The sequence below is a fragment of the Phoenix dactylifera genome, chromosome 9 (assembly GCF_051530095.1).
Source record: "Phoenix dactylifera cultivar Ajwa chromosome 9, Ajwa_hap1_PhDact_Kaust_v1.1, whole genome shotgun sequence".
Lineage (NCBI taxonomy): Eukaryota > Viridiplantae > Streptophyta > Magnoliopsida > Arecales > Arecaceae > Phoenix > Phoenix dactylifera.
In genome coordinates this window covers 6168181-6240269 of record NC_143198.1, presented here as the reverse complement: position 1 = coordinate 6240269, position 72089 = coordinate 6168181, and the positions used below count along the sequence as shown (strand labels likewise).

At 39.5% G+C, this 72089-nt stretch overlaps 2 protein-coding genes and 1 pseudogene across 2 annotated transcripts; all 3 read right to left on the bottom strand.

Moving 5' to 3' along the window:
- Positions 1–26253: 26253 nt before the first annotated feature.
- Positions 26254–27777, bottom strand: LOC148702414 (uncharacterized). The gene is made up of 6 exons (XM_089925265.1): positions 27635–27777; positions 27315–27518; positions 27120–27212; positions 26929–27030; positions 26440–26832; positions 26254–26333 (listed from the first exon to the last, which is right to left on the bottom strand). The coding sequence occupies exons 4-6, from the start codon at positions 26983–26985 to the stop codon at positions 26286–26288; spliced, it is 498 nt and encodes a 165-aa protein (XP_089781391.1). The 5' UTR covers positions 26986–27030; positions 27120–27212; positions 27315–27518; positions 27635–27777; the 3' UTR covers positions 26254–26285.
- Positions 27778–29601: 1824 nt separating this feature from the next.
- LOC148702413 (uncharacterized) lies at positions 29602–32723 on the bottom strand (annotated as a pseudogene).
- Positions 32724–38678: 5955 nt separating this feature from the next.
- Positions 38679–58569, bottom strand: LOC103705447 (protein PAT1 homolog 1-like). Its single transcript, XM_039131931.3, has 5 exons — positions 58023–58569; positions 56942–57105; positions 56258–56314; positions 52792–52861; positions 38679–41475 (listed from the first exon to the last, which is right to left on the bottom strand). Exons 1-5 carry the CDS (start codon positions 58096–58098, stop codon positions 39389–39391), a joined length of 2454 nt encoding a protein of 817 aa, XP_038987859.3. The 5' UTR covers positions 58099–58569; the 3' UTR covers positions 38679–39388.
- Positions 58570–72089: the final 13520 nt, after the last annotated feature.

Here is a 72089-nt window from a genome sequence, read left to right as displayed (position 1 = left end):
GTCTATTTTTTTTAGAGAGAGATAGATAGATAGAGAGAGAGAGAGAGAGAGAGAGAGAGAGAGAGAGAGAGAGAGGAAGTGGTGCTTATAAATGCCGTTGTAAATACTCTCTCTCAATTAAATCGCTACGGCACAAGATCGGGGGGAGATGCCATCTTCTGTTGGGATTCAGAGAGCATGGATAATCTCACATGCATGTTTAATGCTATTATCTCATTCAATGAGTTTATTTTAAGATCAAGATCTAAAAATTTAGGATTTGAAACATAGAGGCATCCCAGACTCCCATGGCACATTTGCACCAGGCCAGACAAAAAGGACGCTGAATCAATCTTCCCCGGGGTGGTGGTGGGGGTGCAATTTGGGAGCTCTCAGACAGCCAAGTGATAACGGCATGCAGTGGCGACGGCGTGACCAGAGGGAAGCCGGCGGCCAGTGACCATCCATCACTCCCCCAGCGCCTGGTTTTCGATCCTCTGAACCATGCCCTAGGGACACTTTGTCTCCACCATCCACTCGAACCCCAGCTTCTGAGGTCCCCTCTCCCCGGCGACGGCATGACCGGAGGGAAGCCGGCATCCGATGACCACCCTTCGCTCCGGTTAGCTGCCAAGGGGGCACCAGCACCTCGTTTTCCTCTAAGCCGTGCCCTAACGCCCCATTAGTTCTACCATTCACCCGTGCCCTAGTTTCCACGTTTCCTCTCCCCGGTGGAGGCATGACCGGAGGGAAGCCGTCGGCCACTGACGACCTTTCACTCCGGTTAGCTGGGAAGGGGCCTCCAGTGGCCGAGCCGTGCCCTGGTGCCCCACTGCCACCACTATCCACCCATGCCCTAGCTTCCGCTGTCCCCTCTTCCCGGAGATGACATGATTGGAGGGAAGTCGGCGGCCAGTGACCACCCTTCAATTCACTCCAGTTTTCCGGTGGTTTGTAGTTAGATTAACCTAGAAAATTCTTGGAAAGGCAAGTAGGCTACTGGACAGGATGCCAATGTCCACATTAAGTTGAAAGCCATGCTTTACCAAATGGATAGAACTTTCTTTCGAACTGATTGTTCTGATTATTGTTCTATTCGGATAAATAATCATAAAAGACTGGTGCATAAAAAATTCTAAATTCATGGTATCCCTTTTTTTCACTTGAAACATAATCTCAGCATTTTATGCAGAAGTAGATGGATTAATATGTTATCCAACTTTTTGTGCGATAGAACACAAAATATGATGATGATAAGTTTGCCCCACGTGAAAAGTTTTGAATAATAGATAGAGAATATAGCCGCTCGATCGCTCAATCATGGCCATCACGCGCGCAATACATGGATTGGAGAGGGTTGGGTTCGAACTCTTTGGAGACATGGAAAGGACTTCAGTTTCAGCACCCCGGACGTGAACGCCACTCAAAACCTGACAATTTTAGCATCTATTCATATGTAAAATTTAAAATGGACATCTTTTTTACTTTAGATTTGCTTGGATGCCTGGTAAAATACTGACGGGATACTTCCTAGAAGTACCGAGCGGGAATTGTTAAAGTGATATAATCTCATGGAGGTATACTTCCTCTTAGATTTTTCTACCATTTTGGATTTGCATCTTGTCAGCCGTGTCTTTTCTTGAATGTCAAGCTCCTAACAGCATCTGTCGCCTCGTCAATAGAAAAAAGAAATTGTTACAGACGAATAAATAAATAATTCTGCGTAAGGTTTGAATTTTAATTAGTTGGGCTATGGCATCATGCTTCATATGGAAGCAGTAATACAAGCGAAGCAAGTAATGTCTTTGATCATACTAAAAAAGGAACTCACTCTCTCTTTTCTTGTGGGGAAAAAAGAAGAGGAGAAGAAAAGGAGGTGGGGCCAAATCAACCCTTCCTCCGTGCTTCCCATGTCATTTTACGATGAAGTCGGCATGACTCGTACGTCTTCAAAGCATTCAAAAGCCTTGACAACAATCATTCACATCAATTTATCATAAACAAACAGAAATACTTTTTGGTAACAATAAAGAGGGCTTAGTCACCAACTATAATCTTTGAAAAAGAAGAAGAAGAAAAGTTAAACGGTGGGACAAATTAACCACCACATATTTAAGGTTGGAATTCATTTGAGGTCAAGGCGTAGGAAGTTAGGCAGCAGAGTTGGATGTTCCCCTGCCAAAACGCTAGCTTGATTCAACCAGTGATTCTGCAGCCGGCTATTAATTGAGAGGCCTGGAGAGGCAAACTGAGACATGTTTCCACCATAGTGCAACCCATGCGATAGTCCTGCCAAATGAAGCTGAGGACCAGAAAAAGGAGATAGATTTGGAGTTGTCATCTGAAGCCCAGCGGTTAGAGATGGAATGCTTGCATGACGTGTGAGGTTTGGTGAAATATGAGATCGTCCACCAGGTGGAGGGTAGGATGTTTAGGTGCAAGAATTGGTTCACTGGAGTGTCGTGGTTGCTGTTGAGGATATGAGGACGTTCTGTCCAGGGGTTTAGATTCCGAAAACCGAGATGATGAAGGTTGTGGCTGTGACCACCATCGTTTACCCTCCTGATAATTTTCAGCATCTAAAATATTCTGATCAATCCAGTTTGAAAAATCTGCCTCCTGTGTCCAGTCTGCAGTCGAAGAACCTGAAGAAACGACAAAAAATATTCAACGAGACATGCAGAAGAACATAAGAAAACAATTTATCTTAACAGATACATCATTAACCTTTTTTCTTCACAAACAAAAGCAAGGATTGGAATCTTGGTGGTACGAGGTCAGTTTGGTGTACCGAGACTCGGTATGCCCCTGTACTGGGTCTCAGTTCGGTATCGGTGAAGTACATATGCCCGGTACGCGGCAGTCCAAACCCCCACTACCACCAATATGATAAACACCTTTAAGCTCCCTTACTTTCTGCAAGAATTTTACTTGTTTTTTTTAAATAAAATTTTTAGGTTTAAATGCTGAAAATGGACACAGAATAGAAAAGAAAAATGACGCAAAAGGGGAACCGCAACCCAGATCAAGAATTTTTCACTTCTCAAGTTGTCAATCCTCAGTTAAACATTTTTCACTGGAAGAAATCCAACTACAAGCTTTTCGGTTACAAGCATGCCTTCATTAAAGTTTTTTGGCAGGTAAAAACAAATAGGCAAACAATAAATAAATAAATGATGCCGAACCAAATCCGAGAACAACAGCTGCAGCGGCGGCGATGCTCTCGTGAGATTTCTGCCGTGAGTTGTAACTTTAAAATGGAAGCATGAGAAGAGGGGAAGAGAAAGAGGAAGAAGAAGAGAAGAAGGAGAAAGGAAGGAGGAAGAAAGGAGAGGAAAACATGGGGGAAAGAAATTCTTAATTCTTCATTAACCCTAATCAACATAAAAGTTCCCTATAAATAGGGCCCAATAAGAACAATTAAAATAAAACCCCCTTACACAAAATAATTCCCAATAAGCCCAAACTACACAAATAAAGTCCAACAATAATAAAATTGCAAGCAAACCCAGAAATAAAAGAAAATAAAATGCAAATAAAATTGGGGACTAAACGGCAGGGTGGTCAGCTCTGATGTCCCCATCAACTCCTTCCGGGTGGGAGAAACTCGACCCCGTCGAGTGCAGGTCTGGCCGGCTGTCGTACTGCTCCGGAAGGTCAGGGTCAAGGCGCTGCAACTCGGCTCGCGAAATCCACGTCACATCCGATTCGGGTCGACCTTTCCACCGAACAAGGTAACGTTGGTAGCTTCCTCTCCCGGTAGATATAACCTGCTCATCTAATATATGTTCTATGTGTTCTCTGCGTGCATGAAACTTTGGAGGTGGAGGCTCCATGGTAGGTGATAGGTCAAGGTGATCAACAGAGGCGGCTGTATCAACAAAAGAGTCAGAAGGAATGAATGTGGGCCTTTTGTATGGGACTAAATCTTCAATATTAAATGTCGCACTAATCCCATAGGCTTCAGGAAGATCTACAACATAAGCATTCGAACTGATTTTCTTTAGGACTTTGAACGGTCCCGCATTACGAGATTGCAACTTTTTGAACGTTCCCGAAGAAAGTCGTTCAGGTCTAATTCTCACCATGACAGAATCTCCTATATTCAACTCTTTATAACGTCTGTGCAAATCAGCAAGGGATTTATATTTTAAGTTATTAGAGTGAATACGTTTGCTGATTTTCTGGTGCAATGAATGCAAGTGTGATGCAAATGAATGTGCAGACTCAGAGACTCCATGTTGATGAGACATGGAAATCAAGTCTATGGGCTGCCTAGGTTTATAACCATTCACCACTTCGAAGAGACTCATGCCTAAGGACCGATTGACCAAACTATTATATGCAAACTTAGCTGTCGGTAACACTAAATCTCAGGTCCTAGCACGCTTACCTTCCAGACATTTTAACTGGTTTCTAAGACTGCGGTGAACAACTTCAGTCTGGCTGTTGGTTTGAGATTGATAGGTAGAAGAAACTTTTAGTTTGGTGCCTATAATGTGCCAAAGAAATTTCCTAAAGTAGCTCATGAATCTAATATTCCTATCAGATATAATAGATTTTGGAAGGTCAGGAGGTCTAACGACTTCATTGAAATAAAGTTGGGCAACTCTAGAGGCGTCAGTAGTCTTAGAACAGAGGAGAAAGTAAGTCATATTTGAGAAACAGTCCACAACCACAAAATTGGAATCGTGCTTGATAGAGGTTCGAGAAAGTCCTAACACGAAGTCAATACTAACATCTAGCCATGGGTTCGTGGCACTAGACATAAAATCTAAGAGGTCATTCAGCCTAGGGATGGAAAAACGATACTTAACCGTAATTTTATTGGGGGTGAAGAGTGTGGGTATAGCACAGGGGCTCAAACTCTCACGAATATACCCTCGAGTGAGGAGTTTGTCAACTTGACATTTCAGTTCGGTGTGGTCGTTTGGGTTGAGCCTATGATGGGGAAGAGTTGGCAAGGATGCTCCAGGAATGAGGTCAATGACGTGCTGGAGATCACGCATCGGAGGAAGTGTATTTGAAAGATTCTGAGAGAAAACAGAGTGAAACTCCTCCAACAGAAAAACTACTGCGGGTGGGTGCTCAGGATTCGACTCCACATTGATAACTCTAGCCACAAGGTTAAACACAGGTGATTGGCTGTCGATATCTCTCATTACCTCGTTCGAAGTAATGATGTGAAGTGATTTATCTTTCCGTAGGGTAGCACTCTTTTTTGTAGGGGCGGGCTCCCGAGGAGACAATGAGTTCAGTATAATTTTCCGATCCTGAAACATAAAGCTACACGAATTCGAACGTCCATGAAGTGTGACGTCCCTATCGTATAACCAAGGTCTCCCTAGAATGACTTGACCTACATCCATCGGAAGGCAGTCGCACCAGATCTCGTCTTTATAAGATAGGAATTGAATCGGGACAAGGCATCTTTCCGACACCGAGATGGATGTCTTATCTACCCAGGCTACCTTATATGGGTTGGGATGAGGGGTAGATTTCAGGCCGAGGCGGAAGACAACTCTAGACGCAATGGCGTTGATGCAACTCCCGCTATCAAATAGTATTTTGCATGTTGTACCATTGATCTTAAGAAACCTGTAAAATAGGGAGGTTCTACGCCAATCTTGTTCGGTCTTGGTTTGAGCTAGAGTACACCGAACCACATGAAGCCTAGGGTTTTGGTCATTCCGATCAGTGGGCTCATTTTGAGGTTCCGACTGGATAAACTCTAACCCGGTCTGTTCATCTCCAAAGTCTTCTACAAAATCCTCGATGTTTGGTTCATAGACTTCTTCGACACATTCAGTCTCCTGGGTCCCTACTTCAAGTTCAGTCATTAGATAGGTCTTGGCATTACATTGGGACGCGATATGGCCAAACTTTTGGCACCTGAAACATTAGGTTTGGCTTCTAGAACGAGGATTGGGACCTAGTATGCCCTTTTCTTTATCATTTGAAGAGTTCTGGACAGGTATCGGGGATGTCCGAATCGGTGCTTGGCTAGGGCCGGACTGGTTAGAAGGATTGGGAAGCTGCCTGGGTTGTGGGAGGTAGTTTTGATTAGGTCGAGCTCCTGGGGCCATGGGTCGAGGGTCGGTACGCCTCACTACAGGAGCTTGTAAGAAACTATCTACATCTTGAGCCAACTGGTATGCTTGGGCAAAAGTAGTAATCTCTCGGAGGATTATCTGGATCTCCTCACGGAGTCTTGCCCGAAACCTAGAAAGGGTAACAGTCTCCTCTTTGATTACACCGCACCTCATGTGAAATTCCTCAAATCGTGCAATGTAATCGGCAACGGTTGAAGTCCCTTGAGTTAGTTTCTGCCACCTATTCATAAGGCGTTGTTGGTAAGAGAATGGCAGATACTTCTCATTCAGTTTTTCTTTCATATCCTCCCAGGTGGTGATACGAGGAAGCCTCTAGGTCTCACGCATATATTCAACGTTATGCCAGTACCAGTGAGCTTGCCCAATAAGCTTCATTTTAGCAAACCATACTTTTCTATCATCAGTCATTTTGTACCACTCAAAATAGTTATCCATGGCTGCTCTCCAATCAAGGTACACACTCGGCTCTAATTGACCAGCAAATGTGGGAGCATCTACTCGGACGGTACGAAGTAGTCGCTCGTCAAGATCGCGCTGGTGATCAGGAGGATGTTGGTTCCTAGGGGGATGGAAAAAAGCTATAGGTGGTATGGTCAAACCAAGCTCAGGATAAGCTGTGATTGGGGTTGACAGTTCAGAAGTCCTAGGGTGTTGCACTAGAGCACGGATCTCCCGTTTGAATTCGTTTTGATCAGCTCGCAATGCAGCTAATTGTTCCAAAATATCTTGTAGAACTCTGGGGTCCATGGTAGGTAAAGGGGTCTGAGAGTCGGTGAGGAGGTACTCTCTACCACTACGGATTGGCATGCAGGGACTACTCTAGTTGGTGATATGATATGCAATGCTACTAATGAACCCTAACTGACCAAATGTGATGCAGGACAACCTACTAATGCAACCTACTATGAATTCGGAAATCAGCAAATTTTCGCAAAAGTAACTTAAAATTAAATGTTACTAATTTGTACTTTGGTTATTTCAGGATTAAAGTAGGAAATTAGTCACTATAAGAGGTTAGGTTGCAAACACGTATTACAGTCGTTCTAATCCTAAAGTTATCTGATCGACGGATGTTGAGAATTATCCTGTCGCTAAAGTGTGCCAATTTAATATCTAGATTTAAATGGTGAGTAAGATAGGTGTGGTAGTAGATATTTTAGGTTTTGCAGTTTAACAAGAAAATAAGTTTCAAAATAGGACAGTTATGCAAGAGAACTAGAACATAATTAGATAAACAAGCCCCAAAGAAAGGAAAAAAAAACCTGTCACCTGTGGTGGATGCAGTCAACCGGAAGCATCCATTGTAGAGTCTCGAGCACAAAGTTGATGCCGGGGAGCTAGCTGAAGTTGTGGACCTGGATCTGCAGCACAAAGAGCTTCTGGGCTTCTGAAATGGACTGAAGAATGGCTGGATCGGGCCTGAGATAGGACCTACAGCCGCTTGGGCCTAGGCCGCGCTCAAATGATGGCGCGCGGGCTTGGGCCAATACGGGAGCAAGAGCGGCTGGGGTGCGCGACGCGCTGAGTCGGTGGGGTTGGAGCTGCTGGCCCTTGGTTCGTGTAGGAAGGATGGAGAGCCAAGGGGAACAGGCAGAGTGGGAGAGAAGATGAGGGAGGCGACGGTGGGGATGGCGGCCGAAGTCGGGGAGGTGCTGTGGTGGTGCTCGGGGTGGCGGTGGCGAAGATGGCGTGGGTTCCAGTGTCGTTCACGGGAGACGTCGGCAGGTCGCAGTGAAGGCGGACACAACGGCGTCGGCGGACGAGGCTCGGCGGAGGTGGCGCAAAAGAGATGGAGCGGCAGCAGCGGTGGCGACTCGAAAGAGAAGGCGGAGCTCGGCTTCGGTGACGGCGCGGCGAGTCGTGCGCAGGCGGCGCGGATCGGCGGGGAGGGCACTGGGGCAGCGACGGTGCGGGGCAGTGGAGATGGCGAGGTGGCGGCGGCGTAGGCGGTGGCGGGGAAGCAACGGCGGAGGCAGTGATTCGGCGACACGGCTGCGGAAGAAGATGAACAGAGGTAGGGGTTTTTTTTTTTTTTGGCAAGCACGTGAGACTCACGTGCAAGGGAAGCACGCGCAGATCACGTGCAACTCTCTCTCTCCTTTTTTTTTTTTGTTTTGGGTCCGGGCTACCGAATTCGGGATAACGGGTTTAGGCCTTACCCGTTAATCCTTTCTTCAACCTCCCGATGGGTTCGGAAGGATACGCCGATCTTGGCGGCGGCGATCGCGGGGCGGGGCGGCAATCACGGGCGGAGGCCGGTCACGAGCTCCGGCTGGTGGCGGCTGCGGACTTTTGGCGACAGACTGCGGCCGACCATGGGTTGTTCCACGGCGGCAGTCTCTTTTGCGGACCCGGCGCAGGCGGCCAGTGACAGACGCGGGCGGCTCGGATGGGGTGCTCGTCGGCAAAGTTCGACGGCGGGGAGGCGGCGCGATGCAGAGTGATGGTGGCCTCGGGCACGGTGACGGGTGGAAAGGGGAGGAGCCGCCGCAAGGGTTTCCTTTTTTTTTATATAAAGAACGGGGCTATCTGTTGGAGAGGGTGGTGCCTGCTCCGTTTGTTGGTGGAGGGGAGTCGACGTAGGCCCTGTTTTGCCTTGTTTCCGACTGCTGGAACCAGAGATTAACGCTTTGGCAGGGCAAGGCGTACGACTCTGATTCCAAGTTGATGCCGAACTAAATCCGAGAACAACAGCTGCAGCGGCGGCGATGCTCTCGTGAGATTTCTGCCGTGAGTTGTAACTTTAAAATGGAAGCAGGAGAAGAGGGGAAGAGAAAGAGGAAGAAGGAGAAAGGAAGGAGGAAGAAAGGAGAGGAAAACATGGGGGAAAGAAATTCTTAATTCTTCATTAACCCTAATCAACATAAAAGTTCCCTATAAATAGGGTCCAATAAAAATAATTAAAATAAAACCCCCTTACACAAAATAATTCCCAATAAGCCCAAACTACACAAATAAAGTCCAACAATAATAAAATTGCAAGCAAACCCAGAAATAAAAGAAAATAAAATGCAAATAAAATTGGGGACTAAACGGCAGGGTGGTCAGCTGATGCCGGACTAACTTTAAAATGAAACAGGAAAAGAGGGGAAAAGAAGGGGGAAGAAGAAGAGAAGAAGGAAAAGGGAGGAGAAGAGAAGAAGAGGAACGTGGGGGAAGAAATTCTTTAATTCTGCATTATCAGCTCGTATTGCAGCTAATTGTTCCAGAATATCTTGTATGACTCTGGGGTCCATGGCGGATGAAGGGGTCTGAGAGTCAGTGAGGAGGTACTCTCTACCACTACGGGTGGGCATACAGGAGCTACTCTAGTTGGTGATATGATATGCAATACTACTAATGAACCCTAATTGTCTAAAGATAATGCAGGACAACCTACTAATGCAACCCACTAATGCAACCTACTATGAATTCGGAAATCAGCAACTTTTCACAAAAATTACTTAAAATTAAATGTTACTAATTTGTACTTTGGTTATTTCAGAATTAAAGTAGAAAATTAGTCACTATAAGAAGTTAGGTTGCAAACACGTTTTACAGTCATTCAAAGTCTAAAAGTAATCTGATCTATGGATGTTGATGATGTCCTGACACTAAGGTGTGCTAATTTAATATTTAGATTTAATTGGGAGGTAGGACGGGTGTGGTGGAAAATGTTCTAGGTTTTTGCAGTTTGACAAGAAAATAAGTTTCAAAATAGGGCTGTCATGCAAGAGAACTAGAACATATTTAGATAAGCAAGCCCAAAGGAGGAAGAACCTATTACCTGTGGTGAATACAGTTGACCAGAATCGTCTGCTCGTGGAGTCTCGAACACGAAGTTGGCGCCGGGCAGAACTAGCTGGAGTTATGGAATTGAACCCAAGGCTTCCTGGGCTGTTGAATTGGGCTGAAGAATAATCTGGTTTGGGCCTGAGATCGGACCTGCAGCCAAAGGCCTTGGGCCGCGCTAAAGGAGACACGCACGGGCTTGGACTAAAATGGGTTTTGGCCTGCTGTGGAGAGAAACGGTTGCAGACTGTGGAGTGTGATCGGCCCAGTTGAGCTCGGGTGAACTCTGTTGGACTGGGGAGGGATGCTGTGGCTTCTTGGGAAAGAATAGGCCCGTTGAAAGGGGGCTTTGCAGGGCGGTCGGATGGCTGATGTGAACTCGTGAGATGAGTCGATGGTGAATGATGGAGAGGCGCGGACGGTGGAGCTCTGGTGGAGACGGCGGAGACGGGGACGGCGACGGCGGAGACGGGGACGGCGACGGCGAAGCGGCGCGGCTCGGTTGACGGAGGAGAAGGAGGCGGCAGAGGTCTCGGGCGATAGCGCTGTGGTCGACCGCGAGAAGGAGGCGGCCGAGGATGGGTGGTGGCAATCGGCCGGTTGCGGGAGCGGCGGGGACGGCGACGGCGAAGCGGTGCGGCTCGGTTGACGAAGGAGAAGGAGGCGGCGGAGGTCTCGGGCGATGGTGCTGTGGTCGACCGCGAGAAGGAGGCGGCTGAGGATGGGTGATGGCAATCGGGCGGTCGCGGGAGCGGTGGGGTCGGTGACGGCGAGGTGGCGCGGCTCGGTGGACGGAGGAGAAGGCGTCGGCGGCAGAGATGGCACGGCAGGGACGGCGGCAATGGCGTCGGCGGCGGAAACCCTAGGGTTTCCGTTCGACTGAAACAGAGGTTAGTTTAGTTTTTTTTTTTCTTTTTTTTCTTTTTTTTTCTTTTTTTTTTCTTTTTTTTTCTTTTTTTTTTTTTTTTTTTTGAACCTTAACGGGTTTGGGTTATCGGTTTTGGGTTTCGAATGAAACCCGCTCCGATAACGGTAAAAATCAGCACGTGCGGGTCACGTGCCAATTTTTTTTTTTTTTTTAAACTTACTGGTGGACCCGGGCTATCGGGTTTGCGGTAACGGGTTTAGAGTCGACCCGTTACCGTAACTTCTTCTTCAACCTCCCGATCGATTCGGGAGGGCGTTCCGGCCGCTTCGGCGGTGGTTGCGGAGCGGCCGAACGGCGTGGCAGCGGCGGAGCTTGCGGCCGCAGCTTCGTGGTCGGAGGCGACAGGCGGCGGCCGGTCGTGGCAGGAGGACACAGCGGCGTTTGCGGCCGGAACGGAGAGCGAGTCGGCGGTTGCAGGCGATGCGGCCGACGCAGTGGTGACTCCGGCTTCGAGGGACAACGCTGCAAGGAGGGCGGTGACGTTCTTCTTCTTTCCGGCGGCGGGAACCACTCGTGGCCCTTCGACGCGCTCCGGCGTTCGTGGTCGACGTACGGCGTAATATTCGTGCGCCCACAGGAAACCGGGAATCCGTCGGCGCTCGGCCATACACCGGTGGTGGCACGACAGTAAAGGCGCGGCAGAGGCGGTGGTGGCGTCGGTTGCAGGCTCCGGTGGAGGGCCAGAGGCGGCGCTGCAGAGAGAAGGGCACAGTGGGACTGCTCTGTCAGGGGAAAGCTTCCTCTTTTTTTTTTTTTTTTTTTGTGTGAAGCTGACAGAGGGAAGGAGAGGAACCGAGAGAAGCTCGGTGAATCAGGGTTGATCCCTTTGTCCCCTTTTTTGTGAAAACCGAAAGACGATTTTTTTTTTTTTTTTTTTTTTTAAACAGGCTGACAGAGGGAAGGCCCTGTTCTCCTTGAAGCACTGTGAGAACTAATGGGGAAGAAGGGCTGTTGTTGGATCGGGGCTTTGGCAGCAGGGGCAAAACCAGCCTTGCTCTGATACCAAATTGATGTAGCACCAGTGCGGGGGAAGAGGAGAAGAAGGAAGAACAAGAGAAGGAGAAGGAAGAAGAGGTTGTAGAGACGCAGGAAGAATAGAGAAGGAGAGGAGAAGAAGAGAAGAAAGAACGTAGGGAAAAGAAATTCTTAATCATTCATTAAAACCCTAATCATGAAAATAGTTCCCTATATATAGGGACCAAATACACAACTTGCATAAACCCCCCTTACACAACAATAAATCCTAATGAACCCACAAATAACACAAATAAGCCCTAAAATGCAAATAAGCCCAGAAATAAAATAAACCACAAATAAATCCCTAAACACAAATAAACCCAGAAATAACAATAAGCAAATATGCAAATAAAATGGGGACCTAGCTGATGTCCCCATCATCAGCTCTGATGTCCCCATCAATAAAACTCTACAATTTTATGAAACAAAAGGATAGAATATAACAGGTGACATTTGAACCACCTCACCAGATAAATGGTATATCTATTCACCAATTCAAGACCCCTTTATTCAAAGTCATATGGGTCAAATTTGTTCATCACAAACACCACACAAAGACTTGCACTTCTCAAGAATTTGCAAAAATGTTCCCATATATAGCATGCTGCAAATTTCCAAAGATAGGCTAAATCTTGGAGATCAAACGGTCAAAGCCCCTAATCCATACCATCCTACTATCATTTACAAGTGTACAAAAAAAAAGCTTCTGAAAATTCTGCATCCCATTCCCTGACACGACGTCACAAATGTACAGCAATGCCCCAACACGTAAAATGTCTCTCCACTTATGCATCCATTCTGATCATAATATAGTTGCATCCACCTATATTCCCATCCTTTTTCAGAGTCCTTGTAATCTCCTCCGCTGGTTTTGAGTGAAGCAGAAGAAGCTTTGCAATATTAGTTCTTTAAATTAATATCATGCAAAAAAAAAAATTCCCACTATAAACCCTATTCAGAGATAAATCTGTATAAGTATTGCATAAAAAATTTATTAACTTTTATTTTGTGGAGATGTTATATCTATCTTTATATATGTTCATGTGCATGCATGCACACTAGGGCTGCTTATGAGCCAGGGTCAGGCCTAGGCCTGACGACCAGAGCTTGTTACGTACAGCTGGGCTGAGCTAAATCCATGGACTGGGCTTGAGCATCAAATTTCAGGCATGTATTTCCTTCCAGCTTCATTTGAGCAAGTCCAACCTGTAGCTTGTTCTTGTTTTCTATTACCAAAAAGTGAAGCGGTCAAGCCCTAATACAAACATCCTGATTCCGTCCCCTCTTTTTGTCCTCTCTTCTCTTCAGAGTATGCAAGTTATCCTCATCCACTACTACCTTAGCTATTAAAGATTAAGGGCAACATGTTAGACATCAAATGATGATGGAAAAGAATTGTTGGATGCATGTGGCAAAAGAGAAGAGCAATTGGAGGGGAGTGGCAGAGGAGAGAATAGGATGAGTGATCGGTGGCAGATGAGAGAAGAGTAGTGCACAACAAGCAGCAGTGAGAGGCAAAAGAGAACATTGAGTGGCAAAGGAGAGGCCGCGATGGATGGTGAGATATGGAGAGGACCGACAACCGTGTTCGAGGTCAGCTTCAACGGAATAGGGTTCTAGTTGGAAGATTGGAGGTGTGGTCTTCAATTGAATTGTATTTTAATTCATCACAAAGGCAATGTTGTTTTGGCCCAACGCCGAATCTAGGCCAGGCCGAACTTAAGCCTAGCAAAAATAAAATAAAATTCACAGACGGGTCGAGCCAGGCATGCCTTCTTTTGGTCTAGTGCTGGGCTATATATATATATATATATATATATATATATATATATATATATATATATATATATATATATATATATATATATATATATATATATATATATATATATATATATATAAAGTAATCTAATTATAACGTATACACTTCATAGTAAAAGAATCGAGGCACCAAGGGTTAAAAGTCGTAATCTAACAAGAATTTGGAAGAATAATGAGAAAATACCCAAGAACAAAAACCAAAGGGTAAAAAAAATGGATGAAACAATATTGGAAGCACAGAAAAAAGAAGAGGATAAATCATTGAAGTTCCACAATAATCAATGACATATTTACTGAAGTTGTGAGAATCTATTAATTCAACAAAAAAAATAGATAAAAAGTGACATTTTTACGAAATTAGTATGAAATTGGAAAATAATATTTTGAGAAAAACTCAAGAAAAATCAAACAATTTCACAACAAGTCAGATAATTTTATTACTAGGCAAAACACAACAAAGAAAGTATTATCAACCTGTACTAAGAGGAATGTACCTTGGGTGGCCAATGTCAGCACGCATGGGGTCAATACTAAGAACCAAGCAAACCTCTTGGCACCACTTTATGCCAACCGATATCAAACACAACCCAGTACCATCTCAGTACCAACAGATGCCAAGCGAAAAAGATTCAAGAAATATTGCTACTTCTTTAAGCATTTCATAACCTTGAAGAGGGAGGGTTGTTTGCTCTGAACAACATGCTATAACTCAACACCTAAAAAGATGAAAATAAACATTAAAACTACATCCCACTTAAATTTAGAATAATTTAAAATTCAAATTCCATCAAAAAATATGATCAGCTTTCCAATTAAAGAACAAAAAAATTCTAATTCTTGGGGATGTGTCATGATAGCATCTTTTAATTGCCATAGAGTTTCTCAAATATAAAGCTATTAAATTTCACTAAATTCAAACATTGTCAAGACCAAATGAGCTGGCAGGATATTTTGTATCTTAAGTCTCCAAAAAAATTTCACCTACTATGACGTTCAACACACAACTATTCAATATGAATGCATGATAGTTTTCCCCCAGGAGATTATGAATAATGATTGTTTATTTTGTCAAAGATTTGCTGTAGTAATATTAGTGTCTTGTTTGGATGTCATATTTCCTAAAATGACACATTGTTCAGTATTCGATATGCACGCGTATCCCCACTCAAGATTGCATGACACAATAATAGAACAATGAAAATGCTAATTTAAGCAAGAAACTACTCTTAACCGAACAAACAAGAAAAACTGACTGCCCATGCTATTTTTTGCATGCTAGTTTCCACTATGCTGGTGGCCCTAAAGTGCCAGCCCATGCTGCATTGACGCACCACGCAACTTTCGCACTTGCATACAACTAACTATTTGCTTCTTGAGCAGTAGAAAGTAATTTTTGGTTTTTACAACACCATAATGCAGCATATAATATTACCAATGTCAACACATGGATAAAATCTCCATCAATAGCCACCAAGATACCTGCATCAAAACTCTAAAATAAGCTTCAGCAAAGTTAATGAAAAGAAACAAAAATACTTCTAACCATTTGTAATATGTTGTTCAATATTATCGGCTCCTTTCTTGATTTTCTTAGGCTACATCATTCTCTTTCTAAATATCCGAAGTCAAGATATGAAACAATTTGGCATCATTTACATAATTATACCATATCACCAGCTCAGCATTGTAAGGATCTCCTAATATATTCATTTTTAATAACATTCATCCTAGCATTACTACATTCACCTTAACAAAATATACCAAACCAGTTGTGTATGCAGACCAACTCTACTTTTACATACTACAAACCAAGTAAGCCTTGGTATTGCCTTCTAATTTTTCTCGGAGTATGGAAAAAATTATGCAAGAAAGTTCCTTTCATCCAACCAACTGAAACTTTGATAAACTTGAATCATAATTTTCAACTTCTGTCTTCAGAGCTTACTACAATTAATAATATCAGTTGAGCATATAAACAAAAACATTATCGACAAATAACATGCAACCACAGGACCTCACTGTATCAAAAGTAACTACAATGATTGGGCCTGATCATACTGATATCTGACAAAGACCATAGCAGCTGGCTGACTTTTAGTTTTAGACTAAGTACCAAAACTCACGTAATTTCAATATGCATGGCTTGAATGTCATCAACACATTAATATCTTCTTTCAAATAAACATCATTTACAATATATTTTAAACTTAAAAAATGTGTATCAATACACATACAATACTTACATATATAGGTACATGCAGATACATGTATATATGTATCTACACATGGACACACACACACATAAGATGATATATGATTGTACCACCTGAAGTGAAAATAGCATATAGGTGCAAGGGAAGCTATTTGTACTGTATCAACAACAGCTATCCTGGGGTAAAGATAGAGAAAGCAGTCAATTACATTTGAATATTTCTGGTGCTTAAAGATTCAAGAAGTTTGCAATATTTGGATTAAGAATGGATGTACTAACTTATTAATTCATATAATCGGTAGATCTAGAATTTGCACACAATAACTCATGTTAGGAAATTTTGTCTTATTATTAACTATATTATTTGCATATAATGGGCAGCTTAATTGTATTAACTTGTAAACTATTCAGCTTTCTTCATCCCACAGGTTGCCACTAATTATAATTAATCAAATATTCATTGGTAATGCTCAATTTTCCCAAGAAAGAGTGATATGGCTCTACCAGCATCTAGTGCCAAGGGCTGTCACACTACCGGCAAAACCGGACAGGCTAGGGCCAACCTGGACTGTACTCGATCTTGATCCAGACACGTAGATTTGGGTTGGGTACAGGTTCGAGGATAGACCTAAAACAGATTCCAGGTCCACGGTCCATCGTCCATGTCATAGTAAAAACATGCCCAATCCAACCCAGACACAACGATTTACGTGGTATTAACGATTACAGTACATGATTTTACTCTTACATTTCTTAGTATATTATAAAGCAAATAACGGAATTTAAGTTTGCCTCTCATGCTGCCTCTTGGCCTCTCAATAACAGCCTATCTCAAAAATGATTGGCATCATATCATACCGAGAAGGCAAAATATTGATACAATAATTCAATATGTCACAAGGTTTAAATTTATAACTTATGAAGAGGGAACAAATGATGCATAGTTAATTTGGATACTTAAAAGTTTAGATCATATTGAATCAATAATCAACTCACCCTTATTAACAAAAGCCTTCTTTATTGAAAAAATCAAGTCTTCCATCATAATATATTACAAAACACAGTCAATGTTTTTGACCAGTGTAAAAGTGACTCAGTCCACCATACTTTCGCTGCGCAACTCTGCTCAATATTTTCCAAAATTTCTTAATGACCTCAGATCATCGTCATTTTTTTTCAAATCCAAGCAAAAATTTTATCCTTACTTCTCAAACATATTAGAGCATGATTAACCCTCGAGATAATTGTCATATTTGCACCATTGTATGATCAAGTAATCATATTCTAAATCCAATTTGAACTAAGCCAACTCTAGATTCCCTTGACAATTCTATTGTACAATTTGATATTGATCTCTCTTTTAAGAATACTAATTCGATGCTCCAATGAATTAAAAGATTCCAGATTAACTTACTCATGAGCATATTCAACCATCTTGAATCTTTTCTTTTAGAGTAAACTTATTTAAGTCTCTCATGAAATCCCACTAGCATTTCACCTATGGTGATACAAAATCGATGATCAACTTATAGCCTTGATTTATAATATATATATATATATATATATAACTCACAAAATCTAATAATTTGGTTCAAAAAATCTAATAATCTAGGCCTTCGAGACTTAGTGTTTTGAGGGAGGAAGGCACGTCAGGGTCTGTAAGATGCGGCCAAGGACGGAGACCACGAAGAGCTTAAGGAAGCCGATGTTATGTTGTCTATGGCAATGCGAGGGTGATAGTTTCATGCCTATTAATTTGTGGCAGCTAGAAATTACTGGAGTGAAAAGCATGGGAAGATTGGAGTTGGTGAGGGAGCGTTGCCGCCGAGTGATAGGGACTGAAGGAAGATTGGAATTTGGAAGGAAGAAGAACAATGCTTGAGCTATAGGCCATAATTTCTGGTTCCCTCGAGATTTCGAAGTATACATTTGATGACACTATAATGAGTTTTCGAGGGCTGATGCATGAATTGAGATAATTTGTTGACTGCAAATGCAATATTAGGCCGAATGAGAGATAAACATTGAAGAGCACCAACCACTCGTCTATATTTTGGTAGCTTCAATGTGAGGACAACCATCATGTAGACTATGAGAACCAGTTGTAGAAAAGGGAATAGCAATTTCCTTAGCTCCAAGCATATAGGTATGATCAAGTAAATCTCATAGGATGTAGGTATAACATGCTATTGTTAGAATATTTTCAAAATATGGGCTTCCACTGATTGCGTATGTTTGTTTTATAAAACGGGTTAGACGTATGGCTCATAATAGTACTATGGTTAAGCCCAATATGATGTGTGATCATTTTGTTTTATGGGCTTTGGTGCACCTTGGATGTATAGGATTGAGTCCATAGTAATTTTGGTATGTAGGCCAGGAAACCCAATTAGGGTTTTGGAGCCTTTGATGGGAAGGCTCCCTTATGTTTCTTATATGAAGGCTGGGTCCCCTCTCCTCTCCATGTGGTTGATAGCTTGCCCCATTGACGGCCATCTTTTGTGAGGAGCAAGGAAGGAAAGATCCAGCCGCTATTATTCCAAGTGATTGAAGAATGTATTCAATATGTAGGTATATTTTTCAAACTTGAATACACTATTGTTGTTATTCTAAATCTTAGCATGTTATTATTTATGATTAACAATTGGTATCAGAGCCATCATGCTAAGATTAGAATCCTTCATACACAATTATTATTTTATCTAGATTTACGGATAGATTTTATGCATTGATGATATATGGTGAATGGATCTTCTGCATAAATCTTCATACACAGATCTCCCATTGATAATTAAATATATCTGGTTTGATTTTTTTTAGATTTGGGCACACTGAGCAAGTACGATAAATTGGCCCCGCGGAGCTTTCTTAAATAAAAGCAAGGACCGCTACGGGAGGTCGAACCAAGGACCTATGGAAGTCGGGGCTCGTCCCCGGTAAATATTGGATCAAACAATAGGGGACCGTAGCACTGACCTTTTTTTTTCAAGACAATAGGTACTGTTCCCTACCGAGACAACGGACACTCTCAACGGATCCTCCACGCGCTGGGCATACCATACCTCTTCCGTGCGTCTTTATCGTGGCGGGCAAACAATATGATTTTAATATGATTTCCGGATTAAAAAAAAAAGAAAAAGGATTTCACTGTACATCTTTTTCCTTTTCCTTTCCGGAAGCTTCATCTTCCAACCGCATGAGTCATCTTCTTCCTCACAACTTCTTTCTCGTTTTCTACTTCCAATATTTTTCCTTTCTAGTCGATCTTGCCATAAATCATCAATTGATCTCTTGGCTGATTTTCATTCAAGGTGGTTGAGAAAACGTAGAGGAAGAACCGCAAGCCCAAAAGTGGGGCTTCCCGCCGCCGGCCGCGCCCTCAACCCATGCGACGGCGATGGGAGCAGCCCCAGGCGGCTCGCACGCCAACGCCGCGGGCGGAAATCACCGCCTAAAGGAGCGGGATCCCGCCTCCTTCACGGGCTGAGATCGCCGTTGCCGTGGGGCGTCGCGGCGGCCCGGGGAGCGTCGCCGGCCGCTCGCAGTGGCCGGCGTGGGTGGTGGCCATGGGTGGCAGCCACGAGTTGCTCCAAAACACACCAAAAAAAAAAGGAGGAGAAAAAGGGGCGGCGGCGGTGTGAAGAGGAAGAAGATGGTGAGGGAGAGAATAGCTTAGGGTTTTTCTTTTGCTTGGGCTTGGGCTTGTAAAGCCCAATCTGAATAAGTCCATGATTGCAGGTTACGCCTTTTATTTAGAGAGTCTATGTTTATTTGATTATTTTATTTGCATTGCATCTTATTGGACCAGAATGGGTTTTAGGCCTGGGGCATTTAATTATTATTTAAATACTAAATAATTTGAATTAGGCCCTCATGCTTATTAATTATTAAAGTGTTAAATTAATGAGGTATTAAATTTTGGACACATCTTGTTGTCATATATGCCTTAAATTTTGTAATTAATATCTTTGTTTGATCAATCACATTTGATTTTGATTATGATTATAGCATGTTTGATGGTTATGATTTTGTCACATAATCATTATTTTTTGTGATTGAAATTTGTTGGGCATAAAGACTATTCTTATTTTTTCATTAAGAGAATATTCTAAAATTGAAGTAAATGGTAGCTGCCAAAGTGGCACACTCACTGATATTTGTCTGATTTTCTCCAAAAAAAAAGGTAGCATTGCATTTTTCCAGATCATTGCATGCAATATCTTGCCCAAAGGTGTTATTGCGTATGATAATTTGAAAAAATGACATGAAGTGATTAATGGGATTGCATTAGCCTAGAATCATTCTTCTGCCCAAAGGTGATGGTGTTTCGAAAGTTGATGTGATTTTGTTAATGGGCTTCATGATATGTCTTAAGAGTACCTTATAGCATATTGTATTGTTAGCCCAAAGGCGACTCTACAATGATGCACCGAGGCTCTTACCGTAATTAGACTTATATATTTTTCAAGCCTGATTACGGACTATGTGTTGAGAATTGTATCCTAAATGTCAATCGTCAACGTGTTGATAATTGAATTTTGTAAATGAATTGACAAATTAATAAAGTGTTATTTGGCATTATTCATCATTTCATTGTACATCTTCAAATGAACTCTTACATGATGAAGTCCTTAGAACTTATTTTATGATAAAGAAAGATTTATCTTCAAGTCCTTAAACCTGTTCGCGACCAAATGATATACTGTTAATAGGACGACAACATTATCGAGATTAGGTCGTTGTGAGACATATACGTTGGTTGTCCTCTTAACCAAGGAGTGTGGAGACACTGATATGTCACACAGGTGAAGTGTAGGAGTACATTTCACTGAACGTGACCTATTCCGGAATGCTCTACTGTCAAGAGATGTTCCGAGTGAATATGGGTATAAGTATCCCTCAGACCTGAGATCACCACAGTGATTAGCAAGCAACTCACTGTACCTTGGTACCGGACTAGCAGAATTTCTAATTCTAGGACAGAAGGTCACTGGGTGCAATCAAGTACTTGCGAAATCGGTGCGTGAGTCAAGATAGAATTGACCCCTCCTGGAAACAGGAGAAAATGCTTTGTGTTCAATTTAGCAAAATCTTGGCCAGGGTAATCCTTGTGATGAGTTACAAGATTTCTAAAGTTGATCACATAGCGGATGTACTGATTAGAGAGCTGACAGAGCTCTAAGGTCATCCTAGCATTAGGAGTCAAAGGGATGAATTATACAGTAACCATAGTTCAGGGTTCCAGAATATTTGCTTCGCATATATTCGGCGTATCCGGACAGCGGGTACCATTGCTAGATGGTCACATCGATTAGTGCAGAAATTCGTTTCTATACTACCGGCTTAGATTCGAACCTATGAGGTCACGCGCATAGAAGTTTCCTGATTGATCAAGATAGCTGATGGATGATTGAGAATCATTCTAGGATGATTTGGTCAATTCGATTGGCAAATTATCCTATAAAATAATTAAAGTAATTATTGGAGGATTAATTAGTAATTAGATTACTAATAAACTCAATTTGATTGAGTAAATGGACTTAGAATGAGCCAAATTGAATTGGATTCAATTTTGAGTAAAATCAGATTTTTCACCTTATTGGGGTCGACTCGAACTTAAGAGGAGTCGACTCGAGATGAGGAGTCGACTCGAGATGGTCTGGAGTCGACTCTCTCAGAGAGTCCAGAGACAATTTTTTCTGTCTTCCCAGGTAGAGTCGACTCAAGTTTCCTTGGGGTCGACTCGAGCCAACTTGGAGTCGACTCGAGCTTTGAAGGGGTCGACTCGCTGGTCGTATCAAGGGAAGAAGTTCTCTGTTGTCTCAGCTGGGGTCGACTCAAATCAATTTTGGAGTCGACTCGAGGCGACTTGGAGTCGACTCGAGCTCGGAAAGGTCAACTCCTTTCGAAAATCCTGGAGCTCGCGGACGTTCTGAACTTTCGGGATTTGATCTAGAAACTATTTTTCAATAAAATCTAATGAGATTTGCATCGTGGGAAATGTGGGTAAATGGCTGGATGATGATGGAAGATCATCACCATCCATTTCGATCTTATCTTACTCAAATAAACTGTTTATTGTTTGAATTTTGAATTCAAACAAGATAAGATCTATCTTGTTGCAACCATCCCCTTAATGCGCTAACAAGATACCAGATTTTCATTTGAATTTCAAATTCAAATTATCAGATGGCGTGGCTATAAAAGGAAGAGTTCCTTGTGTCGCCAAAAACCATGAAAAAGGAGAAGAAAAACCAAGAGAAAAAAAAGAAAAAGAAAAAGGAATTCAGCCTTCCTACTCGTGTTCTAAGTCCATTTCGAAATAGCTGGTATGGGTCCTTTAAAGAGCCTTTAGATCAGATCTAAGTCCTCTTCAATCCTTACTAGCTATTCCTCCAAGTTCTTCCAAGAAGGCGAATCAAAAGTTAATAGCATTGGGAAGTTCAAAATTCAGCAAAGGAAGATCCTGCGCAAGCTAGCACTTCCGTGGGATTGGATCACTCCAGGAGCTTCGCATGGATTAATCGTTGAGGCCAGACAAGTGTGTGGCTACGAAGCTCGAGCACCGGATCAATTACTTTCAAATTCATAAGGTATGAATCTAGATCCAAAGATATCGTTTATAGTTTTCAATCCCCGAGGGTTAAACCTCTTTTGGGGCTCTTCACAGAGTAATCTTCAGAGCCTATTCGATGGGCATTCGAAGATTAGTTGGATCATAGATTAGTTAAGTTTAGAACTTAATAATTTGATTTCAGATCTGACATTAATCATGCAAATATTTTAACATAATCGTTTAAACGATTTCGGCATTTCGATCATATGTTTAGTAGTGATGTTTTGAAATTTGATTTCTTATGCATGCTAGAATTAAAATGTTTAATTCAGTTTTTTGCTGCATTTTTCAAAATTAAAAGAACTACGTGTGGCTTGATCCTCTTGTGAAGGGGTACGTAGGCAACCCGAACAGGTACAGCCATTGATTTTGACAAAGTTTTCAAATTTCAGCAAGCAATCACTGTTAGAACCGATCGATCCCTTTCACTATGCAAGTGTTGTAGGAAGCCTGATGTATGCTCAAGTTTACACTAGACTAGACATAACCTATGCAATGAGTGTCCTTAATAGATTTCAATTGAATCTAGGACAAGAGCATTGAAAAGCAGCTAAAAAAGTTATGAGATATTTGAAAAAGACTGAAGGTTATATGCTTACCTTTTAGCATATAGATCATCTTGAGGTGGTAGGCTACTTAGATTCTGATTTTATAGGATGTCAAGATGATCTGAAGTCAACTTCAGGTTATATTTTTATAATGGCTAGTGGTGCTATTTCTTGGAAAAGCATTAAGCAAATTCTAGTGGCTTCTTCTACTATGCATGTTGAATTTGTGGCATGTTATGGAGCTACCGTCCAATCCATTTAGTTGAGGAATTTTATTTCTGAACTGAAAGTTGTTGATTCCATCTCGAGACCAATTACCATCTACTATGATAATAGTGCGGCGGTATTCTTTTCAAAGAATAACAAGAGTTCTGGTGACTCTAAGCATATAGACATCAAGTACTTGATGTTCAGAGATAAAGTTAAAGAAGGGCAGACAAAAATAGAGCATATAAATACAGAGGCAATGATTGCAGACCCATTGACTAAGGCCCTATTTGGGGGAGCTTTTGGAGAGCCAAAAAGCACTTTCTGGCCCTCCAAAAGTACTTTTAAATAAAAAATGGTGTTTGGTAAAATTTTCGGAAAGCTGTTTCAGCTTTTGCGGGAAGCTGAAAACAGCTTTTGGGAAGAAGCTCCAATTTGGAGCTTTCCAAAATGCTGTTTTTAGCTTTGTCGGGAAGCTGTTTTTTGGACCAAAATACCCCCATTTAAATCTCACTTGTTTTTCCTAAAATCCTCATCCTACCTCTTCCTCTCTCACCCATCCCCTCCCTCTCTCTCTCCCTCTCCCTCTCTATCTTCTTCTTCTTCTCAACGCAGCCGCCTCTGTTCCTTCTTCCTCTTCTTTTTTTTTTCTTTTTTTTTTGTTTTGGGAGCTCGTGGCTGCCCACGGTGGCAGCCATCATGTCGGCCACTACCTATGGTCGGCGACCCCTCGATATTTCAATGAAATAAAATAATAAATAAATAAATAACTAAATAAAATAAATAAATAAAAAATAATGAGTGAGTGGCAAATAATCTAATCTAAATAAATAAATAAATAAATAAAAATATTAGTAATTATTTAACCAATTTTATCACCTAGCTAGAAAATTTGTTAAAGAGATAAATGGTCATTAGAAGGATGAAAATTAATTTACACTAATAATTATAATATTTTATATATTTATTATTATATTATACTATAAATATAATATTATATTACATTATATCATAATATATTGATATGTTATGTTAAATAATTTAATATTATATTAAATTATTATTCTATAATATATAATGTTATAGTACTATATTATAATAATATTATTATTACATTATATTAATATAATACTATATCATATATTTATGTATTAATATATATTATATTTTATTATGCTCTGTTGTATAATACTGGTAATGTCCTTTATGGTCATTTTGTCACACAAAAGTACTTTCTCAGTTTGTTTACCAAACACATGTTAAAGTGCCATAGCACTTTAGAAATGTAGTTGCCAAACAGCAAACAGCTTTTTATAAACGCTCTGCTTCAGACAGCTCTACTTCCAAAAGCTCTACTACTAACAGCTCCCCCAAACAGGGCCTAAGGGACTCGCACCGAAAGTCTTTAAGACACATGTTACTAATATGGGCATTGTGAAAACCTTTGATATTTTTGGTTAGTAGGAGTCATTTATATAAAAGAACTATGTTTTGGCTTGATCCCTTTTTTACGGGATACGTAGGCAACCCATATGCTTCGGGTACAGTCTCTTCCAATAATAATAATATTTATCTCCCCATTCATATTTCTGTATTTTGTGCACATAAATTATAATTATATTTGAGCATGCATTTCACATATGTCTTTTATTATGATATCATTTTGATCTCGAGATATAATGCATAAAGACATGATGTGAGTCTTTTTTGAGACATGTGGCTTCTTTTTGAAGCATTTATGAGGACCGATGTGAATTAGCACACTTTTTTATCACATTTTAGTGCTAAGTTCATACTACATACTACCACATTGGTTGGAGGATGGGGATCCATGTCGATAAGAATGTTAGCATTTGTAGTTGTGGAGTAGTCTTATATCAATTAAATGGCGTAACGACTTCCATGTTCGATGTTGATGTTCTTGTTGGACCGGATCATGTATCCAAGGTGATTATCATTTGAGCTATATGTGTAGCCACCTATGTAGTCTAACCCGAGAGTCATTTTCAAAATAAAATTTTTTAAATTAATATGGCAATCCGTGTTCGCCTAAGTGGCAGAATGCTAGAATATTTTTAAAATATGGGCTTCTACTAATTGCGTATTTTTATTTTATAAAACGGGTTAGACGTATGGCTCATAATAGTACTATGGTTAAGCCCAATATGATGTGTGATCATTTTGTTTTATGGACTTTGGTGCATATTGGATGTATAGGATTGAGTCCTATTTATTGTGTTAATTTTGGTATGTAGACCAGGAAACCCAATTAGAATTTTGGGGCCTTTAAAGGGAAGGCTCCTTTATGTTTTCTATATAAAGGCTAGGTCCTCCTCTAGCTTGCCCCATTGACGGCTATCTTTTATGAGGAGCAAGGAAGGGAAGATCAAGCCGCTATTATTCTAGGTGATTGAAGAATGTATTTAATATGTCTTCCGCAGGTATATCTCTTAAATTTGAATACACTATCACTACAAAAGAAGGAATATCTCCCGGCGGTTTTTTTTGTCTCTACCGACGCTTTTAAACGTCGGCGAATTCCCAGCCCACGCATCGCAAAGCGTGGGTCAGACGTCGGGCAGGTGGGCGTGGGTCGGATTTAACCCGACGCGTCAAAAAAGCGTCGTCGGTCTATGCCGACGCTTTTAAGTGTCGTTCCTGTTATAAGACTCCGACGCTTAAAAGCGTCGGCGTACCTCAACCGACGCTTCCCACCGTAGTTTCCGTTGGACTATGCCGACGCTTAAAAGCGTCGGCCTATCCTGCTTTACCAACGCAATAAAGCGTCGTTAAAGGCGTTTCACATTTTGTGCCAGTTGGTATTTCCGACGCTAAATAGCGTCGGCAATGGCATTTTTTTAAAAAAAAAATTTTGTAAATGCAATTTTTAATACTCTGTATACATTAATTTCTAACAAAACACATGCACTAAATCACATAGATAACAAAATACACAACACAGACAAGAACTTTTCATTCAAAATCTCAATATTATCATATTTGATTACATTGTACTTCAAAAACATTCTAAAAATATCCATCTCAAATTCCTAAGTACACAATCTACGATGTATCAAGAGTCGACGGCATCATCTCTACGAGTAGATGAAGTATCAGCAACCTACAAGAAAAAAAATACTTTAGAAACTAAAAATACGAAAGTCATCACGCTAATACAAGAATACATTATAATTATATAAAATATTCAAATATATTTAGTTATGTACCGGAGGAGCAAATCTCTGCAAAAAAGATGAAATATGGTCAAGCTGATCCTGCAAAGATTGTATCTTCAACTCTTGGCTCTGCTTCAACTCCGCCATATCAGTCATATGACTCTGCCTCATCTCCTCTATCCTTGTCTCATATGACTGCTTTATCTGTGCCATCTCTGTCTTCAAACTACAAACCTCTGCAGTGCTAGTACCTTGTCTGGCATCTTGGGTATATCGGCTCACTGCAGACAGCTGAGTGGGGGTAACTCCGATACCGTAACCCCTCACGCGACCATAACGTTCTGGGCCCATCAATTCGGCATAGACCTGAGCCTCGACGCGACTGGCTGCGTCGGATGATGATGACTCCCCGACGCGCTCTGAAATAAGATTTGTAGCTCTTTCCTATATCTCTCTCAAAAAAATAAACAGTCACATTAATAATTTAAAAGAAGTAAAATTAATTAAAAAATTATGATCAAATAAAAAATGAATACATACAACTATATCTCTCGACTCGTCCCGGACAAAGCTGCCATCTCGGTGAGTGTGGGTCATCTTATAAAACTCTACCTCACCAGGCTCCCTTCCATGCTCTACTATCTACACATACGGAAAGTATATGGGCAAACTATATATCATGATACGTGCTATATGTTAGTAGAGTTTCAAATAGTTTCAAAAGAACTTACGAATTCATTTCTACGTCTCGCATAACTCTTCGAGCCTGAAGTATGAGGAACTGCTTGAGATGCTCGTGCAGCTCTACCAATATTAGAATATGTCTGCCAAAATAAAAGCACACAGTATAATATGATTCAATGTATATATTTGCAATCTATATTAATAATAAAGATAATAGAAGATATTGAAACAATATACGTGACCTGTCCTCTTTCAGAAAACCAGTAATGAACAAGCTCCCTCTACTGCTGAGGGTATACATCAGGAGGAGTCACACGAGCAACCTCCTCCTCTGTCATACCCTCGCGCTTGAAGTCCGTCTTCAATTTTGCTTTATATTCTTTCCATTTGCGATTGAGGGACTTTAGCACCCAATCATGGCTCTCTGGAGGGAGTACAAACTTACCCTACAACAAGATACAGAATGTTATAATAATATTAAACATCTAAAATAAAATTATGATACTAAGCAAATTAACATACAGGAGGTGTCGAATTAAAAAGAATAAATTCAATCCATTACCTGTATAAGTCTAAGAAGCTCAACCTTATACGAAGGAAGCATGTCATTCTACTTCGTATAGTTGAGTGGACACAGCTGACCCTTGCGTGCAACCGATCCTAAAAAGCTTGATAGTAGACTTCCAGCTTTATTGATGGGCTGCCCCAATTCGTTGCATCGGATGATGATCTTCTCACCCGGAGGAAGCTTCCACACATCCTTTGCTTGAGTGGGTCCCCGTCTCGTCCTCACTGTCCCTTGTCCATCTATTCAAATTAAATAAAATATCTTAAAAAGTTGAAGACAAATATGAACATAAAATATGAACTTTAAATCGAATTACCCTGGATCCGGAGCTCATCCTCCGGACAATCAGCAAGAGGCTCGCGCTGAGATCCTGACTCATGCTGCTGGTGATCACATGGCTGCTGGGACTGCAGAGACTGCTCAGAAGTAGATCCCACCTGAGAATGCTGGAACTCCACATCTCTAAATCGTCTTTCTCGGGGCATATTGTTACCTGGTATGCATAAAAAAGAATCAATATTTGGTTAAATGATAAATTTATACTAAATAAAGGGCTAATAAAAGAGAAGATCAAATTTTACTCTAGAAGATCGCCAGAGATATCTTTCTTAGGACAATATGACACCAACCAGCCATATCAAGCTGATCATCACAATCATTCTGATTTTTAAGGCATTTACAACATGGATCATCATACAACTATATCATCTTCAAACTTCATATGCATATCAGTCTACATGTTCAAACTTCAAAGTATATGCATATCAGTCTACATGTTCAAACTTCAAAGTTCAAACTCCAGCAGCATATTCATATGAAACAATGTACTTTAAAATGGTAGTCATAAGCTACTTGAATATTTTTAAGCAACATACCCTAAAATAATTTAATAAATGGCAACCATAAATTTTCTCAAGATCAGTTACCCGAACATTGTTCCCGATTAATATTAAAGACTACTAAATCAGAAATTAGAAGTTTTCAAGAGACAAGACAATAGATGTTCTTAAAGTACCAGCAATATTTGAAACTCCAACTGCAAGGACGGATTCAGGAATGGAGCCAACTTGTCCTTTCAATCCAGAAAAATTAAACATACCGAAGCAAGTTCCTCAATTCCAATTGCTCGGTTTCCATCCTTCTCAAAAAGCTCATAAGCGCATCGAGCATGTTGCTCCTATCTATCCAGACCTTCAAGCTGATGGACACTTAATGTAGCCGCACAGAACTCATCGAAATCCATTCTTCTGTACTGAAGAGCACTAAGCTGGCAAATGGCAATATAGTTTTTTCTTTATAACACAAATAGTAAGCTGAGCAATATAAAGGAAAAAACAAAAACTTCTAACAATCAAACACATACTGAGACCAGAAGATCTTGTACACGGGATTCCTTCATTGCATCAAACTCGTTGGCGCATTTACTTCATCAGTTGGCACAACATTATAAGGCATACGCTGAGTATAAGTATCATCGTCCTCCTCTTCCAACTTTTTTTCCATATCATATAAGTCCCTAGGTTTCGTTTTAATAACAAGAGACCAATTTTTATCTTTTGAGTCTTGCACAAAAAATACTTGTCGAGCTTGAGATGAAAAAACAAATGGATCATCTTTCAATAACACACCAGTATGTATCAACTTTGAAAAATTTACAAGTGTGAATCCATTTATGTCTTGCCTCAAACCTCTAGGTGAGTTTATATCCACCCAATCACATTGAAATAATACTACCTTAAAATTTCCATAATAATCCAGCTCATAAATATCTGTTAGAGCACCATAATAATTTTTTCCATCCGCCTTAACTATAACTCCACTATTTTGGATTTTTCTAAATTTCTCACGCTCTTTAGTATGAAATTTAAAACCATTTATAATGAACCCAACATATCTGTTGACAATATTATTCGGACCTCGAGCAATGACTATTAACTCATCAGAACAATTCTTCTCCATCATCACTGGTACCTAAAAAAAATTATGGAAGTAATGATTAATTTCTCTCTATAAAATTTAAAAAAAAAAAAGCTTAATACATTAGACATCTAACCTGTTTGGAAAGCCATTCTGGAAATAATTCAACCAACCATCGTTGCTCAATCCTTGGTGTAGGACGAATGTTATGGTTGAGACTTCGCTGAGCTATTAAAAATTCTCTGCACGATCAAGGTTATCTTTAATTAAATACCAATATTACATTCTCCTGACATGACAGTAAATTTAGATTTCAATTAACCGTACTAACCTGCAAAACTCGGATATTATATCACTATGAAGTAAGACATAGCGATGTGCCTGTGCCAACGATTTCTGGTCAAGAACAACACTTTCAACTTTTTCCAAAACTCTTCCACCAGATGAGAACTTGTAAACATCTGCATTCTCTATAATATCACAATTCCTTTGAGGTCGATTGAAAACCGTTTCAACACCTTCAAGATATCTCGAACAAAATGTCAAATACTCCTCAGCAATATATTCTTCAGCAATCGAGCCCTCGGGATAGGCTCGATTGTGTACATAATCTTTTAAGCGCATAAGAAACCTTCAACAATAAATTTTTAAAATAAATATCAAAATCAAACTGATTATTAAATAATTATATTAGAGTTTAGAAAAATCATCTCTCAATAGGATACATCCATCGGTAGTGAACCGGGCCACCAAGTTTAGCTTCCGCCGCTAAGTGAATGAGTAGATGAACCATAATAGTAAAAAACCCAGAAGGAAAGATCTTTTTCATATTGCATAGTGTAAGTGCAATATTAGACTCCAATTGATCAAGCTCCTTAGGATCAAGAACTTTGGAACATAATGCCTTAAAGAATGATGACAATTGAGAAACAATTGTAAAAACTTGTTTCGGTGTTGACGATCTTAAAACCAATGGAAAGATATCTTGAATCAAAATGTGACAATCGTGACTTTTAAAATTTGAAAGTTTTCGCTCTTTGAGATTTACGCATCGTGAAATATTCGATGAGTACCCATCAGAAACCTTCAAATTTTTCAGAACTGTTAGAAAAAGATCTTTCTCTTGAGTAGACATTGTATAACATGCAGGAGGTGTATAAAATTTATCATTAGCAAGCTCTGTCGGATGAAGCTCTTGTCTTATGCCCATATCTTTCAAATCAAGACGCGCTTTCAAGTTATCTTTGGTCTTCCCTTCAAGATTTAACAATGTTCCAATCAGGTTATCACAAACGTTCTTCTCTATATGCATCACATCAAGGTTATGTCGAAGAAGATTATACTCCCAATAAGGTAAATCAAAGAAAATGCTCTTTTTTTTCCATAGTTGTTTCTGTGTAGATGCTGCCATTGAGTCATCATCATTTTCCTGACCATATATTGTCTTCATTCTCAAAAAAGTTGTCAGCATCCTCAGCAACCTCTGCTATTAATCCTTCATTCATTGTGCTGCCAACATGCTCCCTCCCCCTCTTCTTTGAACATTTGGCGACCTTACCCGGTATATAATTGGTGTCATGTATTTGTCTAAAGACTTCAGTTCCAGTTGGTGGAATAGGGGCAGATCGCAACTCTATGGTACAATCAAACAAGTCTTTCTGAAATCGAAATAGATGGTTTGCTTCTAACCACCGACGATGGCCCATATAACAGAACTTTCCTCCATGTTTTAACCAATACGAATGGGTTGAATCTCCACAAAAAGGACATGCAATACGCCCCTTAGTGCTCCAACCAGATAAATTAGCATATGCAGGAAAATCATTGATAGTCCAAATAAGAGCTGTACGCAATTTGAAATTTTGGCCAGCAAAAGCATCAAATGCATCAATACCCTCCCATATTTGTTTCAATTCCTCTATTAGAGGCTGTAGAAAAACATCAATATCATTACCTGGGCCCTTGTCACCTGGAATAACCATTGATAGAATTACTGAAGACTGTTTCATACACATCCATGGTGGCAAATTATATGGAATCAAAACAACCGGCCAAGTGCTGTATGTTGAGCTCATCGTTCGGAATGGATTAAACCCATCAGTAGCTAAACCTAGCCTAACACTGCGAACATCAGAAGCAAATTCGGGATGCCTATCATCAAATGCTTTCCATGCGGGACTATCCGCTGGGTGTCGTAACATTCCACCTTTGTACGGCCTTCGTCATGCCATCTCATCGAGGAAGCCGTCTTCGGTGATGCAAACATCCTTTTCAATCTTGGTATAAGAGGAAAATACCTCAAAATTTTAGCCGATTTTTTCTTAGTCGGTGCAGCATCCACTTCAGTCAACGAATCATTCTCGTCATCTTTATGTTTTCCCCATCGTGAAGTTTCACATATTCGGCACGACTCTTGGTTCCTATTTTCACCACGATATAAAATGCAGTCATTCGGACAACTGTGTATCTTCTCATATCCAAGGTCCAACTCTTTTATCAGTTTTTTGGCTTCATATGAAGATGATGGCAAAGTAACACCTTCTGAAAATGCATCCTTTAATAATTGAAGAAGCATGGTAAAAGACTTGCTGGACCACCCATTCAAATATTTCAAATGTAATAAATGCAGAAGAAAAGAAATCTTCGTAAAATTCTTACAACCCGGATACAGTTCTTGATCACAATCTTTCACCAAGTTATCATAATGAGCTGTGTCATCAGAATGTATAGATTCCTCAACATGCATGGATTGATCAATAACTGCACGCTCATCTTCTCCTACAGTTCTGATATTATGTCCAAGAGTATCTCTAAGTAGGCCCCTTATATCATCTTGTTCTACAGAATTTTGTTCTGTGTCACTACATCCAAAATTGAAGGTGTCTTCTAGATCGGAGGGTTGGTTACATGAAGGTATGAACTCTCCATGGAGTACCCATTCAGTATAACCCTTTAGAAAACCATTCCATACCAAATGATCTTCAACAATTTTTGGATCAAGAGCAGAACCGTTTACACATTTTTGACATGGACATAAAATCTTTCCGTTCATATTAGATTTCTCAAAAACAAACTTAATGAAATTCTGAACTCCATCCAAATATTCAGCATTAGATCTTAACTTATTTATCCAACTTTTGTCCATTCTATTAGAATACCGATTGAACTGCAGTTTTTAAAAAAAAGATAAACAAAATTAGAAGGATGGCCTACATATAAATTTCAGAAGATATTTTGCCTTGCAAATTTATATATCTAACTGGAATGCTACTTCTTATATCAATGTCTATATAAATCTTAAAGACGCAACATTTCAGACTTTCAGCAATGTATTGGTTTCAGAGAATACCAATAGTTCACTAGTGTCTTCTCTTGCTTTGACCTAAAATCAAACCTTGATTATCTGAAACAAAGTGAAATGATTGAATTAGTTATATGGTTCAAAGTAAACCAAAACATGTTGATAACATAACTTTGATCAATCCAAGAATGCTACATATTCCTTTGATGAAGAAACCATATAACCCCCTACAGTTCTTTGATGCTACAAATCCAGATAACCATGACCAAACACAAAAGATAAAGAAAAGCTATAGTTGTGTCCCACCTCGTGGAAACTTGAAGATCGAGAAAGAAAATATAGTGTTACAATCACAAGAATTTTCAAATTTCTACACCATTTTATAGACAGGTCAGGAAACTAAGAATCTCAACAAGATCCTCATCTTTTCATGTGATATAAGCATACAGCTCACACTTCAAGCCCGTTTTTACAAGGTGACAGAAATCAGAATGTTGAAAAAAAATTTAAGAGATACAGAACATAGAAGTTATTGTTATTTTAAACTTTGCAAGCATTCTAAAGAATTAGATGCAAACTTCACAATTCATGGACCAGGGACATGCAGGGAAGACTAACTTCATAAATCAAATAGAATGCCATTGGGCTTCAGATACCAACTACTTAATTTCTATGCACGAAAGCATGTTTTCAACATCACAATCAAATTTTAGTTGAAGTCCATGGTTCATAAAAGGTGGCATTTAAATCAATGCATCAACAATTCCACAATCATGCTAACTTAAATACAGCCATCTGGAGGAAGTTCACCCCCTGCCCCACCATGGATGTCAGAAATACCTTTGGTCATATCAGAACAGGTGTAAATCCTGTGTGTAAACGATAAAATACAGGTGTTGAGAAGGGCAGAACCAAATTTTCAGAATTTTAAACAAGATATATATATTGATCAAGAATTTATATCAAACGAACAGAAGAATGAAAAAAATTTCAATAACCAAAATATCAGTGATACAAAAGTTGACTTGCCCAATCAAAAGGTAGAATATAGACATTGACAATTCTTGCTCGTTGCTTGCTCTAGTACAAAGATAACATTGAAAGTAAGAAGGTCACAAAAAAGTATGGTGTTATTGCTAATGCAAACAAAGAATGATGATTTTACTGGGACTACTGTTACACCATGAAAACAGGGTTTTTTACCCAGAACTTTTCCATCCAGAGTAAATATTTTACTGGGATTCTAATGCTGACCATGCAATTAATTTCTTCATCTTTCTTGCTTGCCATGTCTTCATGTGCTACATTTGTTTGATTTTATATTTGAGATTTACAAAGCTCCTTCTAATATCTATTTTTTAAGAATATGTCCACAGATACAGACACATGTTGTTGTTTTTTATAATTTGATTAATGATTTCTAGGCGTATTTTATACAGACACATTTTATAACAGTACTGATCACAAGCACATGGAACTACTACCAATTTATAATTGATCAGATGAATGAAACAATAGATATGTATGTAACAGAAGTGTGCTAGCAATTGTTTCCCCTAGGAAAGAGACGAACCTTCCAAATGACTTCTTTTATTTTTGAAGGTAACAGATCAAGGGCATACAAAAGCCCAATGAAGATACATAAATGGCAACTACGATGTGGGCACATGTGATAGAGGAGGAAATCATATCCACTATATGTATTTTTGTCAAGTTTCTCTCAAAGACCTCCCAAGAATCCTGGTTCTTCGTTGCATTTTTCATGAGGTCCCTCGTCTTCAAAGGCTTAAAGAAATGGTTCTGCAAGAGCTAAATGAAGATCATTAAACTATGGCTTAAAGTATTCACTGCCCCCATGAGCATTATTTTATTAATCAGTAACATTAATTTATTTCTATCGCTGTTCTGATACTCGTAGTGGATGTATTGTACACATAGATTACAACAATACCTACATAATTATGTTATCAAATTGTTAAATTTCAATAACTGCTCACATATTTTTTAAGATATGATGTATGTCTAATTATAGCATAGCGTAGCAACTGACTTCAGCAGTAGTGAATAGGGTGCTCCTTAAATCGAAGTTGGATTCATGAAATGCACATAAATGCAAATGTGCTATAGCTAAAAAAAGTTCTACTAAAACAGAAACATAGAGAATGCAAAATGCATATAATAAAGGATTTGTGATCATAACAGGTCACTCTAGATGCATCTTTTGCATGATTACGTCAGCTACCATATTGATATATTTAAATGTCCGAATATGCTGTCTGGAATGAAGATAATGCTTCTCAGAAGAGCATGTAAAAGCCTGGTATTGTTTTACATAAATGAAGAAGTATTGTTTGCTTAAATACGAAATCAAATGCTCTGGAGATTCCCTACTTATACATCACACTATCGTAGGAATGGATTAAAAACAATATATAATCAATAATAAATCAATAATGGAAGCTGGAAGCTGAAATCAGAGGCATCTACAGTAAAATTAGAAATATCTATAAACCTGGAATATAATATGTTGCAAGCAAAAATCCTCGGACGGAGGCGGGCTTGGATCGATCGGGATTTCGGGCCGGTCGGTCGACGCCGGAGAGGAGGGAGGAGGAGAAGATCCTCGAGCGGAGGCGAAGCTCGATCAAGGCTTATACCAAAGAAGAGGAGAAGGAGCGTGTTGGGGAAGGAGGAGAAGGAGGAGAACAAGCGAGACGGAGGGAGAGGAGGGAGTAGGAGAAACTACCTCGGGCGGAGCGCGTTGGGGTCGGTCGGTCGACGCCGGAGAGGAGGTAGCTAGGAGTCGGACGGTCCGCGCCGGAGAGGAGGGAGATGGGGGCAGCGCCGGAGACGAAGGCAAGGGCAGCGCCGGAGAGGAGAATGAGGGGTATCGGGAGTAGCTAGGGCAAGTATGCGGGCTTGGGGTCAGGCGCTGGATTTTAAGGGGGCTTTGGCGATGCTTATAAGCGTCGTTTTAGCGTTTCAATTAACCACGCTTATAGCCGTCGTCTTAGGCAAAAACAACGACGCTTTAAAGCGTCGTTTGGCCTCAAGTCTACAACGACGCTTTTAAGCGTCGTCCACTGCTTCAAATTACCCACGCTCACCAAGAGCGTCGGGAAAGTTTGGCGCGGGAGCAGAAAATGCCGACGCTTTCCCCTAGCGTCGGCTTTTCTCACTTTTACTGTAGTGTATTATTGTGATTCTAAATCTTAACATGTTATTATTTATGATTAACAGCTACATCCTATGCAATCATTCTTTCCTATTAATGTTGAGAGAGAGAAAGATCATACGTACGATCCACGAACTCGGGGTGATGCATGTCTGATAGGAGGTGCTGGCTATTTGGGTTCTCATGCTGAACTTCGACTATTAATCTTTCTTTCTCATTTTATTGTGCTCTAGTGGTGATTTACATCAAAGCTTAGGTAATCTATTATCCTATAAATCACTAATCTTGCTTATACATTTTCAACAGGATAATCTGTCGCCATTAGTGTGACGACAGGCCCTGAATGGACCTTATTGGGCTGAAGTCGGCAGCCCAACCGACTTCTCACTCGATCTTGGGCTGAACCGGCATCTCCCCCCGATATTGGGCCGTAGCGATTTAATTGAAAGGCAGGGGCCTTGTTTCCACACTCCTGGATCATCATTGATGGGCAGACAGGGTAGCACACGTGTACTTATCGGACGGTGAGATGCGATGCGATACGATGCAGGACGCAGGAATCTCTTAGGAGGAGTTCTCCTAAGGGCAGACAACAAGAACCAGCAGTGACTTCCTTCTTACATGCAGCTGTAGCTCATGGCAGTGATAAAGAAACACGAACTAGTAAAGGAATAATAGATGAACTGAGACCGGACTTGCACTATGGAAAGTGAATAACCAAACCGTCAACAATTTTCAAAGGCCTTATAAGCTCCGAGGAACAGGGGCAATAGCACAACCAGCACCGCCATTACCCCGGCATACCAGTTGGCGAATCTTGTCAAGGATGGACCACTACCCCAAAAGAGCAGCATCAGCAGCACGAGATCGAGCATAGCCAGCACCAGGAGTAATGCAACAGAGGCCATGAACAAAGGCTTTGGGAGAGCGCTTGAAATTTGGAAGGTGATGCCCGCTACAGCCGCCAATTCGACGAGCAACCCTGTCAGATATTTCTTGGTGATTTAGAGTGGTTGGCACCACTATACCATGCCGTCCATCTCCGTTTACAACCATTTCTCCTCTGAGGTTAATTCTATCTCCCTCTCTCCAACATAGTAGGTAGTCATGGACGATATCCACATACCAATTCCTGATGAGATCGAAGGGCAAACAGATTTGGCACCAACCCGTAACTCTATCCCTCAAGCTGCATCGGAAGACGGTGGAAACGGCCCGAGTCATGCCAAGAAATATCCATTATGCTGCCTGAGAATCATGGAGAACCAAGATTACACGATCTTGCATATTATGCAACAATTCAAAACCATTCCTTATGGCAATAACCCATTTCTGACGGAAAAAACCGTGAATATTGTAATTCATCGAGGGACCATGCTCACATTAAGAACAGAATCTTCTTCAATTCACCGGAATCATAATTATTTAATTATCCAATTAACTGCTCGTGCCACGCCAGCGTCCAATCCTCCAAGCTTTTCCTAATTTCTCATTCTTCAATCTTCACCGCAAACCTAAGCATTTATTTTTTTCCTATGAGAATAGGAAGAAGTACCACCCCTACATAATTACTGGGTGTCCTTACCCGCATTGACATGAACGAAATCTTGAGAGATTATACCACTTTGAAAACACACCCACAAACCCTGGCACTCTTGTTTGCAAACAGAGGGCATGGCTACTGAGATAACACTCAGGTAATACAAACCCAAGCAGTTCTATTTTCAGAAACTTGAACCTCCTTTCTTTAAATTTTATGGAAGTCCATTAAATCCTCCACCATTAGGCCAAATTATTGTGGCTTTGGACTTAATCTAACACAATTTTTTTACATCCTCTTGTAGAAACTCACATTACACTACAGTTCACAATTTAAAACATTCTAAATAATTGATATTTCCCTTGCCAGTGACAGGGTCCTTTCAAATTCAAGTACAGAGAAATACAGACCGAGTAATTTGAAATTTCCATTAAAAGGACCCAGATGAAAAATCATGGTATTGGTACACCATGTAACCTGAGCCAACTTCAGCACTCCGCTGGACAGACAGAAGAGTTGAATCCCAGCAAATGTTTTACCTGTAAACAATGCTGGATCATTCATCATGGCAAATGCCCTTACCTCTCACGAGTCATTTTGTGAAGCAGGTTCTCAATACGACGGAGCGGCGGGGGGCGGGGGCGGGTGCCCTTACCATCCAAGACAACACACATCCAACCACACCTTTCAAGACGAATCATCGTAGCAGACGATTTAATATTTGGCAAACTTTTACGACACCTCATGGTAACGGTTATCATCAAGGACAACCAACTAAACACGAAGAGAGCCCCCCATAGAGGGGACACCTCTTAATGATCAAAACAACCTTGCTGGATTCAATCATCTTTACTACCATTAGCAGAAACTTCCAGTATCAGCTTTGTGCTTCACAATTTTGAATGCATTTTCCATACACAGTGACTTGACAGATATGGCCTGATATTTATCGACTCTAATATACATTTTCAAAAAGAGTTCGCCAACCAATATGCTCACATACATATTATCCTCACGAAACGAAATTCTACAGCACCTACATCTAGATTTTGAATACAAAAATATTCACCCACAGTGCATCATCAAACGACCCACCACGTAGTACTTCATAAAAATCGGATCTTACAGGTTCCCATTATGAATAGTATGAATACAGAACCAGTTGCTTGATTGTTAGCACAGAACAGCACTAACCAATCAGAACAAGCAATTTGAAACCATACATGCTGCTTCCATGCTAAAACATAGTTGAATATCCAGAACATAAAAAAGTTTGGCAGTTACATTCATAAGATGGAATGAGGAAAAATGGAAGGACAAAAAACAAACCTTGTAGATGCCAAGTGCAACCATGGGTCCAGGCTACACAAGCTAAGAGAAGCTCTCTCACCAACCAAAGCATGCATAAAAGAACTACCTTGTGCACACTTCCCATCTCTCAAAAGAACAGAGATGAAGGAAGGCTAACAGTGACAGAACCTGTACAACTTCTATTCCCAATACATTTGTCTGGAGTTCCAATAAAGAGCACCAAAATTAAGCTCCCCAGAAGAAGAAAACTTCCAGACAACTCCCACAAAGCACTAACAGAATACATACATGCAGGGACTAATTATGACCCAATTAAAAAGGAGAGAAAAGCTATGAGCACTTTACCTGACTTCCACAAATGTTCACACCCTGATGTGCTTATGTTCCACGCGACATCACCATGTTTCAGTTTTTGGAGGGGCATGAATGCATGATACGTAGAAATGATATAGGGATAAATAACATACAACATGCTGTTATTAAACTGTTATCTTTCCAGCTGCATTAGCCAGGAACTGACTCAGAGGTTACAGGACCGCTGCCACCTCCATGGGCACTAAAACCAGTTATGGGCATGGATCTCTGAGCAAAATCAAGCAACATCTTGCGCTGGTGCTCATTTGTATGAGGAAGGCTCGCACGCAGCAGCTCCACAGGCATCTCTCTGCTTATAGCCCTTGCTGCTTCAGACCCAATAATTGCAGTGTTCGGTGCCTGCATGAGCAACATTTGCATTATACTGTCATATTTACTCAGACAGTACTTTGTGAGAAGCCTAAAAAAGGCATCAAACGACGCTTGCCAAAGAGCTCGGTTGGACATGCTGTAGTTGCTTGCAGCCTGGGGTTCTGTCAAAAGTTCTGTTGCTCTGTCAAGAACAGATTTTATAATTATGGATGCTCCATCACCAGCTGAACTTCCAAGAGGGCGAAGAGGTGGCTGTTCGGATGAGCAAACCACAGCAGCAAGGCAAGCACTGAGTGCACTTAACTCCATATTGTGCACACATGAAGAAACAGTCTTGGCAAGATTCAATGTCGTTTCTGCTGCACTAGAATCTGATGGCAAACCACCAAACAAAAACCGTAGGTGCCGGAAAATGGCCATGCAGACTATTCGAGAGAGCTCACTTCCAGGAATAAAAAGCTGAAGGTAACGTGACAGGAGCTTCCGGCCCTTTGGCAGAGATGCTAGGCGAAGAAACACAAGATCATCTTTTGGAGCAAGCCCAACAGAATGTCCACCTTTACCTGGGCCAAGTGGATCAACAAGCTGAAGAGATGCTGCGAGGCCTTCCAGGAGGACCTGTCGCCTCCGTCTCAGTTGGAAGCCACCATCCGGTGGTTGGCTAAATTGTAACATCCGGTCAACATCATCTACATCAAGGAGGAGGCAAAGGCCATCTTCAATGGTGATTCTAGCTGCCAGCAATGGCTCCTGTTCAAGGGGCTTTACTGAAGATTTCTGTTCGTGAATGCCATCTCCTGAGGTTGAAGGTGGATCAACTTCAAGGAGAGGGCGAGGCCTACGAATGGAAGAAAATGGAACCTTTCCAAGTGCATCAACCTGAAGAAATGCATGTGGCTCATTATTAGCTCGTGCCCGAGATGGCAGATCCCTAATAAATGTCGGGCATAAATGGTGCTTCAGCCTTGAACCAGCAGACTTTTTTGCAAGACAAGCTTGGTGGTAGTAATCGTCTATATAAGGATCATTGCTGTGAGTTGCAGCATGCTGCATTCTCAAAATGCTTTCGATCTCTTCAGCTGACATATACTTGGACCTAAACTGTGGCAGCCCATTATCGCCCTTCTGGCTGCTGGCATCAGAAGATTGTTTAGAAAATCGCATGTTCTGTTTTCCCCTTTGTGATGGTTTCGATCTCTGATCTCTCAAGTCAGACATACTAAGAACTGCATCAAGCTTATTCCTTATTTGTGGAGGATGAGAGTTGAAAAACGGAGACTGCAAGCGAGAAAATTGGGGCAGAGATGGTTGGATCTGTTGCAGTCTCTGCTGTTGCTGCTGCGAAAGTAGCTGTGAAGGCATTAAGCCATTTGGCTGCGGCAAATGTTGCTGTAGGAAGTTAGGCAGCAGATTTGGATGTTCCCCTGCAAAAACGCTAGCTTGATTCAACCAGTGATTCTGCAGCCGGCTATTAATTGAGAGGCCTGGAGAGGCAAACTGAGGCATGTTTCCACCATAGTGCAACCCATGCGATAGTCCTCCCAAATGAAGCTGAGGACCAGAAAAAGGAGATAGATTTGAAGTTGTCATCTGAAGCCCAGCAGTTAGAGATGGAATGCTTGCATGACGTGTGAGGTTTGGTGAAATCTGAGATCGTCCACCAGGTGGAGGGTAGGATGTGAAAGATGATTTAGGTGCAAGAATTGGTTCACCGGAGTGTTGTGGTTGCTGTTGAGGATATGAGGATGTTCTGTACAGGGGTTTAGATTCCGAAAGCCGAGATGATGAAGGATGTGGCTGTGACCACCATCGTTTACCCTCCTGATAATTTTCAGCATCTAAAATATTCTGATCAATCCAGTTTGGAAAATCCGCCTCCTGTCCCCAGTCTGCAGTTGAAGAACCTGAAGAAACAACATACAATATTCAACAAGACAGCAGAACATAAGAAAACAATTTATCTTAACAGATGCATCATTAACCAAAATTTTTCACAAACAAAAGCAAGGCTCAGAATCTGGGTACCGGGCTGCATACCAGTACCATATTGATACAATATCGGTACACGTAGTACGGTTCGGTTTGGCGTACCGAGATTCGGTATGCCCCCATACTGAGGCTCAATTCAGTATCGGTGCAATACATATGCCTGGTACGCAGCAGTACGCACCAGTATGGTGAATCTTGAACGTGAGTAGATCTGGAATATGTGCAAATACATGTATATATATATGTAGCAAGCATGTTCACTTGGTATAGAATATTATTTGTGCCATGAAGCATCCAAGAATCCCAATATAGAATCCTAAAAGATGGATTTTGCGTGATATTTGTAAGAGCTATTCTCCTAGATAACAAAGGTTCGCTTAACCAACATTATAAGACAAAAGACCTCCCTCTTCCCCAGACCCACTACCACCAATATGATAAACACCTTTAAGGTCTCTTATTTTCTGCAAGTATTTTACTGATTTTTTAAAAATAACTTTATGGGTTTGAATGCTGAAAATGGACACAGAATAGAAAAGAAAAATGACCCAAAAGGGGGGTCGCAACCCCGATCAAGAATTTTTAACTTCTTAACTTGCCAATCCTCAGTTAAAACCTTTTTCACTAGAAGAAATCCAACTACAAGCTTTTCGGTTGCAAGCATGCCTTCATTAAAGTTCTTTTGCAGGTAAAAACAAACAGACAAACAATAAATAAATAAAACTCTACAATTTTATGACACAAAGGGATAGAATATAATAGGTGACATTTGAACCACCTCACCAGATAAATGGTACATCTATTCACCAATTCAAGACCTTCAAGGTCATATGGGTCAAATTTGTTCATCACAAACACCACACAAAGACTTACGCTTCTCAAGAAGTAGCAAAAATGTTACCATATATAGCATACTGCAAATTTCCAAAGATAGGTTAAATCTTGAAGATCAAACAGTCAAAGCCCCTAATCCATACTATCCCACTCTCATTTACAAGTGTAAAAAAAAAGCTTCAGAAAATTCTGCATTCCAATGTCCCTGGAACATCACAAATGTACAGCAATGCCACAACACTTAAAATGTCTCTCCACTTATGCATCCATTCTGATCACAATATAGTTGCATCCACCTATATTCCCATCCTTTTTTAGAGTCCTTGTAATCTCCTCCACTGGTTTTGAGGGAAGCATTGCAATATTAGTTCTTTAAATTAATATCATGCAAAAAAAAAAGATCTCACCATAAACCCTATTCAGAGATAAGCCTGTATAAGTATTGCATGAAAAATTTATTAACTTTTATTTTGTGGAGATGTTATATCTATCTTTATATATGTTTATGTGCACGCATGCACACTAGGGCTGCTTATAGGCCAGGGTCAGGCCTAGGCCTGATGAACAGAGCTTGTTACAGCTGGGCTGAGCTAAATCCATGGACTGGGCTTGAACCTCAAATTTCAGGCATGTATTTCCTTCCAGCTTGATTTGAGCAAGTCCAACCTGTAGCTTGTTCTTGTTTTCTATTATCAAAAAGTGAAGCAGTCAAGCCCTAATACAAACATCCTGATTCCTTCCCCTCCTTTTGTCCTCTCTTCTCTTCAGAGTATGCAAGTTATCATCATCCACTACTACCTTATCTATTAGAGATGAAGGGCAACATGGAAGACATCAAATGATGACGGAAAAGAATTGTTGGATGCACGTGGCAAAAGAGAAGAGCAATAGGAGGGGAGTGGCAGAGGAGAACAGGATGAGCGATCGGTGGCAAATGAGAGAAGAGTAGTGCACAGCAAGCAGCAGAGGAGAGTGGTATGCAATGAGAGGCAAAAGAGATCATTGAGTAGCAGAGGAGAGGCTGTGATGGATGGCGAGATATGAAGAGGACCGACAACCGTGTTTGAGGTCAGCTATAACAGAATAGGGTTCCAGTTGGAAGATTGGAGGTGTGGTCTTCAATTGAATTTTATTTTAATTCATCACAAAGGCAATGTTGTTTTGGCCCTACACCGAATCTAGGCCAGGCCTAACTTGAGCCTAGCAAAAATAAAATAAAATTCACACACGGGTCGAGCCAGGCATGCCTTCTTTTGGTCTAGCTAGGCAAGAACTTATGATGGGCTGGCTCAAGCCTGGCCCATTAGCAACTCTAGCATGCACAGACACAAATATACAATTATATGAGTGAAAATTATATATATACATATATAAAGTAATCTAATTATAACATATATACTTCATAGTAAAAGAATCAAAGCACCAAGGTTTAAAAAGTCGTAATCCAATAAGAATTTGAAAGAATAATGAGAAAATACCCAAGAACAAAAACTAATGGGTAAAAAAAATGGATGAAACAATATTGGAAGCACAGAAGAAAGGAGGATAAATCATTGAAGTTCCACAACAATCAATGACATATTTACTGAAGTTGTGAGAATCTATTAATTCAACAAAAAAATAGATAAAAAGTGACATTTTTATGAAATTAGTATGAAATTGGAAAATAATATTTTGAGAAAAACTCAAGAAAAATCAAACAATTTCACAAGTCAGATAATTTTATTACTAGGCAAAACACAACAAAGAAAGGATTATCAGTCTGTTCTAGGAGGAATGTACCATGGGCGGCCAATGTCAGCACTATGCATGGGGTCAATACTAAGGACCAAGCAAACCTCTTGGCACCACTTTATGCCAACCCATATCAAACACAACTCAGTACCATCTCAGTACCAACAGATGCCAAGCGAAAAAGATTCAAGAAATATTGCTACTGTTTTCACCATTTCATAACCTGAAGAAGGAGGGTTGTTGGCAATGAACAACATGCTATGATTCAACACCTTAAAAGATGAAAATAAACCTTAAAACTACATCCCACTTAAATTTAGAATAATTTAAAATTCAAATTCCATCAAAAAATATGATCAGCTTTCCAATTAAAGAACACAAAACTTTTAATTCACGGGAATGTGTCATGATAGCATCTTTTAATTGCTATAGAGTTTCTCAAACATAAAGCTATTAAATTTCACTAAATTCAAACATTGTCAATACCAAATGAACTGGCAGAATATTTTGTATCTTAAGTCTCCAAAAAATTTTCACCTACTATGACGTTCAACACACAACTCTTCAATATGAATGCATGATAGTTTTCCCCCAGGAGATTATGAATGATGATTGTTTATTTTGTCAAAGATTTGCTGTAGTAATAGTAGTGTCTTGTTTGGATGTCATATTGTCTAAAATGACACATTGTTCAGTATTCGATATGCACGTGTATCCCCATTCTAGATTGCATGGCACAATAATAGGACAATGAAACGCTAATTTAAGCAAGAAACAACTCTTAACCGAACAAACAAGAAAAACTGATTGCCTATGCTATTTGTTGCATGCTAGTTCCACTGATTGCCCATGCTATTTTTTGCATGCTAGTTCCACTATGTTGTAAAGTGCCAGCCCATGCCGTATTGACACACCACACAACTTCCGCTCTTGCATCCAACTAACTATTTGCTTCTTGAGCAGTAGAAAGTAGTTTTGGGTTTTTACAACACCATAATGCAGCATATAACATTACCAATATCAACAAATGGATAAAATCTCCATCAATACCCACAAAGATTCCTTTACCAAAACTCTAAAATAAGCTTCAGCAAAGTTAATGAAAAGAAACAAAAATACTTCTACCCATTTGTAATATGTTGTTCAATATTATCGGCTCCTATCTAGATTTTCTTAGGCTACACCATTCTCTTTCTAAATATCCAAAGTCAAGATATGAAACAATTTGACATCATTTACATAATCCTACCATATCACCAGCTCAGCTTTGTAAGGATCTCCTAATATATTCATTTTTAATAGCATTCATCCTAGCATTACTACATTCACCTCAACAAAATATACTAAACCAGTTGTGTATGCAGACCAACTCTACTTTTACATACTACAAACCAAGTAAGCCTTGGCATTGCCTTCTAATTTTTCTTGGAGTATGGAAAAATTATGCAAGAAAATTCCTTTCATCCAACCAACTGAAACTTGGATAAAACTTGAATCAAATAATTTTCAATTTCTGTCTTCAGAGCTTACTACAATAATATCAGTTGAGCATATAAACAAAAACATTATCGACAAATAACATGCAACCACAGGACCTCGCAGTCACAGGTATCCAAAGTAACTATAATGAAATGAGCATAAGGAGATTGGGCCTGATCATACTGATATCCGTCATAGACCATAGCAGCTGTCTGACTTTTAGTTTTAGACTAACCAAAACTCATGCAATTTCAATATGCATGGCTTGAATGTCATCAACACATTAATATCTTCTTTCAAATATACATCATTTACAATATATTTTAAACTTCAAAAATGTGTATCAACACACATACAATACTTACATATATAGTACATGCAGATACATGTATATATGTATATACACATGTACACACACACACATAAGATGACATATGATTGTACCGCCTAAAGTGAAATTAACATATAGGTGCAAGGGAAGCTATTTGTACTGGATCAACAACAGCTATACTGGGGCAAAGATAGAGAAAGCAGTCAATTACATTTGAATATTTCTGGTGCTTAAAGATTCAAGAAGCTTGCAATATTTGGATTAGGAATGGATATACTAACTTATTAATTCATATAATCGGTACATCCAGAATTTGCACACAATAACTCAAGTTAGGAAATTTTATCTTATTATTAACTAAACTATTTGCATATAATGGGCAGCTTAATTGTATTAATTTGTAAATTATTCAGCTTTCTTCATCCCACAGGTTGCCACTAATTATAATTAATCAAATATTCATTGGTAATGCTCAAATTTCCCAAGAAAGAGTGATATGGCTCTACCAGCATCTTGTGCCAAGGGCTGTCACACTACCCGCAAAACCGGACTCAAACTTGATTCAGACATGTAGATTTGGGTTGGATACAGGTTCAAGGATAGCCCTAAAAAAGATTCCAGGTCCAAGGCCCATGTCTAGTAAAAACATACCCAATCCAACCCAGACACAATTATTTACGTCGTATTTATGATTACAGTACATGATTTTACTCTTACATTTCTTAGTATTTTATAAAGCATATAACCGAATTTAAGTTTGCCTCTCATGCTGCCTTTTGGCCTCTCATTTTGCCTCCTACCTAAAGGCCCCATCAGTGCATCCCACATTCAGGCATCAGACTATCCTCATCTCATTTTTCCTCACTTCCTCTAGTTTTTCACGTAGACCTGTTCATTACCCATACCGACTTGATGCATTTGATTGATGGGCAGGATTTGGCTCAAATTTTACATCCGGACTGCCGAATGGATCTGGGTCCAGGTTAGGTGTTACCTGCATCCAACCCGATAGCTCCCCTACTACTGCCACTAGTAAACTACACAAATGCATATCCTATGATTCTTCACCCTTTCTAAGGCAAACAAAACTCAAGTAAGATGTTGATAACTATTACATCAATGCCATCAAACTCTAACTTCAGGTGGTATTTCCTCTCATTTTATTGGATTTAGCTTTTAGATTTTCAGGTTTCATACACCTGACTGAAAAAAACTTATGACATCCCACATGGTCTTCTAGCTGTTTCATCCTAAGCACATGCTTGGACTTCCCAAGTTTGATATCTAAAGCTTTTCATGCTAGTTACAATAAACTATTCTTCTTCCTCGTTGCTTTAAGGCACGCAACCCACAATTATAGGTCTCGACTTATCCCCTCATTCCCACAATAATATTATGCTTTTATTAACTCATTTAAATTTACAACCTCCAAAATATAAATGCCAATATAAGAGTTCCATCCTCAAAATTTAGTCATGACTCAACCTGGCACATGGGCATCAAGACTTTAAAAAATGAAGGTGTCTGCATGTTCTAGCAAGGTTGAATCAACAACCAGCCATATGCTAGTATCTCATACTGTGTGCTATTCATGATGTGATAGTGTTAATCAGCAATGTTGTTAGGATTAGGATCCACTCATAAATCATAAAGGATAGACTGGATCAGATCACAGATCATAAGATTCTCTTCAGATTTCTTTCAAAAATTTTATAAATATAAAACATATCAAATACCAGCATTGGATCTAGTCCAAAAATTGTCAGAACTGGTACTGGGCACTAACATGGTACAGGACTGCATCCCATACCGACAAACCATGTACCAGTGCCAGAAACCTGTTGGAATGGTAGGGTATCATTTGTACCATCCCATTCCAACAATATTTGAAACCTTAACATAAACTCTATTTCTTTTTCAAGTCACAGTCACTTACAGCCTTGTAATTTGTGTGCATGAGGCTTAATAGTGATAGATAAGTAATTCTAAGAAAAATCCTCAGACAAATTACAAAAATTGGACTGGAGCATAATTTGATATATAAATAACAAAATGAAGTTGGACCCTATTATACCAAGGACTGCATAGTCTATAATATGGATTCAAAATTTATGATCGTGCCCAGACCTGATCCCACGATGAGAATTGGATTCATTAGCACCATTTTCATCTAGATCACAAGATTCAGATCATGCAACAGAAAATTTTAAATATGCTAATCAGTTAAACTAAAGCAGCATTGTACTCCAAATTTGAGCTACAAATAAGGTTCGCCATACCAACCATACCGGTGCGGTCCAATACCAGTTCCGTACCGGTATGGTACCGGTACCGAACCGAGCCGAATCGATATCGTACCGAAAGTGCCACAGCACGTAGCACTTAGCACGTGGCTTTAGCCACGCGCTGTCTCCCATGAAGAACACCCCGTACCAGTGCGTACCAGCTTGGTTCGCACCGGTACGGTACCGAGCCAGTTCGCACCGACACAAGCCATGAACTGATCGATTCCAACCCAATCCGACCGATTTCAATAGCCATACCGTACCGGTGCCGACAGCCATAAACCGACCAATTTCAATAGTCGTACCGTACCGATCGGTTCAGCAGACCATGGCTACAAACAAAGAAAGTCCTAAGGGGGCAGGGACTAGTTATCAAAAAACAAAAATAAATTATATAGACTGCTAGTATTGATGGATAATAATTAAACATAACTGAAAAACAAGGCACTAGTAACAATTTATGCTTAAGAATCCAAAAATTGACTTTCTGTAACAATGGATCAACTGGACAATGCCACATGGCATATCAATGTAATAGGAAAGACAGGCCATTTGAATTGAGAATGCACACCTCGATCATGTCCACAACATCTAAAATGCTGAAAAAACAAAAAATAGCATTTTTTTTATAGGCTTGTTGCCTGAGCATTGAGTGGACCATAAGGTATTACATGTTCATCAAGAAAGTTAGGAAAAACACGGATATTTACTGCATCGACATAACCCCCTAAGGTACTGCAAATAATGCTTTGGACTGCAAGATTTATTAGTAGGTTTTCTTTCCCTTCACTTGTGTTGGGTGTTACAGGAAAAACAAAGAAGCCCATGAGGGAAACCGAGATTTAATGTAGCAACCCAAACCTGATCTAGATCAATTGAATCACAAAATCCTATATCTAGAAACAAACAATGATAGTTGAAGGCTTGAAAGCAAAATCAGCCTGCTTGATATTCAATGTTAGAATGATTTGGTGAAGATAAATTTCCATAACCTTGACTAGAGCCCAACCGGGGTAGGTCAGGCTGAATCAAGTAAAATTACAAGATCAGAGTACAGCAAAGACACACATTTGAGCGGTTTACGTACGTAAAATGCCATATATTACATGAAAGACTAAAGATGACTGCAGTTTTTTATATACCTGGAGTGACTAAAGAAAAAAGTTTCAGCATCTTCGTCTCATAATGAAAATTTTACATCAACACAAGGAGATTTAGGAAGCTACAAGTTATTTCGCGTGCCTAAAAATTATGTGTATTGTATACAAAGTTTCAACAGCATAATTTGTTGATTCTAATAATGATTTTGAATGCATGGTTCATTCAGACATAATATGCTTCATTTGAAATGTGTTGTTTGGCACCTTTCACTGAAGTTTGGACAATTTCAAACAAGATGAACATGAAGCTCGCAGATTAAACATCGAATACAATTTGCACTTTCATTGCATTGTTACATTATGGCATCTGGAAGCCCTTTTTGAATTTGGGCCTGACTTTTCTTTTACATATTAAAAGAAAATAAAAGAGTTCCATGGTTTGGCAGCTCAACCAATAACATTTAAGTCTGGATTCTAAAGAAACAGAAAGTTCCACCAGTTGAGCATAGCATAATTTATAAGTCTCAAATACAAGGAACATTTTACAGTGGGGATCATTCAAAAGATTGAAGTCGTGGTAATCAAATACAAAAGCTTCTTTTATTCGCATGCACTTATATTTTCAATTCTATACATGCACCGAACCTGCACATGACTCTTTTTGAACAAGTGAAACTTGTTTCTTAGCGAGGTTATCAGGAATGTCAGCTTAAGAGTTTAAATAGCCCTTTAAGAAGATATTAGATGCTGAGTCATTTCACTACGCATGTACATATTAAGCAGACATTTAGTCCAATGAGTAATCTATTTGCGCATTGGTTTACACATCAAAACAACCATCTGATATGCTTAATCACTTAAATGATGGTTTTGCAATTGCTTTGAGAACTCAATGCATGCAATTGTTTAAATGTTTGCTTATTAATCTAATTATTAAGTATTAATATTAATACCTAATTTACCATGTAACATGAAATAATTGATATTTTGTGTTTCTATTTCATCTAAAATTTATTTCCAATCTGCAAGAAGTGAGAAAAAAGAGCATTTCCCTACCTATGCTTGACCTAGTTTTTTCTTCTATCAATAAGAAACTATTTTGAATAGAACTAAGAAAACTGCTAAGTGCACTTGTTCCCTCCCAAGACTCTCATTTAATCCCTTTCCTTTCCTTTTTCTCCTTGTTCTTTCTCTACTGTGTTCAATTTTTAAGATTTATTATTGTTATTCTAGTTAACAAAAACAGCACCTAATATACCATCTGACAAGTAATAATTCAGTTTTTTCTCTCGTTTCGTGCCATCCGTGCATCAACTCTGTTTTAACAATAAGCTGCTCATTCTAATAAACCATAAGACTGAAAGCTACGCACTCCTTCCATCACAAAACTGTTCTTCTGTATTCCTATAACATTTCTTATATATAATCCCCCATTTACTTCTATAGTTCAAAGTAATGTGATGCCCCATATTGATCTAAAAGTACCTATCAGTTTGTGAAATTACTGAGTTTACTAGTTAGTTCTATGCTACATGAAAAGTCGCTTTTATCTAAATTTTATAAAGCTTCTAGTTGACAAACTATTTAACAGTCTGATTGAAGGCTTAAAATCATCTGAACTCCTTGCAAATAAGAGTGATGAACAGTTGTTCAATTGTTTGACAGCCATGTAACTCAAAAAGGCAAAATGAATGTCTCACAAACTTCTATATAACAAAATCAATCCTGTACCCATTCAAAATTGTGTTCAATGAAGTGATTGTTTCAATGCCTGTACAAAGTTTAGAAAAGGGTAATAGACATGTTCTTGGCTCCATAAGGATAACAGAACTCCAAAAAAGGGCCCAGACATGAAGACGGGGCATTTCTTGCTATAAGATTCTCATTGCAGGATAGTGGATGCTCGTAAACTAAGAATTTTTGGTTACCAACTCATAGATCCAAGTAGATCAAAGCATACATTTTTAATTATGCTGAGAGTATTTCAATATGGAGTAAATGAAGAAGGAAATTTATATTCTCATTGTTGCCCTCACAGACTGAAGAGATTCAGTATCGTTTTTTTCCCCAAAACTACAATCAGTACTTGATACTTTATCTAATAATATAGAAAGAAATGAAAAGCACGTTTAGTTCTTTATGCTGAGAGTCCAAAATGAGAATCATATCAAGTGACAGGTTTTCTGATAGTATAATGTAACTGAACAACGAATTAGGCTGTACATACAAAGAAGGCTAACCCAATGTAATAGTTGAGCATATTTTAGAAACTTCTTTTCTTGAGAGAGTGGGAGGAGGGAGAGAGAGAGTGGGATGGAAGACCCACACTGTGTACTTATACAGGTCAAAATGCTTAGGGATGCACCTCCCAAGTTCCAAACCTATGACCTCCAATTGCAGGAAAGGTGTGACCACAGGGTCATTTACCAGTTGATAATCCCCATGCCATGTTAAAATTGACTTGTAACTAAAAATCTATGAGGATGAAGAGACCTAAATTTGACAAAAAATTCATATAACTTATGAGCTATGCTTTCTGAAAACATAATTAGGAATTATAAGATTATCTAAGGTGTAATACATAGATAGATTATTTTATGTTCTAGCTTACAGAGCAGAGATTTAAATAAAAGTTGAAAAAGCATGATTTGGTTCTTTTGTACTAAAAATTTTGGAATGCTAATATGATAGCCCACCACCCCTTCCACGTTCCTAGACATCATTCTTCTTGTGCCTTCCTTTGGGTTCTAAACTTGTTTACAATTGGTTTCAGACCATTGAGACTTATTCCAACAATACTTCACTGGTAATTGACCTAACCCAACTTTCCTAACAGTTTTTCATATAACACACATGCGAAGCCCCTTCCCTGCACCTCCCCCAGCCTTCCCACCTCCACCCCACTTTTCAAACATCATTATCGTAGCAGGGTTTCCTTTTATTCCACTAGCAATGGCAACACATCGTTCACATGGCATCATGTTGATATCTTTATGATAGATATTCTGGAAAAAAATATTATAGAAACAATCAGCATGATATATCCCTGAGAAACCTGTAAAGTTCAGCAAAATTTATGGCACCCAAAAAGTAAATTTTTAGCATGGAACCATACATGCATTCAAATTTATATTCTACAATTGAAAGGGTTCGTCTCTTTTGCACTATAAAGAACTATGATGTTTTTGCACAGAAAAATTCTCATACAACTTTTTTGATGAAGTTTCCCTGAAAATATGGTATCATAATCAACTAATATAGGTTGAATGCACTACCACACTCACAAAAATTAGAATGATAATCTAAATTTTAGAAATTATATCTCAAGATGGTTTTGGCAATATCCAACAAAAATAAAGAACAATATTGAAATTCCCATCAGGCCTAGCTACAGGCTTCACAGACCAATTCTGCTGCTATAAATATGCTTAATTGAATATAAAGAGTCCGTGAAACAAGATTACTCACTTTCTCTAGAAAAAGATCCTCTATCACCAATAACCCCAGCACTCCTTGGGTCACTAATTGTTCTGTTCAACTGGCAACAAGATGAAAAACTTTAGTATAGAACAGTTCACTAGAAATCCAGTCCTGGTTAGAGTCCTGGTTAGAGTATGTTAAACATAAAAGATAATAACAGTATCACACATGCAGCAGAATTGCTAAATGCATATAGCAAGCTTATTGGCCTGTACAACAGAAATGAAAAAAGAATAAAACACTGAAGTTTTTCAGTTGTTCATAGAAATGATATTGGAAATTCAACTGATTAGTATATGCACTAGTAAGTTTCTATAATTAAAGTCTCTCAGTCGATGACCTGCCATTTCACAAGCGTACATGGTGTAATGAAGGTCACTATAATAAAATAATGTCAAGTGGTGTACCATGTCTGACAGATGAGTGATACATAGCAAAACCACCTAGCAAGAGTGCAGCTTCAGATACACTTCAAAATTGGATGTAAAAAGTTGACAACTTCTCCAAGTTTCAGAGAATACTGTTTTCAAAAATAGTGCTAAAAACTAGAAAAAAAAAAGATTGTAAGTAAATTGTTGAATTCAAGAAAGTTTTCCAAGGCTCGGATATATGAACAAGTATAGGACAAAGAGTGTGCCAATCTTTTTCAAACCAGAAAGCCTCATGGTGGAGAGGCATTGAGAATTTTCCAATAAAAACTTTGTTGACAATTGTGCTTATTCAGCATTTTTCCAACTGAATAATTCCTTAAAATAACTGATTGAAGCCTCATAACAGCAATAGAAATCAAATAGTTCAAAGCTTCTGAATCTAGGAAGAATGACATTAAAATATGTTTGGAATCATTGTCACCATCTGGGAGGAACTTCAACGTCCAAACTAATCCCAAGTCGCATCATTAACTTCTTCCCTAGAAAGATTTATTTCTGATGAGTTCTGCAGTTGCATAACTACCTAAGCAGTCCGAGACACTTGAGTACCAGCACTCATAACTTATGCATGTTCATTAAATTCCTAGAAATTCAAATTTAAATTAACACTGGAATAGCAAAAGTCCTCAATGAAATGAATCACAGTATGCACTCCTGAAGCCTACATGAATTGATCAACTAAGCCACTAACAGAGCATGCAAGCAACATCGCAGGAGTACACTTGGTCAGTGGTCAATTTCATCAAAACAGAATCCTCATCATTGATCAATATTATCCTATAAAAGCACATGAAATACAATTTCATTGAAAATTTAAAATGGAATCACAACCCCCCACAAAGTGTAGCCAAGAAAAACCAAAATAAGATTATTCTCAATATCTTAAACTTATTATATAGAACAAAAGTATTGAAAAAAGAGAGAGAAAAGAAACATATGGGAACTTTCCTATAAATAACAATAAGACCCAAAATGTCATATAATTCAAAGTGTTAAGCGATCAAATGGGTCCAAGCAAAAAGAATTGACATTTCGAAAATGAGAATGTTGAAATGGATGTGCGGTAAAACTAGGAAGCTCAAATGAAAAATGAGTACATCAATGGAGGCATGTATATGGCACCCATTAGTAAAAACTAGTGGAGAACCAACTCAAATGGTATAGATATGCTTGGAAGAAACATACAACAGAGAATTTAGAAAAGTGTGCAATAAGATAACTAGAAGACAAGGCTTGATGGCCATGGGTCTGATAGCATGTCTTTAATAGGGTAAAATAAAGAATACATTAACTAGATAATTCCAAATTTCAAATACTTTTTGAGTAGATCTCAATTGTGATTAAGTTGTAAAAGGTGATTGACTAATGTAGGCAATTGCATGATGCCTATGTGAGCAGTTAAATGGATATGTAGCTTAATCTTATTTAAAACTATTAAAAACTCAAATATGTAAATATAACCAGAAATTAAGGCTGCAATTAGAAGTTTTTGTATTCCAAAATCATGATTTTACCCTTTTCATAAATTTGAAATTTTTTAAATTTAGAAAATTGAGACTCTTCAGGTGGTCTCTGGCTGTTAAAAGAAGCATTACAAAAATTGAGAAAACTGAACATAACTTAGGAGCAAAAACCATGAATTTGCACAATTCTACTCCAAAGTTTCAATTTCATGATATCAGATCCTTTTGAAGTTTTAGCGCACAACCAAGCACCTCGTATTGCAACATAATAATTAGTAAATTCAAAAAATATGAAAAATCTTGAACTATCAAGAATTGCAGTACATCCAATAACCCAAATTTGCACTAATAAAAATCACACGAGAAATGTAGAAAATCTAATGGAAGAATCACTTCTATCAAATGGAAGAAACCCCCAACAAACATTGACAAGTTCCCCCAACAAACAACACAACAATAATATCCAATCTAATGGAGCAATCACTTCTACCAAATGATGAATAATCAACAAAAAGTTGGAGGGAACAACTAAATAAGTCATGTCTAAGATTTGATTATTTAACTAATAAAGAAAAATATACATGTTTCATAATATTTGAAAGAAAACAAATACATATCATTCAACTCTATGATATGGCCTATCTAGCAATAAGCCATGGACATGGACACAATTGTCCCTCATAATGCCTAACCGGCCATGCTTGACTGTATAAATTGGACTAGCTCGGGCCAACTATGCAATTGTTTTAGCCTAAGTGAGCCGCTTCTCCTCAACCTATTCACAAGCGATGAGAACAATGAAAAATAACCTGAACCAATAGCAATATATAGGTACAAAATTTGCCATACCGGTCAATATTGTACCATACCGAATATATCATATTGTACCAGTACTGAACCAATACGCAGTCTCGTACCATACCAACACTCAATACGTCTCATTGTCTCATACCGTACCATATACCAATACTGTAATAACATGGTACCGATATGGGGTCTGGTACTGAGATGGTGAACCTTGATATAACAAGATAAAGATGTTTGTTGAATGTAGGCAAACATTAAAGAAAGGTTCACATTAAAGCCATGTATTAAAAAATACTAAAGCAGTCAATCCTAAGCAAATGGCTAAGCATCAAGCTATCGAAACGGCATCACTGGTTGTAGCCTGCTGCACTGAACCATATTGTTGAGTACATTTCCCAATTGCTTGTAGGACTACCCTAGAAAATGTTAGTATAGAAAGAGGAAATAAATTCTAAAAATAGCCATATATGAGCTCATGAATATATTCAAGATATATAGCATGATGAGATATATGAAGAACTATAAGAGACTCTTATTACCTAATGAATGATGACGCGTAAAACAGGAGATAAACCACATGAGCTTGCTTAAAACTTTCTACAGGATGGTTATTTAAAAAAAAATCATCATGGCAGAAAATAACAATGACAACCATAAGTATACTTGATGAAGAAAAACTCTCTATAGATAACCAGATTTGCGCATGAACCCCACAGTTACAGGTAATCAAGCAAATATATGGAAAAAACCAACCTTTGCAAAAGTGCTCGTAAGATCATCTACATCAGATAGACACCCCAAACCTTCAACCTGTAAATATAACAGAAAAGTATGTATTTAGAATTCTGGCCCAGCCCCTCACAGAATGCGTATCTCATACTAAGACAGCAAAACCAGTAAGAAACAGGCACATGGCACATAATAAACACTTAGAGCATGGAACCACAACTAAGGCAAAAAAATTTACAGAAAATATATATAAAGCATAGGCACGCCCAATCTTACTGATTCTAACAACTCAGGATAAACAACTTCAATGATAGAGGATTTATTTATAGTGATCATTAGACTCAAAAGCAGGTGTAAATTTGTCACCTAGCATAAGGCTGGTGAACTATAGAATAAATATAAGGACAAATAAATTTATAAAAATAGCTCCAAAAGAAACTAGATGTATGTCCCTGAAAATATTAAAAGATGAACAGGTTGTATTAGGTCAAAAAATAAAGATATAGCACTTCACATATAACTAAAACAACAACAACAACCAAAAAAAAAAACTCAAAGGCATTTGCTGCATGTGCAATTTTACGATGGATGACAGTTTACTCCATGTGCCCTCCATCATCAAGGATACACATGGTAAAGTAATTTGCAGACATTAACCAATTCAACATCAAGATACTTGTGCATATCCTGTAAAATAACCTAAATCACCTCTTCTCTATCTCCCATAGAACTAAAACGGTATTCCTCATCATCAAGACCGATAAATCCAGCATCACGATCATCAACACCATCTTCTAAACCCCCTAATTCAACTTCCTCCAGGACCCCCTTGCCAAAGAATGCATACTGTGAGGCATCAAAGCGAGCATTATCTGCAGAGAGAAAAAGGGCCTATTAATAAATTACATCTGAAAAAACATAACCAAGTTAGCAAATCCAAGCATATGAAAAGAAGCACACCCACACATCCAGATGGTGAATTCCATCAGTCAATATGAAACTACAAATTACACATAGAATAGATTTCATGAAATGCATACAGAGACACTTACCCCAGCCACATAGTGATCAATGTCGCATCATAATTCAGGGGCTAAAGATGATTAGAAACCAGAAAACAAGACCATAATATAGGTGACTTAAATGATGAAACGCAAGGAAACGTAATATAAACCAATACCTAAAAACAAGTTTCACAAGGCACTGAAAGCAAAGTACCAATCCAAATGCACAACAACTATAAAGAAACAGAGTGATGAAATAGAGAACAACAAATAAAGCTTGAGCTGTCAAAACGGACCCAGATGCCACGATGAGATAGTCACATAGTTTAAAAAAAAAAAAACACCCCGGATTCTGTTGTCCCGCAACACAACGCCAGTAAGAACAATGAATTGAAAAGTGCGGCCATTGCACATATTGTCCTCAAGATCAACAACACATTCAAAGACCCAATAATATTCTGACTCGGCCAGAAAAGAAAAAACAAAAGGAAACACCAAAAATTCTAGAGATGGAGGAATAATGTCATAAATCTCCAATCACCGGAATAATCCCAAATTCGACAGCTACACAGTCTTGCAAGAAGTCATCTGAACCCTGTAAGCCCCTTACACGAAATCCCTCAAAACACACGCAAAGAAAAGCAACTTTTCTCATCAAAAACTCAACTAAACAATAAAATTCATCGAAGCACAGCAAGATGTCAGATCAAAAGATCAACACCGATAAGAGAAACAATCAAAATTTCCATCCATAAAATGTAACGAGAAATGATTCAAAAGCTCACCTGCGGCACCACCTCTGAGATCGCCATCAGGGTTAGGGTTTTCGGAAACCCCACCCTCCCCATCCAGCCCCCTCATCTATCCCCCGCTACTAAAACCCTAACACTCGAAACCGTAAGCGAACGAATCCGAAAGACGATGAAGATCGAGAAAGAAATATTCATAGGTCGGAGAAAACCCCCGACCCGATTCTGGGGTTAGGGTTTCCTCACAAACTGAGATCTTCGAGCAGATCCCAGGCGAGACCGAGAGCTCGCCTCCTCTCACGGGCGCTTCGCCCTATAAATTATTAAGACTCAAGAGCGAAGGGGAAAGAAGGAAGGAAAGAAAGAATCAAAAGACTGAGACGATGTCGCACATACAGACACACGGAGATACAGAGAGGGGAAGGGGGTTGCCTTCTTTATACTCTCTTTTTATGCCCCCTTTCCATCTATCAGTGTAAAAGGTGAGGAGGGTTTGATGTTTATATATATATATATATATTCCGAGGTGCAAGGTTTTTTTTTTTAATTTCTAGGTTCTCGGACAAGTATTTTAGGAGGTCCCATTTTTTTATTGCCTTCCATCAGTCGGTATCGAAATAATTGGGAGCGGATCCATTAGCTGGGATTTTGGGGAGCAGGTTCAAGTTTGGGGGAAGTTTACATGAGACAAGGGGGTGGAACTTTCATGATATAAAAAATTTCAACGGAGTGCATAGTAAGGTGAAACCAGAGGCAGAACCGGCTCAACTCTTAGACGACTTAGGCTCTGTTTGGGGGAGCTGTTGGCAGTAGAGCTGTTGGAAGTAGAGCTGTTAGAAGTAGAGCTGTTGGAAGTAGAGCTTTTATAAAAAGCTGTTTGCTGTTTGGTAACTACATTTCTAAAATGCTGTGGCACTTTGACATTTGTTTGGTAAACAAACTGAGAAAGTACTTTTGTATGACAAAATGACCATAAAGGACATTATTAGTATTATACAATAGTGCATAATAAAATATAATATATATTAATACATAAATATATGATATAGTATAATATTAATGTAATGTAACATAATATTATTATAATATAGTACTATAACATTGTATACTATAGGATAATAATTTAAAATAATATTAAATTATTTAACATAACATAATATTATATTATATTATATTTATAGTATAATACAATAATAAATGTATAAAATATTATAATTATTAGTATAAATTAATTTTTTACTCTTTTGATGACCATTTATTTCTCTAACAAATTTTCTAACTAGGTGAAAAAATTGGTTAAATAATTATTAATATTTTTATTTATTTATTTACTTATTATTTTATTTCATTGAAATATATTTTATTTATTATTTTATTTATTTATTTATTCGTTCATTTATATACATATTTATTTATTTATTTATTTTTCTTTATTTTTCTTTTTTTTCCTTTTTTTTTCTTCTCTTTTTTTCTTTCCTTTTCTTCTTTTTTTTTTCTTTTCTTTTTTCTTCTCTTCTTCTCCTTCCTTCCTCTCCTTCCTTCTTCTCCTTTCTTCTTCTCCCGCGAGGCCGGCGGCGCCAGAAGGGGGACCGGGCCGCGGGAGGGGGGCCGGGATGGCGGGCCGCAGCGGCCGCGAGAGGAGGGGGGCTCGGGACGGGGCCGGGACAGCGGGCCCCGACGGCCGCGGGGGGAGGGGGGGCTCGGGAGGGGGCCGGCACGGCGGGCCCCGACGCCCGCGGGGGGAGGGGGGCTCGGGAGGCGGCCGGGACGGCGTGCCGCGGCGACCGCGGGGGAGGGGGGGCTCGGGAGGGGGCCGGGACGGCGGGCCCCGACGACCGCGGGGGGAGGGGGGCTCGGGAGGCGGCCGGGACGGCGTGCCTGTTGGAATTTGTATCCTAAATGTCAATCGTCAGCATATTGATGATTGAATTTTGTAAATGAATTGACAAATTAATAAAGTGTTATTTGGCATTATTCATCATTTCATCTTCAAATGAACTCTTATATGATGAAGTCCTTAGGACTTATGTTATGATAAAGGAGGATTTATCTTTGAGTCCTTAAACTTGTTTGCGACGAAATGATATGTTGTTACTAGGACGACAACATTATCGAGATTAGGTCATTGTGTGACATATACGTTGGTTGTCCTCTTAACCAAGGAGTGTGGAGACACTGGTATGCCACACAAGTGAAGTGTAGAAGTACATTTCACTAAACGTGACCAATTCCGGAACGCTCTACTGTCGAGAGATGTTCCGAGTGGATATGGGTATAAGTTTGGCCCTCTGACCTGAGACCGCAACCTGTGACTAGCAAGCAACTCACTGTACTTTGGTACCGGACTACCTGAATTTCTAATTCAGTGACGGAAGGTCACTGGGTGCAGTCAAGTACTTGCGTAGTCAGTTGTGAGTCAAGATGGAATTGACCCCTCCTGAAAACAGGAAATAATGTCTTGTGATTAATTTAGCAAAACCTTGGCCAGGGTAATCCCAGTGAGGAGTCACGGGATATCTAAAGTTAATCACATAATGGATGTACTAATTATAGGGTTGACAGTGAGCTCTAAGTCATCCTGGCATTAGGAGTCAAAGGGATTGAATTATACAGCAACCATAGTTCAGGGTTCCAGAATATTTGCTTCGCATATATTCGACCTATCCGGACGTCGGGTACCATTGCTAGATGGTTACATCGATTAGTGTAGAAAATTGTTCCTATACTACCGGCTTAGGTTCGAACCTATGAGGTCACACGCATAGAAGATTCCTGATTGATCAAGAAAGCTGATGAATGATTAAGAATCATTCAGGGGTAATTTGGTCAATTTGATTGGCAAATTATCTTATAAAATAATTAAAGTAATTATTGAAGGATTAATTAGTAATTAAATTACTAATAAACTCAATTTGATTGAGTAATTGTGCTAAGGATGAGCCAAATTGAATTGGATTCAAGTTTGGGCTCAATCAGGGTTTTGACCTGATTGGATTAGGTCAGAACCAAAAAGGACTTAAGCTGATCAAATTAATTTTAAATTAATTTGTTCTTAATTGGGGATTGACCTAATTGAATTAGGTCCAACACAAAGTAATAATTCAATTTGATTGAGTTTGCATGAGCCAAAATTGAATTGGATTCAATTTGAGCTCAATCAGGGTCTGACCTGATTAGATTGGGTTCAACCAAATTGCTTTGTTTTAATTCGGATTTGACCAAATTTGATTAGGTTCAACCCAAGGGGATTAGGCTCAGATGATGTGGCAATTATTGGTGACATGGAATTGGATTTCATGAATTTTAAATAAACCAAAATTATTGCATGGCACATGGACCCATTGCTTGACACATGGCGACATTGTTTATTATTTGAATTTAAATTCAAACATTAAGCAATGTGTTAAATGATTTTAATCACTCAAACCATCAGCCAAGGTGGCGTCTGAGTTTTTGAATGGATTAAATTCGAATTTCAAGAGGTGATTTCGAAATTATGAAGTATTTTACCTTGCCGCATGGATTTCAAATTCCTTCCCTCTTGCACATGTGTTTAAAATTTGAATTTAAATCAGATTTGGTTGAGATCTGATTTGGGTTGTTCCTATTTCTTTGCATGTGTCAACTAAAAGAGGTTTTCTGAAAATAAATTTCGAATTTTGAATGAAAATTCGGAGGCCATTAAAAGGGGTCAAACATGGGCACCAAAAATCACATCCATTGCAGCCTTCTTCCTCACCCGCCTCCTCCTCCTCTTCTTCTCCATTTTAGATAGGGTTTTCAGGGTGAATATCTAGAAGATTCAAGATCAGATCTGAGTCCTCTACTTTCCTTACAAACCTCATCTCTATCTGCTTCAAGACGATTGATCAAGAGTTGATTGAATCCCGGCGGGTAGATTTCAGCTTTCAAGTGTTCTGCAGCTGCTAGCACTGTTGCGGAAGAAGATCCTTCAGGACTTCGCGTGTACTTCTCGTAGAGGCTATTCGTGTGCGTGGCTGCGAAGTCAAGAATCAGATTCACAACTTTCATCCATCATAAAAGGTATTAATCTAGCATTAATCATTTATTATGGTGTCAAGGTCTAGGTCCAATTCCCCGAGGTTTTACCCTCTTTTGGGGCTCCTCACGGAGATATCTCCAGAATCCATTCGATGGATATTCGGAGATTAATTGGAATAGAGTTCTTAAGTTTCAGATCTGATAGTTAATCATGCATAAAAGTTTTAGCATAATTGTTTAAACGATTTCGGCATAATCCTATGTGTTCTTAAGGTGCTGATTTCTAGATTTGATCTTGTAAGCATGCATGAATTAAATTGTTTGATTCGGTTTTTCCGCTGCGTTTTAAAACTTAAAAAGAACTACGTATGGCTTGATCCCCCTTATGAAGGGGTACGTAGGCAACCCATCAGGTTCAGCCATAGTTTTCAAAAAAAAAAAAAAATTCAGCATGCTAAACACCAAAGAACCTAGGATTCACTTTCAGTGGTATCAGAGCCAGGTTTATGTTTAAACTTTTATGTTTTAATTCTTGCAATTAAATCTGAAATCATTAACATGTTTAGATTAGATCTAAAGTGCTTTTTATGATTGATTTAATTGCTGATTATGCATGATTAAGTAGATCTGAAATTTTGGATGCATATGATGCATGTTTGTGTTAGGATTAGTAACATGAATAAATTTGAAATCATAATATTGTTTAGATTAGATCTAAATAAAGTTTATGATTCATATGATCTCTGATTTTAATGAACAAATCAGATCTGAAAATAAAAGTGAAAAAACAAATACATAAGATGTATGTTGTTTGTATTAATTCATGTTGTTATGTATATGTGATGCATGAACATAAAACATAATGACTTAAACATGAATTAAATCTGATTACATGTGATTAATTACAAAAACTCAGATCTGAAAATGTGTTTTAAGAACTGAAAGATTGTAATTAATATGTAATTAAAAAAAAATATGCAATGATCAAAACTTTCATAAGTCTAAACTTAATTGAGAATTAAGTGTTATGAAATAGAATTGTAACTCAATTAATTGACATTGCATAATTCTTTGGGCATATGGGTTAGCTTGAATCAAGTTCTTAGGATTGGGTTAGACCTAAGGTTAGAATCAAACATGGTCTAATTAGAGTTAATTGATCAAATCTAATTAAGTAGTAACTAGATTAGGTCAAGGAAACTCTAGGTTAAATACAATAGTTGTAGATTGATCAATTCCATGTCTTTGATTAGACCAAGATGGAACTTAATTTAGGCTCAGAGGTGTAGCCCGAGTCATTTGAGTAATCAAATCGAAATTGATTAACCAGTCGGTGTCTAAGGTAAGTTTGGCAGTTTTGACCGGTGGTTTTTAATTGGGAGCTACTCGCACTGATTCGTCTTTGTCGAGTTAATGGCATATCCCTTCCACCGATCTCACTTACCTGGCCGACATGGTCAATCACATTTTGATTGGATCACTTAATGATTCGAGTTAGCCCATGCCTTAAGAAAAATCAGTATGACTGATTTAGGTGTCTCCTTAACCGGTGTGAGTCTAATCTGATTTGGTGAAGTCAGTGGGAGAAATTAGACTAACCGGATCTTCTCATCTATCCTAATTATGAAATCCTCTAAAATTATTAGGTCCTTAAAATGAAATGGTTATGGAGATAACTAGGTCATAGCCTCCCATTAAGTTGGGTGATAATGGGTCCAATGTTTTGATAATTATTGGAGGCGCCACACGCCTGGTACTTATCAAGCATTGGAATTGTCATTCAATATATGATGAGTTAAGTGTACCTTCAATAGGCGGTCAGGTGAGCCGAGCCACACTCGGGCTTGGTCGTCTATTAGTTGATTAGACTTAACCCTATCATTTAATGGTTGGACCTGACTAGGGTATTCGGTGGAGGCGCCACACGCCTGCCGGAAAACCTAGGGCAAAATCATCACTAGAAGTTGCTTGGTGAAGCAATTGGTTAAGAACCTACCAATAGGTGCATATGGGTTGGCCGAGCCACACTCGGACCTATATGGGATCTATTGGGTTCTAGTGCCCACTAAAGAATTAGGAGTAATTTTTCGAATTAGAGGTAGAGGCTACCAATTTGTATAAAATAGTGGGAATATCTTTAGACTAAAGTCCAAGTCTACTGTGTTTAGTCAATTCATATACTAATAGCCAAATTTTCTTTTTATGCAGAAATGGCCACTAATTTATCACTTCGCTCATTGTTGGACAATGACAAGTTGACTGGTCCAAATTTCAATAATTGGCATAGGAAACTGAAAATAGTGCTAGAGCATGAGAGGATCCTTTATGTGATAACGGATCAAGCACCTGAGCAGCCCGCTGCTAATGCATCAAGATCGGCCAGAGACACTTATCAGAAGTGGCTCAGTGACCGGATCACTGTTCGATGCATCATGTTGGCAGCAATGAGTGATGAGTTTAGTAGGCGTTTTGAGAATACGCAGCCGGAAGATATCATTCAAGTGTTGAATGAATCATTCGGCGTTCCTGACGACGTTGAGAGGCACAAAACTAGTTGTGCCATCTTCAGCGCCCGAATGAAAGATGGGACCTCGGTAACTGATCATGTACTGTACATGATTGAGTTGATCGAGCGTCTAAGCTCTCTTGGCTTTCTCCTTCATGATCAATTGGGGAAGGATGCCATACTAAACTCATTGTCTGGATCATACCGTCCTTTTCTCACTCATTTTCGTATGACGAAACCTGTAGTGAATTATCACCAATTGTTGGGGTTACTACTGACGTTTGAGAATGATCACCAACTTCTTAAGAAGACGGTGAATTTAGTGGAAGGTTCATCCAAGGGTCGCTCCTTTAAGAAAGGAAAAAAGAAAAATAAAATCCAAAAAAAATAGGTGCACCATGCTCAGCCTAGTCAGAAAAAGAATAAAAAGGCTGATCAGAGCAAGGCGGAGTGCTTCTTCTGCAAGAAGCAAGGACATTGGAAGAGGAACTGTCCTCTTTACATTGCATCCCTCGATCCGAACCGGCCTAAGAAAAGTGGGCAATCAGTTGCCAATCAAGGTACTTATATGATAACACCTTGCAATTTTTCTATTTGTGATAATTCGACCTGGGTATTGGATATCGGTAGTCCTTTTAATATTTGCAATTCGTTGCAGGGGCTACAAGTCAGTAAGAGGTTTGAAGAAGGAGAAAGGTTCCTGAATGTTGGAGATGGAAGACCAGTTCCAGTTCTAGCTTTAGGAATTCTTAAACTTGAATTCAGCTCTCATGTAAATGTCCTTAGTTATTGTCACTATTGTCCAAGTTTTCTATTGAATATCATTTCTGTAGGCCTTTTGGCCAAAAATGGTTATGAAATATCAATAAAAAAGGATTCTTGCAATGTCATTTGGAATGGTGTTGTTGTAATGAATGGAATTCTGAGTAATGACATTTACATTTTGTCACAGCCTGTTCATGTAATGTATAAATCCAATAAGCGCCCTAGAATAGATAATGTCACGGATGTCTACCTTTGGCATCATAGGCTAGGTCATATTAACAAGAATAGGATGAACAGGTTAAGTAAAGAGGGAATCCTTGATGTGAATGATTGTGAATCATTGACAACCTGTGAATCATGTCTTCTTGGTAAAATGACCAAATCACCTTTTACCGGAAAAGGTGAACGAGCCAGTGATTTATTGACCCTTGTACATTCTGATGTATGTGGGCCAATGAGGACGGATGCTAGAGGTGGGTATTCATATTTCATTACGTTTACAGACGACCTTTCTAGGTATGGTTATGTCTATTTAATGAGACATAAATCTGAATCATTTGAAATGTTCAAATTATATCGTAATGAAGTAGAAAAACAAACTGGAAAGAGTATTAAAACTCTTCGATCAGATTGAGGAGGTGAATACCTCTCCAGTGAATTTTTGACATATCTAGGAGAAAATGGGATTCTCTCTCAATGGACTCCTCCTGGTACACCACAATATAATGGTATGTCAGAAAGGAGAAATCGAACTCTGTTAGACATGGTTCGATCCATGATGGGGTTTGCTAATCTGCCCATATCCTTTTGGGGATATGCTCTTGAGTCAGCCTGCTATATTCTAAATAAGGTTCCAAGTAAGTCTGTAAATAAAACACCACATGAGATGTGGACTGGACGTAAGCCGATGCTCTCTCACCTTAGGATTTGGGGGTGTCCGGCGTACGTCAAACGTTTGAAGACAGACAAACTTGAACCCAAGTCTGATAAATGTTTCTTTGTTGGTTATCCTAAAGAAACTAAAGGATATTACTTCTACTTTGCTGAAGAACAAAAGTTGTTCGTAAGCAATAGAGCAATTTTCTTAGAAAAGGAATTCCTTGGTGAAGGAATAAATAGCTCTAATGTTGAGCTTAGAGAAGTTCAACATGTAGAAGATCCGACACCATCTACTGAACCAGTTGAGTCGGATTTGATTAGATCAGATCCAGAACCCATATTAGATGCACCATTAAGGCGATCGGGTAGAGTACCACGTCAGCCGGACAGATACTACGGTTTCTTGGTCCGGGATGGGGATCCTATCGAACTTGATGAAAACGATGAGGATCCGATCACATATATGGATGCAATGCAGAGGTATGACTCTGATAAATGGCTTGGAGCCATGCAATCCGAAATGGAATCCATGAAGGTCAATGATGTTTGGACATTAGTTGACCCACCCGAAGGAATTAAATCCATAGGGTGTAAGTGGATATTCAAAAGGAAACGGGGCGCAGACGGAAAGGTAGAGACCTATAAAGCCCGTCTAGTTGCCAAGGGTTATCGTCAACGTTATGGTATTGACTATGACGAGACGTTTTCTCCTGTGGCAATGCTCAAGTCCATTCGGATTGTGCTTGCGATAGCAGCACATTTAGACTATGAAATCTGGCAAATGGATGTAAAGACTGCATTTCTAAATAGAGATTTAGAAGAGGAAGTGTATATGATACAACCTGAAGGTTTTACATCTGCAGATGAGTCTAAAGTGTGCAAGCTTCAAAAATCCATTTATGGATTAAAGCAAGCTTCACGGAGTTGGAATATACGTTTTGATAAGGTAATCAAAACATATGGCTTCATTAAGAATGAAGAGGAACCTTGCATTTATAAATGGGCAAATGGTTCAGTTATTATATTCCTTATTTTGTATGTGGATGACATTCTTTTAATCGGGAATGACATTCCTGCATTACAAGGAATAAAGGTTTGGCTATCATCTCAATTTGCCATGAAGGATTTGGAAGAAGCATCTTACATCCTAGGGATGAAGATCTATAGAGATAGATCTAGAAGATTGCTTGGATTATCCCAATCCACATACATTGATACTATACTGAAGAGGTTCAGTATGATTAATTCCAAGAAAGGCTATCTTCCGATGGGCCATGGAATTAACCTCTCTAAAAGGGATTGTCCGACAACCCCTCAAGAAAGAGAGAGTATGGATAGAATTCCATATGCTTCGGCAGTGGGATCTATAATGTATGCCATGACATGTACTAGACCAGACGTGGCATACTCACTAGGAGTAGTGAGCAGATACCAGTCTGATCCAGGTAGCAACCACTGGAAGGTTGTAAAAACCATCCTTAAGTATTTGAGAAATACTAAAGATCAGTGGCTTGTCTATGGTGATTCTGACTTAAAACTTGAGAGATATACTGATTCAAGTTTTCAGTCAGATCAAGATGATAGCAAGAGCGTGTCAGGATATATCTTCACTCTTAAGGGTGGGGCCATCTGCTGGAAGAGTTCCAAGCAGCATACAGTGGCAGATTCTACATGTGAAGCAGAATATATCGCAGCATCTGATGCCGCCAAGGAAGCTGTATGGTTGCGGAAGTTCATCACCGAGCTTGGAGTGACACCCTCCATTGATGGTCCAGTGCTTGTATTTTGTGACAATACTGGGGCCATAGCTCAAGCAAGAGAACCCAAAGCACATCAGCGGACCAAGCATATTCTACGTCGCTACCACCTGGTTCGAGAGATCATCGATCGAGGTGATATTGATCTTCAGAAGATTGACACAAAAGAAAATCTGGCTGACCCATTTACCAAAGTCCTCGGCATCAAAGAGTTCGACGAATACAAGTCGAAGATGGGTATTTGATACTATGCCGATTGGCATTAGGCTAAGTGGGAGTTGTTGGAATTTGTATCCTAAATGTCAATCGTCAGCATATTGATGATTGAATTTTGTAAATGAATTGACAAATTAATAAAGTGTTATTTGGCATTATTCATCATTTCATCTTCAAATGAACTCTTATATGATGAAGTCCTTAGGACTTATGTTATGATAAAGGAGGATTTATCTTTGAGTCCTTAAACTTGTTTGCGACGAAATGATATGTTGTTACTAGGACGACAACATTATCGAGATTAGGTCGTTGTGTGACATATACGTTGGTTGTCCTCTTAACCAAGGAGTGTGGAGACACTGGTATGCCACACAAGTGAAGTGTAGAAGTACATTTCACTAAACGTGACCAATTCCGGAACGCTCTACTGTCGAGAGATGTTCCGAGTGGATATGGGTATAAGTTTGGCCCTCTGACCTGAGACCGCAACCTGTGACTAGCAAGCAACTCACTGTACTTTGGTACCGGACTACCTGAATTTCTAATTCAGTGACGGAAGGTCACTGGGTGCAGTCAAGTACTTGCGTAGTCAGTTGTGAGTCAAGATGGAATTGACCCCTCCTGAAAACAGGAGATAATGTCTTGTGATTAATTTAGCAAAACCTTGGCCAGGGTGATCCCAGTGAGAAGTCACGGGATATCTAAAGTTAATCACATAATGGATGTACTAATTATAGGGTTGACAGTGAGCTCTAAGTCATCCTGGCATTAGGAGTCAAAGGGATTGAATTATACAGTAACCATAGTTCAGGGTTCCAGAATATTTGCTTCGCATATATTCGACCTATCCGGACGTCGGGTACCATTGCTAGATGGTTACATCGATTAGTGTAGAAAATTGTTCCTATACTACCGGCTTAGGTTCGAACCTATGAGGTCACACGCATAGAAGATTCCTGATTGATCAAGAAAGCTGATGAATGATTAAGAATCATTCAGGGGTAATTTGGTCAATTTGATTGGCAAATTATCTTATAAAATAATTAAAGTAATTATTGAAGAATTAATTAGTAATTAAATTACTAATAAACTCAATTTGATTGAGTAATTGTGCTAAGGATGAGCCAAATTGAATTGGATTCAAGTTTGGGCTCAATCAGGGTTTTGACCTGATTGGATTAGGTCAGAACCAAAAAGGACTTAAGCTGATCAAATTAATTTTAAATTAATTTGTTCTTAATTGGGGATTGACCTAATTGAATTAGGTCCAACACAAAGTAATAATTCAATTTGATTGAGTTTGCATGAGCCAAAATTGAATTGGATTCAATTTGAGCTCAATCAGGGTCTGACCTGATTAGATTGGGTTCAACCAAATTGCTTTGTTTTAATTCGGGTTTGACCAAATTTGATTAGGTGCAACCCAAGGGGATTAGGCTCAGATGATGTGGCAATTATTGGTGACATGGAATTGGATTTCATGAATTTTAAATAAACCAAAATTATTGCATGGCACATGGACCCATTGCTTGACACATGGCGACATTGTTTGTTATTTGAATTTAAATTCAAACATTAAGCAATGTGTTAAATGATTTTAATCACTCAAACCATCAGCCAAGGTGGCGTCTGAGTTTTTGAATGGATTAAATTCGAATTTCAAGAGGTGATTTCGAAATTATGAAGTGTTTTACCTTGCCGCATGGATTTCAAATTCCTTCCCTCTTGCACATGTGTTTAAAATTTGAATTTAAATCAGATTTGGTTGAGATCTGATTTGGGTTGTTCCTATTTCTTTGCATGTGCCAACTAAAAGAGGTTTTCTGAAAATAAATTTCGAATTTTGAATGAAAATTCGGAGGCCATTAAAAGGGGTCAAACATGGGCACCAAAAATCACATCCATTGCAGCCTTCTTCCTCACCCGCCTCCTCCTCTTCTTCTCCATTTTAGATAGGGTTTTCAGGGTGAATATCTAGAAGATTCAAGATCAGATCTGAGTCCTCTACTTTCCTTACAAACCTCATCTCTATCTGCTTCAAGACGATTGATCAAGAGTTGATTGAATCCCGGCGGGTAGATTTCAGCTTTCAAGTGTTCTGCAGCTGCTAGCACTGTTGCGGAAGAAGATCCTTCAGGACTTCGCGTGTACTTCTCGTAGAGGCCATTCGTGTGCGTGGCTGCGAAGTCAAGAATCAGATTCACAACTTTCATCCATCATAAAAGGTATTAATCTAGCATTAATCATTTATTATGGTGTCAAGGTCTAGGTCCAATTCCCCGAGGTTTTACCCTCTTTTGGGGCTCCTCACGGAGATATCTCCAGAATCCATTCGATGGATATTCGGAGATTAATTGGAATAGAGTTCTTAAGTTTCAGATCTTATAGTTAATCATGCATAAAAGTTTTAGCATAATTGTTTAAACGATTCCGGCATAATCCTATGTGTTCTTAAGGTGCTGATTTCTAGATTTGATCTTGTAAGCATGCATGAATTAAATTGTTTGATTCGGTTTTTCCGCTGCGTTTTAAAACTTAAAAAGAACTACGTATGGCTTGATCCCCCTTATGAAGGGGTACGTAGGCAACCCGATCAGGTTCAGCCATGGTTTTCAAAAAAAAAAAAAAATTCAGCATGCTAACCACCGAAGAACCTAGGATTCACTTTCAGTGCCGCGGCGACCGCGGGGGAGGGGGGGCTCGGGAGGGGGCCGGGACGGCGGGCCCCGACGACCGCGGGGGGAGGGGGGCTCGGGAGAGGGCCGGGACGGCGTGCCGCGGCGACCGCGGGGGAGGAGGGGCTCGGAGGGGGCCGGGACGGCGTGCCGCGGCGACCGCGGGGGAGGAGGGGCTCGGAGGGGGCCGGGACGGCGTGCCGCGGCGACCGCGGGGGAGGGAGGGCCTCGGGAGGGGGCCGAGACGGCGGGCCGGCCGGGGAGGCAGCGGCCATGGCGGCCCCTTCCTCCCCTTCCTTTTTTTTTTGGCTGTGTGGTGGGTCGCAGCGGCGGGGGGCTCGGGTGGGGGCTGGGGGGCGCGGCCACGGGTGCACGCCGTCCCGGCCCCCTCCGAGCCCCTCCTCCCCCGCGGTCGCCGCGGCACGCCGTCCCGGCCCTCTCCCGAGCCCCCCTCCCCCCGTGGTCGTCGGGGCCTGCCGTCCCGGCCCCCTCCCGAGCCCCCCCTCCCCCGCGGTCGCCGCGGCACGCCGTCCCGGCCGCCTCCCGAGCCCCCCTCCCCCCGCGGTCGTCGGGGCCCGCCGTCCCGGCCCCCTCCCGAGCCCCCCTCCCCCCGCGGCCGTCGGGGCCCGCTGTCCCGGCCCCGTCCCGAGCCCCCCTCCTCCCACGGCCGCCACGGCCCGCCATCCCGGCCCCCCTCCCGCGGCCCGGTCCCGCTTCCGGCGCCGCCGGCTTCGCGGGAGAAGAAGAAAGGAGAAGAAGGAAAGAGAGGAAGGAAGGAGAAGAAGAGAAGAAAAAAGAAAAGAAAAAAAAAAGAAGAAAAGGAAAGAAAAAAAGAGAAGAAAAAAAAGAAAAGGAAAAAAAAGAAAAATAAAGAAAAATAAATAAATAAATAAATATGTATATAAATGAACGAATAAATAAATAAATAAAATAATAAATAAATATATTTCAATGAAATAAAATAATAAATAAATAAATAAATAAAAATATTAGTAATTATTTAACCAATTTTTTCACCTAGTTAGAAAATTTGTTAGAGAAATAAATGGTCATCAAAAGAGTAAAAAATTAATTTATACTAATAATTATAATATTTTATACATTTATTATTGTATTATACTATAAATATAATATAATATAATATTATGTTATGTTAAATAATTTAATATTATTTTAAATTATTATCCTATAGTATACAATGTTATAGTACTATATTATAATAATATTATGTTACATTACATTAATATTATACTATATCATATATTTATGTATTAATATATATTATATTTTATTATGCACTATT

Bases quoted from the DNA above. Each gene is read 5' to 3' on its own strand.
- LOC148702414 (XM_089925265.1), bottom strand. From the start codon at position 26,985: ATGACCCACACTCACCGAGATGGCAGCTTTGTCCGGGACGAGTCGAGA. The intron at 26,833-26,928 runs GTATGTATTCAT...AGAGAGATATAG, and splicing joins ACGAGTCGAGAGATATAGTT to GAAAGAGCTACAAATCTTAT. The intron at 26,334-26,439 runs GTACATAACTAA...TTTTTCTTGTAG, and splicing joins TGCAGAGATTTGCTCCTCCG to GTTGCTGATACTTCATCTAC.
- LOC103705447 (XM_039131931.3), bottom strand. From the start codon at position 58,098: ATGAGGGGGCTGGATGGGGAGGGTGGGGTTTCCGAAAACCCTAACCCT. The intron at 56,315-56,941 runs GTGATTTAGGTT...TTATATTTACAG, and splicing joins CTATGGGAGATAGAGAAGAG to GTTGAAGGTTTGGGGTGTCT. The intron at 41,476-52,791 runs GTGAGTAATCTT...TTGTTTCTTCAG, and splicing joins AGGATCTTTTTCTAGAGAAA to GTTCTTCAACTGCAGACTGG.